Source organism: Tasmannia lanceolata, unplaced genomic scaffold (assembly GCF_043159265.1).
Source record: "Tasmannia lanceolata isolate RefF3 unplaced genomic scaffold, GAP_Taslan_0.1 ptg000013l, whole genome shotgun sequence".
NCBI lineage: Eukaryota > Viridiplantae > Streptophyta > Magnoliopsida > Canellales > Winteraceae > Tasmannia > Tasmannia lanceolata.
This window is the reverse complement of record NW_027518690.1, coordinates 27,018,531-27,090,619: the sequence shown is the minus strand read 5'-3', so window position 1 is coordinate 27,090,619 and position 72,089 is coordinate 27,018,531. Positions and strand designations below refer to the sequence as shown.

The 72,089-nt window shown below is 40.8% G+C and overlaps 1 protein-coding gene and 1 long non-coding RNA gene across 2 annotated transcripts; one reads left to right on the top strand and one right to left on the bottom strand.

Annotated features, from left to right (window-relative positions):
- Window positions 1-3,278: 3,278 nt before the first annotated feature.
- On the top strand, window positions 3,279-20,658 carry LOC143891108 (uncharacterized). Its single transcript, XM_077395752.1, has 8 exons — window positions 3,279-3,663; window positions 3,790-3,961; window positions 13,239-13,428; window positions 19,384-19,467; window positions 19,728-19,843; window positions 19,994-20,095; window positions 20,184-20,297; window positions 20,449-20,658. The coding sequence occupies exons 1-8, from the start codon at window positions 3,279-3,281 to the stop codon at window positions 20,543-20,545; spliced, it is 1,260 nt and encodes a 419-aa protein (XP_077251867.1). The 3' UTR covers window positions 20,546-20,658.
- An 8,852-nt stretch (window positions 20,659-29,510) lies between these two features.
- Window positions 29,511-65,519, bottom strand: LOC143891384 (uncharacterized). The gene is made up of 3 exons (XR_013255303.1): window positions 65,112-65,519; window positions 53,775-54,118; window positions 29,511-29,744 (listed from the first exon to the last, which is right to left on the bottom strand). It is a non-coding gene; the product is annotated as an uncharacterized LOC143891384 (long non-coding RNA).
- Window positions 65,520-72,089: the final 6,570 nt, after the last annotated feature.

The window sequence follows — 72,089 nt, the reverse complement described above, 5'->3', positions numbered from 1 at the left end:
CAAATTATTCATGCCACATAATAAATAAATAAAAATTGATTAAGGATTAAATGGTTGGCGAATTTCAAGGAAAAGATTTCGTGGATATGGATGATTGCAATCTTTGGAGAAAACGTTTTGGAGTCTTTATTTTTAGCCCAACGTGTTGTTTTCTAATATACAAGATGGAGGGTTAAGATTGTACAAGAAAAAAAGGGATCGAATGATTTTTTTTTTTTTTTTGGGGACACTCTTCTCTCTCGTTCACAACTTGCACTCTAAAAGATAAGAAAAAGTGACGTTTTTCTGGCTTGAAAGGGTGAACGATTTTTGCAGAAGAAAGGAGAAGAAGAATTCAGCATCATTAAAGACTAAGTTTCCTTACCTTTATTCTTTAGTTTTAGTTTTCAAATCAGTGTAATTAAGTTCCAAAATTCAATTAATAAAGTTCTTCTTATTTGTTTTACATATTCAAGTTCTTATGACATGTTATTTCTTTGATTTTATTTGTTTCGAATTAGCCATGAGTAGCTAAATCCTAATTATTTAGGGTTTAGATGAAGCCATAAAGAAGGATAAAAGTTGGTAGTTTGTAATCCAATGCTTTAGATTAAATCTCGAAAAGAAAAAAAAAATTATATACAAGGGTTATGAATTAGAATTTCAAATCATACATGCCATTGATATTCTTTTGTATGCATGATTTTCAATGATAATTTATAACGGCGGGTATAATCAATTAAATTGAAGGGTGTATTTGATGTATTACTCATGGTAAATAATATCCATTGATCTTATTTTCCATTAATCGAATTTATCAGATGCACAATTCACTTCAATTCAATTCAATAGTGTGATCGAATTACTAAATTTACAAACTATTGATTTGATTCAACTTTATGGTGGAATCTATCCCTAAGTAATTTTCCTAGGTATTTTATTAAATTGAATTCTAGTCGTTTTAGTCTTGCAATTAAATTAGTAGATCAATTTAGTAGTTTGCATTTGCTTTACTAAGTAGATTAATCTAAAAGTTTATTCTAGAATAGATAATTAGTGATCTCTCTTAAGTAGAATTTTGTGCACTCTACCTAAGTTAAGAAGGATAATTATTCTCTTCCCTATGATCGACCCGTAGCTACGATTGACCCGTGCGCTTGCGATATAATTTTGTGTAAACAAGTTTTTGGCACCGTAACCGGGGAGGAGTTTTTATTAAATTCTTAACTATTAGAAGTGTCTTAGTCTTAGTAATTTTTTTTTCTTTCCTAGTTCATATTAGATTTAATTATTGCATATTTTTGTTTGCTTGTTTGTTTGCCTTAGTGATTTTGATCTTTGCATGAGTACTGGTTGGGTACGAAACTCTGTGAACCGATTAGAAAGAGGAATTAGATCAGAATCGGACACAGGCACAGAAACAAAAGTAGATATTCAACCTTTACCTATAGACATGGCAGATGAGGAAGCACCCAAAGCCTTAGGGATAGATTTTACGCAGCCCGAACAGCACAACCTTCATGTATACGTTTGCCTGCGGTTCAGGGAAACAATTTCGAACTGAAATCTCAGTTCATCACTATGCTACCCCACTTTTATGGGCTACCTTCTGAGGATGCCTACCTTTTTCTTAGGGAGTTTGAGGAAGTGTATGTCCTAATTAAAATGCAGCAACTCTCAGATGATGCGGTAAAGCTTAGATTTATCACTTTTTCACTCAAGGAGGGAGCTAAGAAATGGCTCTATGGTCTCCCTACCAATTCCATCACCACATGGGTGCAATTTATTGTTGCCTTCCTTAAATGGTTCTTTCCTATGCATAAAACTAACAAACTGAGGAATGATATTCTTCAGCTTAAGCGAAAACCCAATGAGTCTTTTTTCAAGTTTATGGAGAGGTTTAAGAACCTCCTCCAAGAATGCCCTCATCACGGACTTGACACTTGGCATTTGTACCAAATTATTTATGTGGGTATTGATTATCAAACCAAGCAATTATTAGAGTCTATGTGCCCAACAGGATTTACATCATACACAGATGAAAATGGTGCTTAGAATTTTCTGCTTGATTTGGTTGAAAAGACTCGTGAGTGGGAATCAACTCAAGATAGTGAAAGAGTCACTGGTAAGGAATTTTTCATTGAGGGTAATGCAGCTAAAGAGGCTCACTCAGATAGTCTTTTCAAAAGACTAGAAGCCATAGTGGTCAAAGGACCTTCACACGTCAATCAGATAAATCACAATGTCCCTATGTGTAGTTGGTGTCAAGATCCCACCCATGTTGTTGAAGAGTGCCCCAACCTTTCTCAGCCCAGCAGTGGTACTGAGAATGTAAGTGCTATGTTTCAAAATAATCCATTTAGTAACACTTACAACCCGGGTTGGAGGAATCATCCAAATTTCTCATGGAGTCAACCCAATTACCAAGCTGCACAACCCAGGTTCCAAAATCAAGGCTACTTTGGCCCACCAAGACCAAATCTGTCACCAAATCTTACTAGGCCACCTACCAACCCCCTACCCAACCCAAATCAATTCCAAAATTTAAATTTAAATCAGTCCCAACCCCCCCCCCCCCCCCCCCCCCGCCATGTTTCCCAAAACAGGCTGACTCGGCTAGGATCAGTTCCTTAGAAAAGAGCGTAGAACTTCTCATGAGTACTTTTACGACTAGTCAGCACAACATGGAGAAGCAAATCTCCCAACTTGCTAATACCTTAGATGAGAGGGGGAGAGGAAAAATGCCTTCCCAACCCGTCCCAAATCCTAGGAATGTCAATTTTAATCAACGGGGTCAACCAAGTCAGTTGAATGCTATTCAACAAAATCCACAACAACAAGAGCCCTCCAACCAATGCAATGCAATTTATGCTTTGAGAAATGGACGTGAGTATCTAAAGAATGGTCTACCTTTGCCAAATTCAGAATCCCAAAAAGACCATCCCATTGAGGTAAGTGAGCCAACCCCTTCCCTTCAAGGTTCGTCTGAGGAACCTAGATTTTTTAGAGAAGAACCATCTAAAAACCCATGAGAAGGAATCTATTAAGCCATCTGAGAGAGACTTTGTACCTAAAGCTCCTTTTCCTAAGAGGCTTCAAAATAATAAAAAGGGTGCTGCCATGGACAAAATTTTAGATGTTTTTAAACAAGTGCAAGTGAATATCCCATTATTAGATGCTATTTCCCAAGTTCCTGCTTATGCCAAGATGCTCAAGGATTTGTGCACTCAAAAGTGCACAATGAACGTGCCTAAGAAGGCTTTTTTGGCCGCCAATGTTAGTTCCATCTTATCTCAGCGATGCTGGCTAAGTACAAGGACCCGGGATGTCCCACAATAGCTTGCAGCATTGGCAACATAAGAATTGACCATGCCCTTCTTGATTTGGGGGCAAGTGTCAATCTTTTGTCATACACTGTATACAAGCAGCTAGGACTAGGAGAGCTCAAACCAACCATTGTCACTCTTCAATTGGCTGATAGATCAGTCAAAACTCCTAAATGGATGGTTGAGGATGTCTTAGTTAAGGTGAGTGACTTTCTGTTTCCTGTGGACTTCATAGTGTTGGATACCCAACCTGTTGCGCATGTTAAAGATCAAATCCCAATTATCCTAGGTAGACCATTCCTAGCCACTAGCAATGCATTAATAAATTGTAGGAATGGTCTAATGAAGCTCTCTTCAGGTAATACCTCTGTGGATTTCAATGTCTTTAGGCTAGGAAAGCAACCAAACTTGCATGAAGAATTAAATATGTTGCATTCCTTTTCTGAAGATATTGAGACTGATTTTGATATTGATTTTTTTGTAGGTTTTGAGGAGTGCTTGGAGCAGTTGGGAGACACGGGAGGAGACTTCTTTGCTGAGGCTTTCAGCCTACAACACAAAATGGACCCAGTGGGACCCCTTTCTAAATCCCTTCCCAAGCCATCCATAGAGGAGCCCCCACAACTAGATTTGAAGCCTTTGCCTTCAAACCTCAGGTATGCTTTCTTAGGTAATAATGAAACTCTTCCGGTTATTGTTTCTTCTGATTTAACTTCTTGTCAAGAGGATGAGTTAGCTTGAACCATGGCTGACATCAAAGGAATTAGCTCTTCAATTTGCCAACATCATATAAATTTGATTGAGGGTTCCAAACCTTCAAGGGAACCCCAAAGAAGGGCTGATCCTGTGATGAAGGAAGCCATTCAAAAAGAAATTTTAAAGTGTCTTGATAATGGGATTATCTATCCCATCTCACATAGCCAGTGGGTCAGTCCAGTCCAAGTGGTGCCTAAGAAGTCGGGTGTCACTGTGATACAATCCGCATCGGAAAAGGTTTTACTAATGCTGTTTGTTTGTTGTTTCTGTTCCTCAACAGAAACCTGGTAAGACATATTATTCCGTAAATCAGCAACATCTATAACTAGTTGGATGACCCGTGCATTGCACGGGTTGAAATATATTTCATTAAATAATTTAAAAAGTCTAAGGCTAATTTCGATTAGGTCAAAATAATTTTAGGAAATTTAAAAAGTTAGAAATTTAAATTATTTCATTATATAATTTAAAAAGTCAGAATTTTAGGAGGTTTAAGGCCCTGTTAGTTTAAAAAGTCAGAATTATTGCAACTGATTTTGAGTCAAAAAACCAATTATTGGACTCAAATAGGATTTTACGTATTTTTTTAGGAAGTAGGAATTTTTTGGTGGGAGTTTTATATGCTGTAAGCCGGAATATCTCAAAATTTTCGGCGTCATGGATAGGTTGCAGTGCAATATAACCTTGGCTTTGTGTGCATGGGGAAATGATCACGCCCATTTATCAGGTAGACAAACACCCAATTCCATTCCCCACATTGATCACATGATTGTAGTACCTTGATCTATACTCCCAAGACTATTTGAAGCGTTGGTTTTTGTGGTCCTTAATCTAATGGCTGTGAAGTATTTTCATGATGGTCCAATGGATCAACGATCTTGATTATACGTATCCCATGTGGGACCCATGAAATGTCTGAATTCAATCCTGAGATTGATATTCGGATTAATGGTTGTGAAGTATTTTTATACGGTGTAAGCCCGTATTGTCAAGTATTTTTCAAAAATTATTGAACAGCGTACACCATAGGATGAGCCAAACTGTCCATTTGATGTGCCACAATGTAAATAGGGTGTGCCTGAAAAATCATTTCCATATTATGATCCCAGCCCTTCGATCTAGAGTGGTTTCCATAACATGTACTTCTTCTCTAGATCGTAGGGCTGGGATCATCCTATGGAAATGACTTTTTGGGCACAACCTATTTATGTTGTGTCCCGTCAAATGGACGGTTTGGATCAGCCTATAGCGTAATCCGTACAATACTATATGAAAAAGACTAAACTATAGGGGCTTACACCATATTAAATATCGTATAATCAAGATTGCTGATTTGTAGCAAGAATTTTTAGACATGCGTTGTACCCTAAAAACATCCAGGGGGGGGGGGCAGTTGGAGATTTTTTTTGGGTATGCTCTAAATCAGCCCTACAAAAAATCCGTGTAATATTTTGATTAGATTCGTATACATCCTAACAATTACAACTTCTCCTCAATGTATAATTACCAGTAAGCAATTTCATTTTATTTATACACGCAACGGCACACTTCTCTTCATCTGACACACACTTTATTAGAGACAGATAGAGTCACATAAGTACATGTATGTGTGCAATCAAGCTCGCTGATTTTTTGCCTATATAACATTGATTGATGATTTTAGCACAAATTTTCAACATGTGTTGTCCATCCTGCTATATTATAATAGATAGATGATATCCTTAAAATTTATTATTTCCCTCTAAATTGTCAAAAAAGACCTTTCCTCGGAAAAAAATTTACTAAAGAAATATATTCCTTGCATTACAAAGTTCAAACTGAGCCAAAAAGGAAAATTTATAGGACAAAGTTTTAAATAACCACGGCTGGCAAACAACTAGCTTTTCCCGTATAAGGGTATTTGGTTTCCCAATTTATGAGGAAACTTAACAGCTAAAGATAAGACCAAATTTATAAAATTTTAAATAAGCACGTGTGGCGACACAAGTTTACCGGAGGGAAATGACATATTCGACTCCCCGCTACTCTCCCCTGCACACATACGTTCCTTTACTTGGGAGTTGGGACAGCCCTCTCCAATGTAAAAGAGTAGTCATAAATACACTAGAGCGGGCTGTCCCTAGTAAAAAAGAGAGCGGTTATATATCACTTCCCTTTCCCGGCGATATATTGTTTCGATAGATATACTGGAGAGAGCCAACACGGCATAAGGCATGGCCCCTAAAATGGAAATGTTGGGGCGATGAATCTTATGTTAGGAAATAATCCTAACGGTGGATGTGGCTTTTGCAAGATCGACGGTCAAGATCATTTGGTTAGTTAATTACTTTTGTGAAAAGTCATTAATGAAAAGACTTTATGTGAAAAGGTATAAACGTAAAGAGACGTTTGGGGAGAGGGATCGGCGTGATGAGGAGTCGCATCTCTTCCCACAAACGCTTATAAAAAGTACTCTTGGGTCCTATTTGCACACAACGAATTTGTTTCCAAACTTTGAGAATCCACGCTTGAAGAGAAAGGAAACCGGTCCCCATCACCGACTATTGTGTAGCAAAGAGAAACCTTAAGAGAAAGAAAAAAATAAGATTCATGGCTTCCGGTATGTCTTTTTCTCATTTCAATTTATTCCATATTGTTACATGTGATTTTCTCAATGTTGAATCGCTAAGATCCGTTGCCGGTGTTCATATTGTATCGAACACTTACATGTGGTATCAGAGCCACGGTTCCGGCGAGAAAATGGCGAGAAAATCGCATTAAAAGTAATTGAAATAGGGTTTGTGAAAACTTGTATTTTGAGTGCCGCCATCAATTTTAGAGTCGGATCGATGATTAAATGGCTGTGAAACGTTGCTTGTGTTCCCATGAATCCAACGCAACAAACGGTTCGTTGATCCGATGTCTGGATTGCGTTTGGCGGCGATTTAAAGATGAAAATTTTAACTTTTGGGGAAGTTTTGGACCTTGCTGGAAAACAGTGTGCCGCCGGTGACCGGCTTGTCCGACCGGAGATTTTTCAGCGTGGTTACGAAGTTCGTCGAGAGACGAGTCCAACGGCGTATTGTGAGCCTCAATCGGACTTCAAACGAAGCCGCAATAATAAATCAAACTTTGAGTGTTTTTTCGGATTTTGCTGGAATTTTCACTATTTTAATGAAGAAGACGATGAATAGTGTTGGGCTTGGCGGGCCGAACCGGGCCGCGCGGGCCCATCAAGGATCCGCGACGGGCTTTTCAATTAAAAAGGGCCCAGTAGACCCTCTAAGCCCACTAGACCGCATGGCCCAACCTGACCTGAACCGGCCCATAGGCCTAAGCGGCCCAAATCTGTGTTTGACTCAGTTTGGCCCATTTTTGTGAGATTTTTGGCTAGATTATAGTGGTTCTCGAGGTTTTGCACCATTTTGAATCCATTTTTTGGGTCAGTTTTGGCATTTGGCATCTGTATCATATAGGTATAGTGTAAATTCAAAAACTTTTGATTTTTCAAGTTGGTTTTTGAGTCAAATATTTTAGGGTTTTAGCCCAAGTAAAACTGGTTCCGAACGTTTTGCAACCCTTTGAAACCATTTTTGCTATCCATTTTGTCATTTGAGCACTGTATAATACACTTATAGTGTATTTTTAACACTTTTGACTTTATAAATTTGGTTTTGAGTCAAAAGTTTTGGAGTTTTGGGCTCGGATTAGATTGGTTCCTAAGGTTACAGACCGTTCTGGACCTATTTTTGAGGTCATTTTTGGTATTTAAGCACTGTATGATATAGTTACAGTGTAAAATCAAGACTTTTGATTTTGTAAGTTTGATTTTAAGTCAAATATTTTGGGGTTTTGGACTTGGGTTAGACCATTCCTATGGTTTTAGACTATTATGAACCCGTTTCCAAGGTCTGTTTTGCTGTTCGGAGTCTGGATTTTAAAATTCCAGTGTAATTTTATAACTTTTGGGTTTTTTAAAGTGGGCCTTGAGTTTAATTTTGATTTCAAACTCTTGAAGAATTAACTAAATGCCATGGAGACCCAGTTATGTAAAGTTTTGATGTTGTTTAATGATTAAAACTCAGTCACTGAACACCTTTAGTTTCTAATTCTTAACTTAAGCACCCCTATATGTTGTTTATATGCTTTATGTTTTGCATATAACTTAAGGGTTAAAATGATTAGTTGAAATCATATATGGGACTAAACTTTTAACTTGAATGCACATTAGTTCATGCCAGATATGCTTAAAACCCAAGCTTATGGTTATAATAAACTGATAGTGTGTATTTTCAAATCCTAAAACATTGAACTATGTTTGATCATGGAACTTGAAAGTTGGTTTTGTATACACAAGTTTATTACGTTGTTCATTATTTTTTGTTGAAATTGAACTATATCTTGTTATGATTGGTCACTAAATGAATGAACAAAGAACTGCGATTCCAACTGGGAAACGAAATCGCTTAAGGTTACGTGGTTAATTTTGAGAACAGTGTCGCATACAATGACACATTTATGGACTATGAACCACTTTCAATTGCGACTATTTGTCCAAGAGCAACACTTAGCCCAACGGATGACTGTTGTTTTGCACAAATAGGCGGTGTGAGAGGGCTAGGCCTGGGTAACCTGGTTTGGGGTTATACTTCTGCCCAACGGTGATGTGCGCCTCAAGTATAGGGTTATCAGGCCCTAGTTGGTCTCATGGGAGAGCCAATTGTGTGCTGTGGCACGGCCAACGGACGGCCCACGGTGACACGCCTGGTGTCTCGCCAGAATCACAGTATTGTGATTTTCTGAATTGAAAATCGTTTGTGTGTTGTGGCACGGCCCAACAGACGACCCACAATGACACGTCTGATGTTTCGTCGGGGTCACATTTTTGTGTTTTTTTTGTGATTCTGGGCAATCTAACTAATTTTTCCTTAAGATAGATTGATTGAGTATTGTATGTGAGAACCAATTGTGTGCCGTGGCACGGCCCAACGGACGACCACGGTGATACACCGGTGTCTCTTCATAATCATGGTATTGTGTTTTCTAAACTAGAAACCAATTCTGCATCATGGCACGGTCCAATGGACGACCCATGATGGCACATGTGGTATCTAATTAGAAGCACACGATTTTATACATTTTAGTCATTCTTTTCAATTGGATTGATTAAAATCGTGGATTGAGTTAATTAAACTCCATTTCTGGACTGAATAGGTGTTATAAGAAGTGAGCATGTTTGGAACTGCAAGTCTGTGTCTGTGACATTGAAGTTGTTGGTATCTTAGTGTCTTTTCTAGATACCGATTATGTTGAGTACTTTAGTGGGTCAGAAACCTTAGCAAGTGATGGAATAGATCTGCATAATTCAATACTACAAAAGGCTAGACTATGTATCATTGAATGACAGGCTCACTAAACCCACATCTAAAAGATGCTTATGAATAGTGGGAGTTCAATGTTAGTATCACTCTAGTAGTAATGGTAGGCCTCCATTTTTTATGCAATTCGAGATTTTTTTAAGACTCGAAAATGCAAAGGAGTTCTTGAATGTAGTTAGTGAATATTTTAGAGGATCATTGGAAGCACTTGTAAATACCCTTATGATGTGTTTTGATAACCTTAAAGTATATTCACCAAAGTTGTAGTTTTGAGCACACTTTGAAAGGCTTTAGATTCAGAACCTTGGTTGTGCTCACTTTCGACACACCTCTTGGTTATTTTAAATGGCAGCATTAGAGTCGTGAAGATATAGACTAGTCTTAGCATTATCAATTAAAGAGAGTGAACTTTGTATCAAGTGTCATTATCTTGAATAATAAATGACACATACTTAAAGTATGGATCCCTTAAGTTCGATATGGCCTGGAATTAATACCATATCTTTGTATATTATGATTTCTATTTCGTAAGTACTCCGGAAAAAAAAATTATACATTTAGAATTCTATGTGAGGTCTTGGTGCGAGTTAGGTGCTTAGTAGAGGAGAGTATACCATTATATCGGGAAATAGAATAAAGGTGGCTGTTGAATCCATTATTACTCGCCACTCTTTTCTGAAATTTTGGTTTCATATGAACTAGAAATCTTATTCTAGAAAAACCTGATTCCTTTGGCTATGAATCAAGGTTTGGAAGTATAATGGATTCTCTCTAGTTTTTCATTTTTCATTTAGTGATTTTGGTTCTCTTCAGGGCAATCCTTATTGACTTGGATTGCACTTCTCTCAAGGTCAGACTTGGCCTACCTTGCATTAGAATAAGATAATCAGTATTGTTAGAAATAAATGAAATCGCGTGAACAAAAGAATTTATCCAATCAGTAGGTTAAGTTTTTTAACCACATATCTGAGGATAGTTGGGTAAAAGAAGAATTCTAGATTCACTTGATTTTACCGCTTTAAACAATGATACGGGGTACATTGAAGGAGAAATATACAAAGATTAATCGGTTTAGGGTGTTACCAAGAGTATTGATCTACTAAAGGTCATTCACAATGACATCTTGGATCTTTGGACTCTGACAGTTGGTGGCGGAAGGTGTTACCCTTTTGGTTAAATTTTCTAGCCATATTTAAATGTGTCTCTCTAATCAGAAGTAGAGGCCCTATCTTTGTTTGTGATCTATAAGGTAAGAGTCGAGAATTAACTTGACATAAACGATCAAAACAATAAGGGTCATTTATGCAACTCTCTGTTGCCTAAGATTGTGGGTTAAAACTCTTAAAATACCCATGTATTTTGTGATCCAAGTAAGGCTGTGCCTAAGACCCTTTAAGATTTATAGGTCATAAGAAAGCTGAAATTGGGAAACATGCAACTTTGGGTTGTTTACATGAGGCAAAAGTTTATAACCCACGAATATAGTGATTAAGCTCTATGACCATAAGTTGCAATTTCATAGATTATCTTAAAGTATTTAAGGGTTTTAGGTTCTGTTGATTGACCCATAGTACGTATATTGTCGGGATTAAATGTGCCAAGACTTCTAAAGGATGGTGACCTTAGTGGGAGTGTAGTGTATTTAGTAAAATCACCTTTAAGGAGAACCAGATTGTAGTACCGGTACTGGTGATCCAAGATAAGGTGGTACCAATGCTCATTGGAACATTAAAAGACACATATAAGTTAACAACCCACATTATAGATGTTTTGGTGGTGACAACTACCGAACAATTCTTGAGGCTAAGGAAAGAGGAACATAGTCTGTAGACTTAGAGATTCTGCTTAAGGTTTAGAGCAGACTTCTCGACAATTGTACATAAAGTTTCATCAAGTATTCTCTATGTTAAGTTTTAAGGAATTGTCACAGGATAATGGATATATCTTAAGGTCGGAGGAGTAATATTATTTTCCTCGTGTTATGTGTTGATGGTATACTACTTGCTAGTAGTACTTAGCCATGTTCAATGATATTCATAAAAAAAGAATTCAGGTGAAGCATCCTACATAATAGGAGTTTAGATTCACCTAGTTGGGACTCGAGGATTGCTGAGATTGCAGAAAGTCTATCTTGGTAAAGTCCTAAGTATTGAACATGGATAAATTACTCAATTTGTAGTGTTCCTATAGTTAAGGGTGATATATTCAGTCAGTTCCAAGGTCCCAGGATCGATTCATTATAGGAGTAGATAAAGAGGTTCCCTAATAGTTCCGCAATTGGGGTCTATTGAATATTTAAATCTGCACCTATCTGTGTATAACCTATATGGTGGGCAAATTTAGAAAGTACCAATGTTATTTATGTATGGATCATTGGAAATTTGCCAAAAGGTTATATATTGTCTGTAAGGGACTAAAGGTTTAATGCTCACATAAAGTAAATGAGATAACCCTAGTGTGATTGGTTAATCTAATTCCGACTGTTGTCGGAACACCTAGAGTTCTGCTCTAATATATTTTGTAGAAAGTCCTAAATCGTGGAAGAATGTCAAATTGACACTCAGTTGCTTCCACCTTGGGTACGGAGTTTATTGTGTACTTCAAGGCCTTGTACTATGCCTTAAAGTCGCGTAATTTTATCTCAGGGTTTTATCTTGTTGATAGTCGACAAGTTACTGGGAATGTATTGTGATAATTCCGTTGCGGTTTTACAATTCCAAGAACGACAAATCAAGTAATGTGGTCAATGTATTGACATATTGTCGTGAGGAAGTTCAGAATCAGTGTGTATCTGAAGATTACATAAGCACTGCACTTATGTTGGCAGATCCTTTGACTGAGGGCTTGTCACCAAAGCTCTTCAGAGAGCATGTAGCGCGCATAAGGTTGGTTGACATTTTTGATAGCCTATGACAGTGGGAGTCTGCATTAGGTATTGAGATACACTCTAGTGATCACATTTTATTTTATGATTCTGATATATATTATTTTCTACCGCTCCATTTTGTGCACATTACGTAAATGGATTGTGAGTAAGAGGTAGAATGTCTGTAGACTATTTTGGACCATGTTTACATCTTATGCATGTATGCTTTTACATTCATGTTAGTAAGAATTACTAATAATATAATCATGGGGTAGGCTATTGGGTAGAGTTGGTGACCCAATGGTTACATGGTTTATTGTTGGTAGTTTTTGCTAAACGGAATGTTGGGTTTATTATCTAACCAATTTAAAGTTATGATCCTTATGTTTGGCTCAAAGATCTTGCTAGCCAAGTGGGAGAATGTTAGGAAATAATCCTAACGGTGGATGTGGCTTTTGCAAGATCGACGGTCAAGATCATTTGGTTAGTTAATTACTTTTGTGAAAAGTCATTAATGAAAAGACTTTATGTGAAAAGGTATAAACGTAAAGAGACGTTTGGGGAGAGGGATCGGCGCGATGAGGAGTCGCATCTCTTCCCACAAACGCTTATAAAAAGTACTCTTGGGTCCTATTTGCACACAACGAATTTGTTTCCAAACTTTGAGAATCCACGCTTGAAGAGAAAGGAAACCGGTCCCCATCACCGACTATTGTGTAGCAAAGAGAAACCTTAAGAGAAAGAAAAAAATAAGATTCATGGCTTCCGGTATGTCTTTTTCTCATTTCAATTTATTCCATATTGTTACATGTGATTTTCTCAATGTTGAATCGCTAAGATCCGTTGCCGGTGTTCATATTGTATCGAACACTTACATCTTACCCTAATTACATCTTACCCTAAGCATACCCTGCGCATGTTAGTTAGGACTTAAATAAGAGTTTCCCCCCGTTAAATTGCGAAAGAGGGAGACGTGCACGACAGTAAAAGTCGATACGGAACTCATCCGAAAATCATTCCCCCTTTTCTCCCTGTAAAACAATATATACAGAGAAAACTTCGTAATAATTTTGAAGAAAGGGGGAAACAAAATACACCTCTATCGCTTTCACACCAGCCGTTTTTTACTTTCTTCAGATTCCAGGTGCTTCACTATTCTCTTCTCTCTCTCTCTCTCTCTCTCTCTCTCTCTCTCTCTCTTGTTTAAGTTATTTTTTTGATGCAATGATTCTGTTATTCTTACGCGACTTTTTTTTAATGTTTTTTTACTACTTCGGGAATAGATTCTCTGTTTTCCAAGATTATTCGTTTTTTCCGTATCAGTTATTTTTTTGTTGAAGTTGCAATTTACTTCTTTACTTATTATCACTGTTATATGTGATGCTCCGGAATTGTTTGAGGTTATTTTCTTTTTCTTCTTCTTTTTGGCTTTTTGAATTTTTCGAATATGATATGAGAACTAGATTTTAGTTCGTTTGAGAGTAAATTTTGTGGAGAAGTTCACTGCAGTGTGACAAAATGTATTTAGCTTTTCAAATTTAAAATCAAGGCCAGTTGGAACTAGAATATTTTTTTTTTGGGAATTGCTAGTGTCCATCGCAAAAGGCATTTCGCCGCTGGCCTGTCGCACGTCAGGCCAGCCATCTCTCGTGAATGGAGACTGTTAGGCTTAAAATCGGTAACAGATACGGCAGTGACGTAAGAGCTGAGCTGGAGGACCTGAGGAGCCGAAGTGAAGGAACTGAGTCCTGCACAAGAGCGCACGAGGTCAGAAGACCAACCTGGAGTCGTTGCTCCGTACGGGCCCTTCGACACTCAAGTCAGTATGAGCAGAAGTGCAGAGCCAAACTTTTAGAGTGGTAGCTTAGAAGTTTTACCCCTTTACCTTGAGCCTTGAGAGCCTTTTATAGAGGGAGGCCTGGGGTGGTTGGATTACCTACCCCAGGACAGGTGTCAGCCCTTCTGTGGGTTTAGGTTTACCTACTCTCAAGTAATTACCGGATTACCCCTGGACAGGTGTCGAATTCGTGGTGGGCCCTTCCGAGGCCACGTGTCGACAACTCATTAGTTGTTGTTTTTCATACCCCATCAATTGCCCCCAGTTCTCCAAGTCTTTGTGATGATTTGGGGAAGTGTGAGGCTGTACTCTGGGGCGGCTGGAAAAATGAAAGTTGGAGTGAAATCTGTCCGGTCGAGTTATCTAGGTGGCCTAGGATGGGCAGAAAGTTGGAGTGAAATCTGTCCAGCCAAGCTATCTGGGCGGCCTGGGACGGGCAGAAACTTGGCGTGAAATTTGCCTGGCCAAGCGATCTGGGCGGCCTGGACGGGCAGAAACTTGGCGTGAAATCTGTCCGGCCAAGCGATTTTGGGGGCCTGGACGGGCAGAAACTTGGCATGAAATCTGTCCGGCCAAGCTATCTGGGCGGCCTAGACCCCTAGGGACCACCATTGTTCCCCCCTCCCTTCTCCTTCTTCTTCCTCAATCCTCCACGTCTCCACTCCCCACAACTCCTCTTCTCCATGCAAAACCGTAACGGCAAAACCCTCCTTGCCACTAAGCCTCTAACCCCACCCACCATGACCCTCATCCCTAACCTCATCTCTAACCCTCATCTCTCGCACCAGATTCCTCTCTCGCCTCCTTCGCACACACCAATCCCCATCTTCCTCCCTCCACCCTTGTTGAAAACCCTACATTCTCTCTAGTACCTCTCTTATAATCCTCTTCACCAAATCATTGTGCCTTTAACCTATTATATCCCATCTTTAAAGGGTATTTTTTCTTCTTGTACCTTTTTTCACCTCTCCTTCATGGCCTAAATTCCAGTTGATGTTCTTCTCATTCATCTCCGTGGCTCCGATTTTGTCCCCTTGCCTTTCTTTCTCGTTTTCGTTGGCTAGTGCTTATATCTTCTTATCAATGTCTCTTCCCCGGAGCCGCGGTGCACGCCACGTGTTCGATGATATGTCCGAGTGAGGTGTTGTGCCTCCGATTTCATCTTTTAGCCTTTCTTCTCATCCTGGATAGTGCTCATATTTCTATTTCTGCTATGTCTTTCCATCAGAGGCGCAGTATCATGGCCGGGCCCGTTGTTTGATTCGTCCTCTATATTGTTTATCCTCTACCGTCATTGTGGTTGAGACTTGAGCATCTCTATATGTCCTCATGGATCCCCATGATAGTTCACCTCATACTCCCGGATCGACCTCTTCATCTTCGTCTACAATCTATAGTTCTTCCTCTTCTGTAGAGGTTACTTTCCCACAGATGACTTCCATCCCGCTTGACAGGTCCTGCCCTTGTGCGCCGCGCTTTATGTGGTTCATGGGTCTGTGCCCCTTCTATTGGCACTTCTATTCTTGACGCGTATTTTAGTGGTGATCATTATAGCTATGGCGGTGGTTGCTTTGCTAGAGGTCTGAGTCGTCGAGGCCGTGTTCGTCGTCGTGGTTCTATAGGTGGCCATGTCGTTGGTGGGCGTGGACGCCCTTACTTCCATCTCCCATGCTCTGCTCACATCACATCTGTCAGCCTCCATGGTGCCTCTACATTCTCCTCTGCTGGCCCAGTAGCACCTGATGATTGTGTTCTTGTCTGAGGGCTGACTATGATGAGTTTTTGCACCTACGTGCGCACTGCCGAGCCCCTACTGCACCGTTTACTCAGCACGGTAGGTTACCTACTTCTCTCCTCACTACCTCCAGCTATTGGATCATTGATTCAGGGGCCTCCAACCATATGATGAGTACCTCTTCCTCCATTCGTTGCTTTAAGCCTTTTCACTTAGCCTCTCATACAGTTACTTTGGCCGATGGGACCACTGCACCTATTTCTGGTATTGGTACTATTTCTCCTCACTCTAGTCTTCTCTTGTCCTTAGTACTTTGTGTTCCTCAGTCACCCTTTAATTTACTTTCTGTTAGCCAAATTAGAAAGGATTTTAACTATTCTGTCTGTTTCTTCCTCTCCTATTGTGTTTCTCAGGATCGGTGAGAAGACGATTGGTTCGGGGCGTGTGGTGGATGGTCTTTATCGTCTTAATTGCATCTCTCCTCCAGCTGCTTTGCATACATCAGTAGATCCTTATCAGTGGCACTGCCATCTCGGTCATCCCTCACTCCAAAAGCTTCAGCAGTTATCCTTTATTCCTAGTCCTGTTCCTTCTTTCCAGTGCTAGTCATTTGAGCTTGGGAAGCACAGTCGTGTGTCCTTTCCATCTCGAGTTCTTAGTCGAGCCTTCACTCCCTTTGAGTTAGTGCAATTTGATATATGGGGTCCCTCCAAGACCACATCCCTTTCTGGTTATCGATACTTTGTCATTTTTGTGGATGATTTCTCTCGTATGACTTGGTTATTCCTACTTAAAGACCGCTCTAAGGTCTTTCATGCTTTCTGCACATTCATGTGGAGATCACTACCCAATATACTTCTACTCTTAAATGTTTGCTCAATGATAATGCTAGGGAGTACTTCTCTGCTGCTTTTCGCGATTTCCTATCCACCCATGACATTGTTCATCAGTCCTCTTGCTGAGAGAAAATTACGATACCTACTTGATATAGCCCGCACCATTTTCTTTCAGATGTGGGTTCCTTAACTCTATTGGAGTGATGCCATCCTTACGTCCTGTTTCCTGGCCAATCAGCTTCCTTCTTCTGTTTTAGATGGTACTTCCCCTTTCTCGGTTCTACACCCTCAAGGTGATCCCTTTCACCTCACTCCACGTGTCGTTCGTTGTGTTTGTTTTGTTCACAACCTTTCACCAGGCCTGGATAAGTTGGCTCCTCGGGCGGAGCGGTGTGTCTTTCTCGGGTACTCTCGCACCCAGAAAGGTTATCGTTTTTATAGTCCTCGACTACAGCGCTTATTTGTTTCCGTCAATGTCACATTCTTTGAGTCAGTCTCCTACTTTACTGCTCGTGTTGAGAGTAGTCCCATTGTATCTGACCCTCAGGTTCCTCTTCCCCTTTCGGTCCTACTTGACCTGGTTGCATCGTCTTCTCCGCCGTTAGAGGTATTAGTGGCTTTTGTAATAATATCCATTGATCTTATTTTGTAATTAAGATAATTTTCAATTGGATGATGAGACAGAGGATGAGGGGATGGATGAGGAGATTGTCTTTGAAGACTGAGATGAAGATAGAGTTTTGGTCTTGGAGGAAGAGGACAATGATTGGTGAAGACTGAAGAAGTACTTGGATTTTAATCTTATTTTGGTCATTGATTTGAGTTGTATTGTTAAATACTTAAATTATTAAGTACTATATGCTTAATTTCTTATTATGTTTTTTGGCTTTTTATTATTATTTAATATTTAGTGCTTATGCATAAAATGGTTTGGATTGTTATGTATTCAAGTATTTATATTTTATATAAAAAAAATACAAGATATTATGAAAATATATTAATATCTAAAAATAAATAAAAAATGCCTGGGCGGCCTGGGCGCTGGGAGGTCAGTCAGCCGCCCAGCTCCGCCCAGCGCTTTTTAGAACACTGCTCTTTTCAAATATGGGAGGGAATTTCTCTTGTTCTGTGATATGGCTTGGTCTTCCAAAATTCCTCAAGGCAATCATTTTGGGATGGGTTAAGGGGCTATTTGGAGATAATGAAAAACAATTTTGGCAGCCTGTTCCATTCACAGTTTTGTGGCTCATTTGGGTGGAACAAAACAATCACATTTTCAATAATAAAAGTAAGTCTCTTGGAAAGATATAGGAAATCAAGCAGGACTCAGTTGTATGGACACATGAAAAGATGTCAATTGGTGATTTTCCTTCTAGCGTTGTCTTCGAGAATTGGAAAGTGATCATTTGGGAGAAAAATCAAAACTAAAATCAACTCTACGATGGTGTCCGCCCCCACATCAGATACTATGTCAACTTTGATGGCAGCTCTAAAGTAAATCCTGGCCCCACAGGCGGTGGGAGTATCTTTAGGGATTGGAAGGGTCATGTTCTCAAATGTTTTCCGGGCCCGTGTGGAATAGTGGACTCTAATGAGACAGAGGCTGGAGCATTACCCATCGGTCTTTTTGCTTTTTTAGAGACTGTTTTGATGGTCGATGCATTTTTTATGGACATTAAAAAGTAATCATTGCATGTGCCAAAGGGGTGGTGGTAGCTCTGTGGAAGTTAGCACATATGATTTTGGTGATTTTTGATCTATGTAAGAAACTCAGTTCACTTCTACATCATCATTGGAGGTCATCCAATTCGGAAGCAGGCAGTTTGGCTAAACAAGGAGTTGACAGGAGCGTGCTAAATCTCATCATCAGCAATTCCTTTCCTATTGTGTAGATGATTCTCTTTGTGTCCTTCGGTTTGTTCCTGTTTTTTCTTGTTTTCCGTTCCAACTCGTTCTCATGTACTTGGGCTTTATTTGCAATGTAGTTTCCTTATTCGAAAAAAAAATAGATAGTTTTTGGAATACCCAAATTCAAGCTTGCTAGGTGTAGACTGTTAGGAGCTCCTCCCAATCAGTACTAACCTGCCGAAAACTCTTGAGAATATAAAACTTCGTAAACTAGTAGCTCAATCATAAAATGGTAGGTTGTTTGGCTTTCCTTGAACATCAAGAAAGTCCTTCCCATACATGACGTACAAAATGATTATGTGCAGAGTTATGAGTAGTAACCAGTGAAAAAACCAAGCATCTTCAAGGAAATGAGTTCCATGGAGGTGAGGCGAGGCTTTTGATTTCCCACCAGAAAGCTTTAAATTTTTCGAAATATGCTTGTTTTAGGCTCCAGATTGGATGAACTCACCTTGTTTTACATGTTTTAACCAGCTGTCAAAGGCTATTACAAGTCCCAAAAAGCTCTCAGCAGCCAATCAGAGAACGTAAAACAAGTTTAGTTTGTCCCAATATTAAAACGTGGTCACGTGGATACCGAGAGCCTTATTTTAGTATTGGGCGATTTTTTAGTATTCTAACAGTTCCATTTATCCGGATTAATTGAAAATTACGAGTTTCCAAATTTTTCCTGTTTTTATACCATTGATGAAATACTTTTGGTCTTGACAATTCTTGACCTTAGGGTACGGTTTTTTTTTTTTCCCATTCATTTAAACGTGTGTGGTTGATTGAGACATGCAGGACCTAGCCATTCAGCAGAAGTATCTTATAACATTCACTGTTGGATATGATCAGAAAAATAATATTGACGCAGCTGTTAAAAAGGTTTGGAAGAAAAGCTATATCTGTTTGGAAGTGATATATCCGCCCCTTTTGATTACTTGGGACACCCAGCAGCAATGTATCGATGATTGCAGAGGGGCTGATGTACTTCACATCAGAAGGATTCAATGGGGCTGATTGCCACGTACACTGCTGCTGGGTGTCCCAACTAATTCAAAGGGGTGGATATATCACTTCCCTATCTATTTTATCACTGCCTTTTATTTTGCACTTGCATGACTATGGTGTGGCTGCTCTTACAGTTCTCAGAAAATTTCACTATCCTGCTATTTCATTATGATGGCCTGACTAGTGAATGGGATGATTTTGAGTGGTCAAAACGGGCTATTCATGTGAGCGCTATGAAACAAACCAAATGGTGAGGAAAACTGGTTTTTTTTTTTCTTTCCCCAGTTCAAAAAATAACAGTTTTCTGTTTTTTTTTTAATGGTAATCGTTTTCTCTTTCTACTGTTCTTAAACATGCTTGACGATGTTGACCTAAACACCTTACTCAATCTTGATGCAAGGTGGTATGCTAAAAGGTTTTTACACCCTGACATTGTGGCACAATACGAGTACATATTTATCTGGGATGAAGATCTAGGAGTTGAGCATTTTAATGCAGAAGAGTAAGTGTTGTCCTTATTAAACAATATCGAGTTTATTTAGAGAACATTTTTTTATTTAATTATAAACTAAAATTTTCTTTAAGTCTAGATACATTAAACTGGTGAAGAAGCATGGGTTGGAGATTTCACAGCCTGCTTTAGATCCAAACAGAGGTTTTACATGGCAGATGACAAAAAGGAGAGGTGACCATGAAGTCCACAAGTAAGTTTTGTGGAAGCGCTTCTATTTCACTTAAAATTTGTTTCCATGAATATTTTTTTTTCAGAGTATATTTCTGTTCATAGAAAAAACTTGTAATGGATGGAATTTTATTCTGCTTATTGGGAGATCTAATGATAGCTTGCTTTACCAGGGAAACAGAGGATAGACCTGGTTGGTGCAGCGACCCGCATTTGCCACCCTGTGCTGCATATGAGCTGAATTATTTATGTTTTGCATCCCCGTTTTGAACTGTTTTTTTTTCTCGAGGCAAAATTTCATCGTTCTTTTCCATGTACAGATTTGTCGAGATAATGGCGACTGTATTTTCTCGTGATGCGTGGCGATGCGTATGGCATATGATCCAGGCAATGAGATTATCTTGTTTTCAACCAAGGTCTTTCGGTCCTAATAATCTTTGAATGTTTGCTTAACACATCTTCTAAGAGCAAAATCAAGACCGAAGTGATGAATTGTTTTTGTTATGCTAGTAGCTTGAAAATCTGACTTGCATGCAGGATTTTCCAATTCTAAAGTTTGCATGTGTCTTATATTTGGTATTATAAAGACAATACATGCTTGAAAATGCCTTTGTAATTAAGCTAGTTATTCCAGAAAGTGATCTGCTACAGGGACTGATTCCACTCCAAATTGGCACTCTGCACTCATTGCACACATGGTTAGGGATAGGGATGGTTTGTCTGGTGGTCACCACCAGAACAGAGAGTGGACCCTGGTCCCTGAGTTGAGATCTCGCCCCCTCAATCAAGGCTTCAAACAATTAATTGTAAAATTTTCATGCGAAACCCCTTGGTCAAATCTCTCATTTAATCAAGGCCTAACCAGGGGTTTAGCTTCATTTGCTCATGAGGGAACTAACAGTGATGGACTGGACTGTTTAGGCTGACCAGATGAGCAGTCAAGCAAACACATGTACCATTTATTTATACATTTATTACCAAAATTACCTTCCAGCCATTTGGTTGCTAATTTAACCCAATCAATACCCTCTATCTCTTTCTTTTTTTATTACATAGGGTATCCACACCCCAATTTTTAGGGTGGGACTATTCCCTACGGATGTGCGCAATCAACTGTAAACTACATGATGGGTATGAAAAGTCACCCCCAATTAGCTGTCGACACGTGGCCCTCGGAGGCCCCTAAGAAGTTGGCACCAGCCCCAGGGGTAGCCAGGTAATCTACCAAGGGCAGGTAAAACTAGGCCCACACATGGGCTGACACCTGTCCTGGGGTAGGTAATTCAACTACCCCAGAGCTCTTGCTATAAATAGCCTTCACAAATGCCAAGGTAAGGGGCCGAATTCCTAAGAAAAAGACTATCTCTAGCTTTGGTTTTCCTAATTTTGTGCCCATTACTGAATTGACTGTCGAAGGGCCCGTCCGGAGCTACGACTCCGGGTTGGTCTTCTGACCTCGTGTTCTATGCAGGACATAATTCTTAATCAGTTCAGCAGTTCGGACCCGCCAGATCAGCTCCTTCGTCACTGCCTCATCTGTTACCAATTTTAGGCCTAACAGATTGGCACCATCCGTGGGACCATGAACTAAAAGCCGTTCTAAAATCCCATTATAAATGGCAGGACGGAGGAGTGCGCGAGTCCCTGCTGCGCGGGCGACCCGACCTGTCTCACATCGCACGGCGCGGAATGGGCGGATCGCTTCGGAGGTGGTTGTTCCCCCAATGACAGCAGAGCACGGCCCAACTCGCTCCAAACATCTGATCCCATCCCAACTCCTACGCCTGAGCAAATCCAATCCCTTTTCCAACAAATGACAACCCTTGTTGATCAGTACACGCACCTGATCCAAGGAAGGTTGAGCCCCCTAGAGAAGAGCCTGTACCTCTCTGTCGTGATCAGACCCGCCACTCCTTTTCGAGGCGGACCCATCACTCCAGAACAAGACATGCACAAACAGGGCCTCATCCCCGTCACCGATCCTGATCTCGCTCAGTGCATAGACACCAAGCTAGAGAGGATCGTGCAGAACAGGCGAGATCTCGACACCGTCGAAAGAGCTCAAAAAGTCATTCAGACTCAGCGACAAGTCCCACTGTGGAGAGAAGGAACAGACCAGCTAGCCGAGTATAGAAGAGAGCCGACCCAATGCTTCGAAGAATAGAAGAAATAGATCTTCTAATCGAAGAGCTGGCAAAGGATCATAATCGACCCATTTCAAGACCATTCTCAAGCAGACCTCCCTTTACAGAAAGTATTACGCGCGCCAACGCCCAAAGGGTTCAAGATGCTGTTAATCCCGCAATATGATGGAACAATTGATCCCGTGGATCATTTGGAGATGTTCTGAACCATGATGCTCCTGCATGGTGCCTCCGATGGATTCCTTTGCAGGGCCTTCCCAACCACACTAACAGGAGCTGCAAGAGATTGGTACTCACGCCTTAAACCAAACTCCATTTACAATTTTGAGGAGTTTGGGGATGATCTGGTCTGACACTCCATGAGTAGTCGAAGGCCACGAAAGACAGCGGCATCCTTAACGGCGTTAAGATAAGAGGACAGCGAGTCTCTGAAAGCGTTCGTGAGCCGATTCAACAGTGAGGCCCTCCAAGTCCCGAACCTAGAGCCCTCGGCCGTCACGAATGCGCTCCTTGCGGGAGCCAAATCCAATGAATTTCAGGGAACTGTAGATCTCATGACTCGAGCCGAGAGTATATATCCGTAGAAGAGACGCTAGCTGCACTGGATTCGAACTGGAGGAGAACTTCGAAAAAGAAACCCTACGAAGCAACATAGGGAGGATAAGCCTCCAAGAAGAGAAAGGAGCCATCAGAGAAGGGAAGAGAGCTACATGCCCCTCAACACATTCAGAACCGCATCTTGGCTGCGATCAGAGAAGAAGATTTCGTTAGGCGGTCAGTGAAAATGCTTTCCAAAGGAAACAAGAGGGATAAGTCCAAAAACCTGAGTCCTAGCTCGGGTTGGACATGCCTAAAGCCTGAGGTCCACCTTGGGTTGGGCCTAAGATCGATCTGCTCGATTAGAATAAACATAAGTCCAAAAACCTGAGTCCCAGCTCGGGTTGGACATGCCTAAAGCCTGAGGTCCACCTTGGGTTGGGCCTAAGACTGACCTGCTTGGTTAGAGTAAACATAAGTCCAAAAACTTGAGTCCCAGCTTGGGTTGGACATGCCTAAAGCCTGAGGTCCACATCGGGTTGGGCCTAAGACTGACTTGCTCGGTTAGAATAAACATAAGTCCAAAAACCTGAGTCGCAGCTCGGGTTGGACATGCCTAAAGCCTGAGGTCCACCTCGGGTTGGTCCTAAGACCGACCTACTCGGTTAGAATAAACATTAGTCCAAAAACCTGAGTTCCAGCTCGGGTTGGACATGTCTAAAGCCTCAAGTCCACCTCGGGTTGGGCCTAAGACTGACTTGCTCGCTTAAAATAAACATAAGTCCAAAAACCTGAGTCCTAGCTCGGGTTGGACATGCCTAAAGCCTGAGGTCCACCTCCGGTTGGGCCTAAGACCGACCTGCTCAGTTAGAATAAACATAAGTCCAAAAACCTGAGTCCTAGCTCGGGTTGGACATGCCTAAAGCCTGAGGTCCACCTCGGGTTGGGCCTAAGACTGACCTGCTCAGTTAGAATAAACATAAGTCCAAAAACCTGAGTCCCAGCTCGGGTTGGACATGCCTAAAGCCTGAGGTCCACCTCGGGTTGGGCCTAAGACCGACTTGCTCGGTTAGAATAAACATAAGTCCAAAAACCTGAGTCCCAGCTCGGGTTGGAGATGTCTAAAGCCTGAGTTCCACCTCGGGTTGGGCCTAAGACCGACCTGCTCGGTTAGAATAAACGTAAGTCTAAAAACCTGAGTCCCAGCTCGGGTTGGACATGCCTAAAGCCTGTGGTCCACCTTGGGTTGTGCCTGAAACTGATCCGTCCGGGTGAAACTGTAAAATGCTAATTTCTAACTCGATTTGAATGTGCTTGCTCCGGACCAAAAGCTTGCCTCGAGCTAGGTCGAAGATCGAGTCGTTACTAATGCAACGAATAAGCCTATCCAAAAAGGATTAGCTGAAGCTCGCCGTGATGACCAGTTCGTCCGGAATTTGGCTGACCGGGATACAACACAGCCTTTCAGACTTGCCCACAGAGAGCAGGTGACAGCTCATCTAAAATCCAGTTCGTCCAGCCGTTCAGAGCACTCATGGCCGGACGAGATATTTCACTTCAAAATCTTGGTCGTCCTAAGCCGTTCAGAGCATATACGGCTAAACAGAATATTTCACTTCAAAATCCTGGTTGTCCTAAGCCATTCAGAGCATATACGGCCGATCAAGATATTTCACTTCAAAATCCAGCTCGTCTAGCCGTTCAGAGCACACATGGCCCGACAGGATATTTCATTTCAAAATCCTGGTCGTCCTAAGTCGTTCAGAGCATACATTGCCGGACAGGATATTTCACTTCAAAATCCTGGTCGTCCTAAGTCGTTAAGAGCATATACGGCCGAACAAGATATTTCACTTCAAAATCCAGTTCTTCAAGCCGTTCAGAACATCTCCATCCGAACTGGATATAACGCGTGGGTAAAACTTAACCTGAAGAAGGCTAAGTTGTAGCTCATCTGTTTTTCGGTCGACCTGATATGGACGACCTGAACCGGCTGACCTAAATCAGTTTCCAGTTCATCCGTTCCTCAAGCCGACCAGGATATAGCGTCATCCGCTACAAGACAAAATTCTGGTCATCTTAATCCGACCAGGATATAGCGCGATTCACTACAAGACAAAATTCTGGTCATCTTAAGCCGACCAAGATATAGCATGATTTGCTAAAAGACAAAATTCTGGTCATCTCAAGCCGACCAAGACATAGCGTCATCCGCTACAAGACAAAATTCTGGTCATCTCAAGCCGACCAAGATATAGCGCGACAAAAATCTGGTAATCTCAAGCCAACCAGGATATTGCACGACAAAAATCTGGTCATCTCAAGCCGACCAGGATATTGCGCGACAAATTTCTGATCATCTCAAGCCGACCAGGATATAGTGCGACAAAAATCTGGTCATCTCAAGCCGACCAGGATATTGCGCGATAAATTTCTGGTCATCTCAGGCCGACCAGGATATTTGGCCTCAAAATTCAGTTCTTCAAGCCGTTCAGAACATCTCAGGCCGAACAGAATATTTGGCTTGCAAACCCAGTTCATCCGGCCGTCTAGAACAAGTATGGCCGAACAGGATATTTGGCTTCCAAATCTAGTTCATCAAGACGACCAGAACGTCTTAGGCCAAACATAATATTTGGCTTGCAAATCCAGTTCATCCGGCCGTGCAGAACAAGTATGGTCGAACAGGATATTTGGCCTCAAAATCCAGTTCTTCAAGCTGTTCAGAACATCTCCGGCCGACCAGGATATTAGGCCTCAAAATCTAGTTCTTCAAGCCATTCAGAACATCTCCGGCCGACCATGATATTTGGCCTCAAAATCTAGTTCTTCAAGCCATTCAGAACATCTCCGGCCGACCAGGATATTTGGCCTCAAAATCCAGTTCTTCAAGCCGTTCAGAACATCTCCGTCCGACCAGGATATTTGGCCTCAAAATCCAGTTCTTCAAGCCGTTCAGAACATCTCCGACCGACCAGGATATTTGGCCTCAAAATCCAGTTCTTCAAGACGTTCAGAACATCTCCAGCCGACCAGAATATTTCACTTCATGTGTCTGGTCGTCCCAGGCCGTGCAGAGGGTTTGGCCGACCAGAATGTATCACTTCATATCTCTCGTCGTTCCAGGCCATGCAGAATAATTCACTTCATGTTTCTGGTCGTCCCAGGCCGTGCAGAGGGCTTGGCCGGGCAGAATAATTCACTTCATGTTTCTGGTTGTCCCAGGCCGTGCAGAGGGCTTGGCCGGGCAGAATAATTCACTTCATGTTTCTGGTTGTCCCAGGCCGTGAAGAGGACTTGGCCGGGCAGAATAATTCACTTCATGTTTCTGGTTGTCCCAGGCCGTGCAGAGGGATTGGCTGGGCAAAATATTTTACTTCATGTTTGTGGTTGTCCGAGGCCATACAGAGAGCTTGGCCGACCAGAATATTTCACCTCTTATCTCTCGTCATCCCGAACCGGGCAGGGTACCAGAAACCGGCCTATGCACTTCATTCCGAGCCTCGACTTATTCAACCGCTCAGGAGCCCAGCCTCTCATGCTTCCCCAAGACATCAAAATGACCTGGAGAACCGGGGGAAAATGATGGGGTATGAAAAGTCACCCCCAATTAGTTGTCGACACGTGGCCCTCGGAGGGCCCACTAAGAAGTTGGCACCAGCCCCAAGGGTAGCCAGGTAATCTACCAAGGGCCGGTAAAACTAGGCCCACAAATGGGCTGACACCTGTCATGGGGTAGGTAATTCAACTACCCCCGGGCTCTTGCTATAAATAGCCTTCACAAATGCCAGCGTAAGGGACCGAATTCCTAAGAAAAAGACCATCTCTAGCTTTGGTTTTCCTAATTTTGTGCCCATTACTGATTTGACAGTCGAAGGGCCCGTCCGGAGCTACGACTCCGGGTTGGTCTTCTGATCCCGTGTTCTGTGCAGGACATAATTCTCAATCAGTTCAGCAGTTCATCTGTTACCAATTTTGGGCCTAACACTACACGCATTGTGTAAGCCTGATGGGATTCGAACTAGCACCAATGGGGACCATACGTATGATTTTAAGCCAAAGAGCCACACCCATATGGGTTTATACCATCATATTGAAGTGGTTACTGATGCATTTTTTTTGTTTTTTTAAAACCTAGAATTTATCTAGGAACCCGGGCCGGTACCTTAGTTAAATTTTATTGCTATGATAAAAGAGTACAAAGAGGGGGGCATACCACTTTACCTCCAGATCAGGCTACAGATGCCATTCTATATCTGTTTTTGTACAGTGTTCCTAAATGCATACCCACATTCCAAATTAGTTTAGTCTTTAACGTGTGGATGCATGTGCACCCATGCTTAATAATCAGCATGCATATACAGTCTTATTTGCACCAGTTAGTTTTTGTTTCTTCAATTTCAGATCTGCTATTTCTTGCAAGTAATTTGAGCTTTATTGTATCTTATGTTATAGCCCGCCCATGACAAAATAGGAGTCGTAGATGCTCAGTGGATTGTTCATCAAGGTGTTCCTTCACTCGGGAACCAGGCATGCTAAACCGTCCTTTATCTATCATCTATACCTGCATTGGATCAAGTTTAAATCCGCTAATTTCTTTGTTCTATTCCTTTACAGGGTCAGGCAGAAAATGGGAGAGCCCCATGGGAAGGGGTATGTAACTTCCACAAATTCAAGTAGTGAACTGATATCTACGCTCAAACTTGTTTTAATAATGACACCCTTCTCTTTATTTTACACTTCTAACTAGCTTTTAGGGCTGATTCAATTTCCAAAAAACTATCAGCAGCCAGTTAGAAGACTATTTAATGAATCCGTTCGAAAAAAACGAACTCTTTAATGAAGTGAGGAATATCATTATCAAAACAAGGGAGGGCAACTGTTACGCCATGTTTGACAACCATGTGCAATATTTGGGGGCCCAACTGTGTGAGTGGGGCTGAGGAGAAGACAGAGGGAGAGACTCCAATGGGCTGGAGTTGAAATATCATAAAAGAATCCCTAAAAACAAGTAAAAAGAAAATACCTATATAGAATTTGGTTTTTTGTTTTCTTGGTTTTTAGGAGCTTTTCATACTCACCCCCTATCCGTCTCTCACCGCCCATCTCTCACGACTAGCCCAACAAATATTCCATGGAATATTTTTTCATGATGGCCAAACATGGCCTTAATGTTGTTGTTATTGGCATTTACTGGGAAAGTAAGAGTAAGATGCATACATATGTGGGTATGCTTTGCTTCTGAGAGGTTTGTTTCTGCATGTATGAGATAATATTTGTATATACTGATGTAAATAACATCCTTCTGGTGTGAAATTTCATTTGCAGGTGAGGGAGAGATGTAAAAATGAGTGGGCAATGTTCCAAGGTCGAATGAAGGATGCAGAGAATGCTTATTTTGCAAAAATGAGAACCCTCCGACCCAATTCCAGTGCAGAGTGGACAATGTTACGCAAGATTGTCTAATACCATTTTTATTCATCCATCATGTAGGCCTCACCGTTGAGACTATAATATTTTTTTTTCGGCAATAATTAAAAGCAGTTAGTAATTGAAGTGGACTTTATTTAAAGGGGTGATACTAGGTGAAAAACAGATGATCATGAGATCTTCATGGATATGACCAGTAGCCAAGTGTACTATGATTTGGGTCTGGTGGATCTTGTTGGCCACCGCGGCTTCCACTCATCCTGTTGAGATTAGACAATCCTAGCTGTTTGTTCTATGGTGATAAAAGTATGTCCACACGGCAAATCGGGAGACCTGTCCGCTTCTCTAAGGTCCTTGCTTGGACCCTGATTCTCAGTACCAGGTCTCTAACAAAAGATTCTTCTACTCTCATCAACTAACTCCAAAATCCCCAGCAAAACCTTTCCCGGAATCGAATCCCGTCACTACGGATTCTTTTCCCTTTCAATCAATCAGATCCCGTCACCACAGGTCCCATTTAGAGGTGAGTTGGGTTAGTGTTGACCATCCTCAACCTGAGGCTCGGGATGGGTTGGGGTAGGGCTGAGGGAATGGTATCTCAAGTTGGGTTAGGGTTGGCCTCAACCATGGTTTTAAATTTCGACCGAAATCCGAAATTCAGTGGGGACTGAAACTGAAATTTGGTGAAATTTCGAATTTCGGCCTCTACCAAATTTCGGCCAAAAATTTGAAATTTCGGTCAGAAATTTTGGAATTTCGAGAATTTCGGTCCGAAATTTCGAGAAAATGATTTAAAAAAAAGAAAAAGAAAAGAAATGTTACGAAATTTCGGATTTCGGTCCAAAATTTTGAAATGAATTAAATAAGCTGTTTTAATTTTTACCAAATTTCGACCAAAATTTCGGAATTTCGGTAGGTCCAACCCAACTATTGAAGCATTAGTTGCTCTTCCGGTTCACCCTATCTCTCAAATGGATACTCTAAAATGCCTATTCGAGAAGTAGGCCCACGCCTTGACAGGGAGAACCCACCTAAGGTGAGGACCATCATTGGGCCCACCATTTTACACCCATGAGTGTGCCCACCAACTCCACCGAAATCCATGCATAGGGTTGGGCGGATCATTTTAAAACATGTTTTAATAGGGAGGGTCCCACCGGCCCTGCGTAGGGTGGGCCCACTATTTTACACCTATTTTCAAAAAGAGTACAACAAGATGTGCCCTGCAGGGACCAAACATGTATGTGTTAAGACTTAAGAGGGATTTGCTAGGGAACTTTGCGGAAAGACATTTTCGCAGCTAAATTTTGTTGGGGAAAACACAGATAAACCGCGGCGGATAAATTTCCCCCTTCTATCTGCGAATCAAGAAAATAGTCACAAACAAGAAAACTACAAAGCAAGAAAATAGCAATCCACCATACAAATTAAGAACACATGATTTTAACGTGGAAAACTCTCTGATGTGAAGGGAAAAATCACGGGACAAACTTCGAAAGAAATTCACTATGAAAAGAGAAATACAAAGTCTTTCTTCTCAAGTTTTCCCATAAACTTGAGGAATACACTAGAATAGAAGATTAACAATCAAATCTTGGAGGAAATACGGGTTACCTCTCAAAACCCTTGCAAGAGAACACTTTCTCACCTCAAAGAACCAAGCGTGGGATATCTTCTTCTTCTTCTCCAAGAACCACTCCAAAACCCTAGGTTTTGGCACCTTCTTCTTCCCTCTTCTTACCCCTTTGCAAAGACTTCCAGCTTTAATGGAGATTAGGATTTTCCAAAAAACCCCTTTAGGATTACACCAAAGCAAACCCTAGATGCACCACAAGAGAAACCCTTTTTTTCTCTTTCTATTCTCCCCTCTATTTTCACGTTTTTTTTTCACATAACAAAACCGTAACTCACGACTCTTTTTTTTTTGAGAGACTTGCGTGAGTGGGTTGGGGCCCACAACAAAATATGGGGATGGACCCCACAACAATCTCCCCCTCCAGCCCCTTGAAGGAGGATCTCTGAACTGGTTGCTCACGTGGCACCCATGCCTGCCAAAGCTCTACATAGCTCATGCTTCTCCTTTGGCACTGTCTTCGTCATCATGTCTGACGGATTTCGATCGGTGTGAATCTTGCTATTCCCCATCAACCCATTTTCCAAAACAACTCTAATCCAATGGTACCGCACATCAATGTGCTTCGTCTTGGAGTGGTAAGTGACATTATTGCTCAAATCAATGGCACTCTGACTGTCGCATCTGACTATGTATTCCTTCTGGTCCAAACCCAACTCTATAAGAAAATGCTTTAGCCAAAGCATCTCCTTACAAGCTTCTGTAGCAGCAATGTACTCTGCCTCTATAGTCGATAATGCAACACATTTTTGCAGCTTTTATTGCCATGAGATGGCTCCCGCTGCAAAAGTGAAAAGGTAGCCTGAAGTCGACTTCCTTCTGTCTATATCTCCTACCATGTCTGCATCTATATAGCTTTCCACCCTGGGTGATGTGTTTCCAAAACACAAGAACTATTTTGAAGTGCCTCTTAGATATCTCAAAATCCACTTTACAGCTTCCCAATGCTGCTTGCCTGGATTTGCCAAATATCTGCTAACAACACCAGTCGCATATGCTATGTCGGGCCTTGTACAAACCATAGCATACATTATGCTCCCTACAGCTGACGCATAGGAAATCTTCTCCATCTCTTTCTTCTCTTCACTACTTGTTGGAGACAACTTCTTACTCAGCTTGAAGTGACCAGCTAGTGGAGTATTGACGGGCTTGGCATTTTTCATGTTGAACCTTCCAAGTACTTTCTCAATGTACTTCTCCTGTGATAGTGTGGGACATGATCCCGCGAGAGGGGCGTGGGGCGCGAGCCGCCGCGCGCTCTCTCTTGGTCTCTCGTTCCCACGCGATTGGCGTGTGCATTTTAATTATTGATTTGAATTTGTCTTTCCTGTAAACTTGGGATCACTAAGGCAATCCGAATTCCACACGAAAGAGACTGACAGAGTCGCCACCTAGATGTGGGATCTAGGACCCGTAATTAACCAGAAATCTAGACTCGCTACCTGGTTACGAGAATGGAAGGTATGGGGAGTTATCCACCACATGCACCATTCCTGCCCGATAATCGGTCTTCGATTCCAAAAGCTAACTCTTTTAAATTTATTTTAAATGGCTCATTCAACTCTATGTTATTGTGCGAACTAAGTGACATGCATCCTAGAATCTAATTTCAATGTGAATCCTAGATGTGTATCTTGATTTATTAATTTGTCTGGATTCATTCTAAGTGAAAGTTCTCCTAGAATTCTAATATCATGGAAAACCCTAACTGATTTGATTAAGTATTTACAAGAAAATTAATATACAAAACACCACAATTTGTTGTGGTGCCGACTCGCGGGTGGTATGCCGTCAGACATCCAAGCTGCCTACGTACCCAAGCCTCACTGGGATCAGAGTCGACGTAGTTCGGTGCACCTAAGCTAAGCTACATATGCCTAACTCAACTAGGACACCGACTTAGACGGATTTGACTGTTTCAACAGTTTTAAGAGGAATTATTTAATTCAAGTTGAGGATTTTATTATCTTAGGATTTCATCTAAGATGCTATATGATTCTTGTCTGAATGCAAGTTGTCCCTTAGACTAATGCAGGTTTTGCCTACATCCTAGTTTACTAGGCTTGTCCTAGGAAAAGATCGGGTGACTAGTGTAACTAGACCTATGGTACGGTTGCTATTCATAGCAAGCGTCCGTGATGAGGCTGGACTCCTAACTCTAGGACTCCCTAAAACCTAGGACACGGCACGACACCAGTGTTCCTAAATTGGGCTCTAATGGTTCTTAGATTGGAAACCATAATCCAATGGTTCCGAAAGACACAAGATAAATCGATTTAAGTTCTCGAGGTTAATGAGTTTCAGATTTCGAAGATTTTCAGTTTCTAGACATTTAAGGATTACCAATGGTTCTAGGGTTCACCAATTTCGGCCTTGAATGGCATCCAAAGGAGGGAATCGTGCGCTCTTTCCTTGTGCAATTTAATACTTAGGTTATAGCATCTTATTGCCTGGCAGAATCTCAGGATTTCCGTGGACACTAACCTCGGAGCCAACAACATGCTATAACTTAAATATTCAAATTGTCAAAGATCAAGTTGCAATTGGGATACGATTATGGATGCACGGGCCATTTTTCCAGGAAAATCTAAAGATCCTAAAATTTCTGTTTCAATGGATTAAGGAGTGAACATGTGACAGAATTTTAAAGTTCTTTAGGAATTTTTATATGATTTTCAATTAATTTCGAATTTTCCATGGATTTTATCAATTTTAAGCATATGAGCGGTTTTACAAGTGAAATTGTTGCAAATAAATTCGAAATGATTTGAAATTTCTACAGCAGCAAGATGAAAATGTATGTAGCTTACAGGATGAGTTTTGCATATTTTTACATTAAATTCACATTTAATCTTGATTAAACCATTAAATGTCCAGATTGCACAATTAACACATAAACTAGTAGAAATATAACTCTAAATTCTATGAAATTTCTACAGAAATACTATATGAATCAAAATAGCATGCAGTGAGATTTTCATGAATTTTAGAAATTATTTACTACCAATTTCGGATTTTACAATTTCCAGACCAGATTATAAATTAACACTACATCCCATATTAAAACAGATCCAAATCACACGAAAAGTTTACAGTAACAAGTAATATGGAAGATAAGACTACTGTAAAAATTTTATGAATTTTAATGATGATCTGATGTTAGTACAAATTCTCCTAAAATCTGATAAGTTTCAAAGAAAATATTAAATAATATACCAAATAAACTCCAAAAATCTTTAAAAATTCATGGTAAAATGAATCAGTAACATATTATTTTCCCACGAAATTTCATTAATTTTAGAATCTGTTTGGTATATAATTTAATTTTTCTTCATCAAAAGATGTTTTTTGAAGAGTTTTCCATTTTTAAAACACAATTTGCGGAAAAAATCAGAATAATTCGGAAAAATACGGAAATATTTCGAGAACAATGCACCTACCTGTAGTGAAGATCTTGCCGCCGCCGATCCGATCCGCCGTCTTTCGCTTTCTCTTAGAGGGAGGGATTGGGGAGTGATTTGAAAAGATTAATGGAAGAAGAATATCTTAGAGAAAATGATGGAGGGAGTGGTTAGAAGAGATAATGGAAGAGAAAGAGATAATGGAAGATAAATTTCTTTTTTTTTTCTCCTCCCTCTTATGGATGGGAAGGGAGATATATATAGGGAGAGAAAGAGAGAGAGAGAGATATGTTGGTGGAGAGCTCATCATGTTGTCCCTCTTAGTGGAGAATCCATCATTATTGTTCTTAGTGGAGGGCCCATCATGTTTCTTAGTGGAGAGTCCATCATTATTGCTCTTAGTGGAGGGCCCATCATGTTTCTTAGTGGAGAGTCCATCATTATTGCTCTTAGTGGAGGGCCCATCATGTTTCTTAGTGGAGAGTCCATCATTATTGCTCTTAGTGGAGGGCCCATCATGTTGCTTAGTGGAGAGTCCATCATTATTGCTCTTAGTGGAGGGCCCATCATGTTTCTTAGTGGAGAGTCCATCATTATTGCTCTTAGTGGAGGGCCCATCATGTTGTCTTAGTGGAGAGCTACCATCATTGCTCTTCATAAGAGGCCTCACAAGAGGCCCCACTGAGGCCCCACAACGCGGGCCCCACAATGTGGGCCCTCGGTTGATTCGATTTTAAACAAATGTTCAATGCGGGCCCACCAAACGAGTCCGAATTTAATCAAAATGCATCATGCGGCCCCACCAAATGGGTCCAACTTTCTCGATCCAAATTTAATCGAAGCACCCAATGCGGGCCCACCAAACGGGTCCCAATTCTCTCTGGTTTAGATTTTTCTGAATAATCCTTCTCAACATTTAGCGGGAAAATACGAAACACGACGGAAACGACCAAAAATATTTAGAAATGTAACAAACGGATGCGGGAAAGAAAGACATTGGAAAACCGACGGAAAACAAACCCTAATTTCTTTATCGATTAAGGTAGAGCAAAATGGGGTGTCTACAGATGCCCCTCTTTGGTAGAGATGACGTAGTCATCGAATACCAAAGTCAAAATGACAGAGCCATTTTGCGTAGCTTTAATCGACAAAAGACTCTACACAAACGGAACTTAGACGCAAACATTTACTACCTAATGCAAGGCCCTAAATGAAATCCTAGAATTAGAACATAATAAGAAATCCTGATGCGGTGCCGTTCACAAACGGGCAACGAGAGAATGAGATACCACTTTCGAATGGATTCCGAACAGAAAGAACAAAGATCGTTCTCAAGCGGTTTTTTTTTTTTTTTTTTTTTTTTTTTTTTTTTTTAAAAAGAAAATGAGACATCTTTCACAAGCGGGCTCAAGGAGGATAAGAGACCATTCACAAATGGATTCAGAAAATGAGGTACCGTTCACAAACGAGCTCAAGGAGAAGACGAGACCATTCACAAATGGACTCGAAAATGAGGTACCGTTTACAAACGGGCTTAAAGAGAACACATGACCATTCACAAATGGACTCGAGAAACGAGGCACCGTTCACAAACGGGCTCAAGGAGAACATGAGACCATTCACAAATGGACTCAGAAAATGAGGTACCATTCACAAACGGGCTCAAGGAGAATAAAAGACCATTCACAAATGGGCTCAGAAAATGAGGTACCGTTCACCAACGGGCTCAAGGAGAAGACGAGACCATTCACAAATGGATTCGAGAAACGAGGCACCGTTCACAAACGGGCTCAAGGAAAACATGAGACCATTCACAAATAGACTCAGAAAATGAGGTACCGTTCACAAACGGGCTCAAGGAGAATAAAAAGACCATTCACAAATGGGCTCAGAAAATGAGGTACCGTTCACCAACGGGCTCAAGGAGAAGACGAGACCATTCACAAATGGATTCGAGAAACGAGGCACCGTTCACAAACGGGCTCAAGGAAAACATGAGACCATTCACAAATAGACTCAGAAAATGAGGTACCGTTCACAAACGGGCTTAAGGAGAAGACGAGACCATTCACAAATGGACTCGAGAAACGAGGCACCGTTCACAAACGGGCTCTAGGAGAACATGAGACCATTCATAAATGGACTCGAGAAATGAGGCACCGTTCACAAATGGGCTCAAAGAAACAAGATAGCTTCAACCACGAAGAATTTAGAGATTTTTCATAAACTTGAATTTGACGTAGGATTGGATTTGATGAATTTTTGATTTTTCAGAAATAAGGCAGCGTCCACAAACGGGCTCAAGGAGGACATGAGACCATTCACAAATAGACTCAGAAAATGAAGTACCGTTCACAAACGGGCTTAAGGAGAAGACGGGACCATTTACAAATGGACTCGAGAAATGAGGCACCGTTCACAAACGGGCTCAAAGAAACAAGATAGCTTTGATTGATGAACTCAACAACGAAGAATTTAGAGTTTTTTCATGAACTTGAATTTGACATAGGATTGGATTTGATGAATTTTTTTATTTTTCAGAAATAAGGCACCGTCCACAAACGGGCTCAAGGAGGACATGAGACCGTAAATGGACTCAGAAAAATGAGACACCGTTCACAAACGGGTTCAAGGAGAAGACGAGACCATTTACAAATGGACTCGAGAAAAGAGGCACCGTTCACAAACAGGCTCAAAGAAACAAGATAGCTTTGATTGATGAATTCAACAACGAAGAATTTAGAGTTTTTTCATGAACTTGAATTTGACATAGGATTGGATTTGATGAATTTTTGATTTTTCAGAAATAAGGCACCGTCCACAAACGGGCTCAAGGAGGACATGAGACCGTAAATGGACTCAGAAAAATGAGACACCGTTCACAAACGGGTTCAAGGAGAAGACGAGACCATTTACAAATGGACTCGAGAAAAGAGGCACCGTTCACAAACAGGCTCAAAGAAACAAGATAGCTTTGATTGATGAATTCAATAACGAAGAATTTAGAGATTTTTCATGAACTTGAATTTGACATAGGATTGGATTTGATGAATTTTTGATTTTTTTGAACTTAATGAAATCGAGGATGTTATAGATCGTGCCTGACAAAGATATCGGAAACTAGGACTTTGACGAATGATGAAACGGCAAACCGAAGAACCATTACTAACAAGAATGGATTAGAAACACTTTTATGAAACTTCAACAAGATTTTTCTCAAAGAGACTGCTGGTCTTGTCTTTGGGGATTTGGATGACTGAAACCTTGAACAAGACACTTGAAATTGGTAATCTAGAACAACGGCTCTCTTGGATATAATCATGGAAAGGTGGGACTTGCCTCTTGATAGGTGTTTAGATAAACATTTCTTGACCAGGAAAGTATTTAACTAACTGGAAGGAAATTCTGAATTTTAACGGTTCATCTTTCTGAGAAATTGGCTCGACCATCATTGCATCTGAGGCTCTTCCAAGCTTAAGATGCCTTCCTGGGGTATGATCTTTTTACGGAAGCTGGGCTTTCTGATGTTTCTACTTCTGAACTCTTCTGAGTTGATCATCTTTGAAATGAAGCTGTTTGACTGGATTCTCAAGCTCTTTCAGGTACAATCGCAGGGAGCTGACGAAGCCGGGCCTCCTTCACCGAGACAGTTGCATCATTTGGACATATGGATGACGATTGACTCTTTTTAAATAGAAAACTTAGATAAAAGGCACTACTCAAAGGATTGAGGAGCTCTAAAGGAGTGAACATAGAATAACAACGATTGATTAACTACACTGACAGACACAGTAATGCTTCTGACTTAGTTAACGTTTTATTTGGTAAGTCTATCCTTTCAAGGAATATTTTTTTCAATTGGTAAACACTGGACTTTTTCCTTAAAACAGTAATGCCTCAATGATTTAATTACAACTCCTAGGATTGCTTAGCTCCAATGCCCCCAGTTTTGAGGATGTCACTTGAATTTATTTGAACTTCAATTGATCTTCAGTCCTGATACCGGCTGTAACCTTCTTATAAATTTGCTTGAACTTCAGTTGATCTTCAGTCTTGATACTGGCTGTAGCCTTCTTACAATGATTCTCTTACCATGACCAAGTCACCTCTTCAGGGTTTTTAACTTGGCGGACCGTGGTAGCCTTAACTTTTGCCTGAACCGTCTTTCTAGGTTTTCGATTCAGCAGGCTATCCCCTTAGCTTTTGCCTAAGCCGCCCTTTCGGGTTTTCAACTTAACAGGGGAATGATCTTAAATTTTGCCTAAACCGCCCTTTCAGGTTTTCAGTCTAGCAGATCTTCAAACTCCATTTTTTTTATTCATCATCATTTTTTTTTGTTTCGGGACCTAGATCATTAGTTCTGAACACCGGAAGGACTTTATAGGTAGGATAGGGCTTTTCAAAGAATGGCTTAAGGTTCAACAAAGATTTCGACCGAACCTGTGAATAGGTTGCCTACATATCCCAAGGTAGGAATCAGGTCGTGTATAGTTCAGGGCGAATGCCCCTAGTTTGAAGATAAATTGTTTGAAGGTTAATTGATTTTTTCCTTTTTTTCTTTCTTTCTGGAATGATTGACCTCTCTTCTTTTGGAACTGGTCCCTCTTTTTTTTTGGAACGATTAAATTTCTTTTCCTTTTTTCTTTTTTTTGAATCGACCGAACTCGGTTTAACCGAGCTGCCTACGTACCCCAGTGTAGGGATCAGGTCTCGCGTAGTTCGGGGCGAATGCCCCTAGTTTGATGGGTTTTCAAGAAAATTTCATTTAGGCTCGAAGGGTTTGCAAACCAGTATTCTTTTGACGTTGGGTTCTGATTTTGGGATTTATTCGGCCAAAGGAGGCCTTCCGATGTTCAGATTGGGAGTCGATCTAGTTTACTAGAGTCCCTCTGGTACTGATTATTTATTTTTTTATTTTCTTTTTCTTTTTTTTACGGAGTTTGACGGCATTTCCAGGTAAGAGATAATAAATCTTCTTCTTTCAAGATTCTAATACGTGCCTTCGACTTTCATAGAGCGAAACTTGTTCTTCGACATCCTCCATCTATGGATTTGTAACTCTTGATATCTGATGATCACTTTTCAATGCTTGCTCTTGAACTTCTTATCTCGAATTTGATGGCTTCATGTTATGAATTTGAGAACCAAGGTCATTGATTGGTAATATGAAAGTTGTTTCCACTCCATGCCCCTTGCATAGCATATGATATTCACTTCATTCTTTCTTGAACCTTCTATCTGGGTCTTTCTCTTGGCATTAATGGTAACACTTACCGGACCATCTTTTTATCCTCAAAATGGGTTTACCAATTCTTCACACTCTTCAGAGGGTAATGTATTTTCAATCGGCATTTACTGGATCAAGGTTTCAGTGCCAGTGTTTACCACTTTAATTTCATCTTTGAAAGGCTGAGATTGGCGCTCCTCCTCTTGTTCAAGTAATCGTTGTGACTCAAGTGGAGTTTCGTCAATTTTGTCCTCATTTGATGAGGGAGTCTTATTTTAAGATCAGAAGCACACTTAAGAAACAGACACCAATGAACTTTTGGAACTGAAATTTTTATTTAAAGAAATGGCTATTACATCTGATGACCTATCCTGAACATTCTTAGGATTCACAACTCTAAATAAAAAAGAGAAGCAGAAGATATCTTGCCTGGACTAGGCATTGACCTTGAAATGTAAGACCGGACTCAACAATTGTACTGACCATGATTACTGATTCGCATAGGGGAACGCCCCTAGTTCAAGGATTATGATAGTGAACTCTGAAGGACTCAGCAAAATATTCTTGAAAAAGGTTGCCCTTAGAGTAAGAAAAGACCAAGGGTACAAGCAAGATTGGATCATCTGGACCAGGCATGATCAGATCATGAGATTGCATAATCGAAAGATTGTGAGATTCTGCTCCTGCCAGTTAGGGGATGGCATGAAGATACGATCGAATCGTATGACAGAAGAATGAAAGACGCACGATCAAGAGATTAGATGAGATAGTATAAGATTGCTTTCAACGGATAGATCATGAATGACTAATCCTATGAGATCTTTGGAAATGATGGGATTTATATCCTAACCCCAAAGGAAAAGTTTTTAGTCTTCGCACATTTTAACAGTGTTACCTGAAGGCATCAACCCTAATCCTAATCTAGCGGAGTGGAGAGAGGATCTCGACTCATGACTTTGTTTGTGTACCTAGGACCGATCGTAGCCATTGGAAGATGGACTACGGCCTAATCTAGACACAAATGGGTAAGATATCCTAAACTAGGCTCACACATGTGGTGCACATGTGTTCGTATACTGCATGCATGTGTGGGTTAATCTAGGGGTAAGGCCAAGAGTCCCCTTAGCGCGAATCCATGTTCGATATACTGTACCAGTGTCCGGCGTATCAGTACGTGAACAAGAGATCCGTTTACGCACCATAAAGGTACTAGGCTAAGGGTGGAATGCTTCTCTATCACAGAGGCACCAGGTGATGAAATCCCAGTCAACCATGCTAGATAACACTCCGGGTTCCTAAAATAGGACGTGTGTGCATGTGAAATGCAAGGGTTTAGATGCAAGTGATGTAAGTGTGTGCAATAAGTTCGCGCAATCTATGATGCCTTCAGGTTTTGTTAAATTAAGTTCGAGTAAAATGTGATGAGAAAATAAAACGAGACAAACTAATCTAACAAGTATAGAGTTTTTATGAGCCAGTTAAATTAAATTCAAATGAATTATCTTTTGAAATTTTAATGAAGTTAGGTGGTCCCCAGCAGAGTCGCCAGACTGTGGGACATGATCCCGCGAGAGGGGCGTGGGGCGCGAGCCGCCGCGCGCTCTCTCTTGGTCTCTCGTTCCCACGCGATTGGCGTGTGCATTTTAATTATTGATTTGAATTTGTCTTTCCTGTAAACTTGGGATCACTAAGGCAATCCGAATTCCACACGAAAGAGACTGACAGAGTCGCCACCTAGATGTGGGATCTAGGACCCGTAATTAACCAGAAATCTAGACTCGCTACCTGGTTACGAGAATGGAAGGTATGGGGAGTTATCCACCACATGCACCATTCCTGCCCGATAATCGGTCTTCGATTCCAAAAGCTAACTCTTTTAAATTTATTTTAAATGGCTCATTCAACTCTATGTTATTGTGCGAACTAAGTGACATGCATCCTAGAATCTAATTTCAATGTGAATCCTAGATGTGTATCTTGATTTATTAATTTGTCTGGATTCATTCTAAGTGAAAGTTCTCCTAGAATTCTAATATCATGGAAAACCCTAACTGATTTGATTAAGTATTTACAAGAAAATTAATATACAAAACACCACAATTTGTTGTGGTGCCGACTCGCGGGTGGTATGCCGTCAGACATCCAAGCTGCCTACGTACCCAAGCCTCACTGGGATCAGAGTCGACGTAGTTCGGTGCACCTAAGCTAAGCTACATATGCCTAACTCAACTAGGACACCGACTTAGACGGATTTGACTGTTTCAACAGTTTTAAGAGGAATTATTTAATTCAAGTTGAGGATTTTATTATCTTAGGATTTCATCTAAGATGCTATATGATTCTTGTCTGAATGCAAGTTGTCCCTTAGACTAATGCAGGTTTTGCCTACATCCTAGTTTACTAGGCTTGTCCTAGGAAAAGATCGGGTGACTAGTGTAACTAGACCTATGGTACGGTTGCTATTCATAGCAAGCGTCCGTGATGAGGCTGGACTCCTAACTCTAGGACTCCCTAAAACCTAGGACACGGCACGACACCAGTGTTCCTAAATTGGGCTCTAATGGTTCTTAGATTGGAAACCATAATCCAATGGTTCCGAAAGACACAAGATAAATCGATTTAAGTTCTCGAGGTTAATGAGTTTCAGATTTCGAAGATTTTCAGTTTCTAGACATTTAAGGATTACCAATGGTTCTAGGGTTCACCAATTTCGGCCTTGAATGGCATCCAAAGGAGGGAATCGTGCGCTCTTTCCTTGTGCAATTTAATACTTAGGTTATAGCATCTTATTGCCTGGCAGAATCTCAGGATTTCCGTGGACACTAACCTCGGAGCCAACAACATGCTATAACTTAAATATTCAAATTGTCAAAGATCAAGTTGCAATTGGGATACGATTATGGATGCACGGGCCATTTTTCCAGGAAAATCTAAAGATCCTAAAATTTCTGTTTCAATGGATTAAGGAGTGAACATGTGACAGAATTTTAAAGTTCTTTAGGAATTTTTATATGATTTTCAATTAATTTCGAATTTTCCATGGATTTTATCAATTTTAAGCATATGAGCGGTTTTACAAGTGAAATTGTTGCAAATAAATTCGAAATGATTTGAAATTTCTACAGCAGCAAGATGAAAATGTATGTAGCTTACAGGATGAGTTTTGCATATTTTTACATTAAATTCACATTTAATCTTGATTAAACCATTAAATGTCCAGATTGCACAATTAACACATAAACTAGTAGAAATATAACTCTAAATTCTATGAAATTTCTACAGAAATACTATATGAATCAAAATAGCATGCAGTGAGATTTTCATGAATTTTAGAAATTATTTACTACCAATTTCGGATTTTACAATTTCCAGACCAGATTATAAATTAACACTACATCCCATATTAAAACAGATCCAAATCACACGAAAAGTTTACAGTAACAAGTAATATGGAAGATAAGACTACTGTAAAAATTTTATGAATTTTAATGATGATCTGATGTTAGTACAAATTCTCCTAAAATCTGATAAGTTTCAAAGAAAATATTAAATAATATACCAAATAAACTCCAAAAATCTTTAAAAATTCATGGTAAAATGAATCAGTAACATATTATTTTCCCACGAAATTTCATTAATTTTAGAATCTGTTTGGTATATAATTTAATTTTTCTTCATCAAAAGATGTTTTTTGAAGAGTTTTCCATTTTTAAAACACAATTTGCGGAAAAAATCAGAATAATTCGGAAAAATACGGAAATATTTCGAGAACAATGCACCTACCTGTAGTGAAGATCTTGCCGCCGCCGATCCGATCCGCCGTCTTTCGCTTTCTCTTAGAGGGAGGGATTGGGGAGTGATTTGAAAAGATTAATGGAAGAAGAATATCTTAGAGAAAATGATGGAGGGAGTGGTTAGAAGAGATAATGGAAGAGAAAGAGATAATGGAAGATAAATTTCTTTTTTTTTTCTCCTCCCTCTTATGGATGGGAAGGGAGATATATATAGGGAGAGAAAGAGAGAGAGAGAGATATGTTGGTGGAGAGCTCATCATGTTGTCCCTCTTAGTGGAGAATCCATCATTATTGTTCTTAGTGGAGGGCCCATCATGTTTCTTAGTGGAGAGTCCATCATTATTGCTCTTAGTGGAGGGCCCATCATGTTTCTTAGTGGAGAGTCCATCATTATTGCTCTTAGTGGAGGGCCCATCATGTTTCTTAGTGGAGAGTCCATCATTATTGCTCTTAGTGGAGGGCCCATCATGTTGCTTAGTGGAGAGTCCATCATTATTGCTCTTAGTGGAGGGCCCATCATGTTTCTTAGTGGAGAGTCCATCATTATTGCTCTTAGTGGAGGGCCCATCATGTTGTCTTAGTGGAGAGCTACCATCATTGCTCTTCATAAGAGGCCTCACAAGAGGCCCCACTGAGGCCCCACAACGCGGGCCCCACAATGTGGGCCCTCGGTTGATTCGATTTTAAACAAATGTTCAATGCGGGCCCACCAAACGAGTCCGAATTTAATCAAAATGCATCATGCGGCCCCACCAAATGGGTCCAACTTTCTCGATCCAAATTTAATCGAAGCACCCAATGCGGGCCCACCAAACGGGTCCCAATTCTCTCTGGTTTAGATTTTTCTGAATAATCCTTCTCAACATTTAGCGGGAAAATACGAAACACGACGGAAACGACCAAAAATATTTAGAAATGTAACAAACGGATGCGGGAAAGAAAGACATTGGAAAACCGACGGAAAACAAACCCTAATTTCTTTATCGATTAAGGTAGAGCAAAATGGGGTGTCTACAGATAGCCATAGCTTCTTGTTTCTTCTATCACGCTTCACTGCCACACCTAAAATCTGCTTTACAGGCCCTAAGTCTTTCATGTCAAAGACTTGGTTCAACTCTTTCTTTAACCTGCCAATCAGGTTAGCATCTTGACCAACAATAAGCGTATCATCAACATATAACAAGAGAATAAAAAATTTACCATCAGGAAAATTTATGACATATACACAGTGATCTGCAGCTGTTCTTTTGTACCCTTGATCCAGCATAAATGAATCGAACTTCTTGTACCACTATCTTGAAGCTTGGTTCAAACCATACAAACTCTTCTTCAACCTGCAAACCGTCTGCTCTTTGCCCTTTACATGAAACCCTTCTGGCTGTTCTATGTAGATTTCTTCATTCAAGTCTCCATGCAAGAAAGCTGTCTTGACATTTAGTTGTTCAACCTCTAAGTCTAGGCTAGCAGATAGACCTAGGATAATGCGAATAGAGGACATCTTCACCACGGGAGAAAAAATTTCATCAAAGTCAATACCCTTTTTCTGCCCAAATCCTTTCACAACTAGCCTTGCTTTGTACTTCATATTCTTCTTGTCATCTTCATTCTTCACTTTGAATACTCACTTGTTCTTCAAAGCTTTTCGACCCTTTGGCAATTCAACCAACTCATAGGTTTTGTTCTTATGCAAGGAATTGAGCTCTTCTTGCATAGCCTTCTGCCATTGCTCCTTATGCTCATGTGTCATAGTTTCTTTGAAGCTTTTTGGTTCACCTTCTGTGAGAGTCACATACTTTGATGATGGATATCTCGTTGAGGCCTTTCTTTCCCGTTCAGATCTTCTCAACATAGATGGTTCTTCATGAGAGGGCGGCTCCCCCTGCTTAGTATCACCGTGTACATCCTCATGCACATCTTCATCTATTTGAGGGGCCTCACTACGCCAAGCCTGATCTTCATCATTTTCCGCTTGTTGCTCATCATCATCAAATGTGGGTAAGGGGACTTGAGCTTCTGGTAGCTCAAATATGCTTCTTTTGGTGTTTCTTCCTTACCAAAATCAGAAATCGTCTGATCTTCGAGAAAAATCACATCGCAGCTTCTATGCAACTTCTTGGCCATGGGATCCCATAACATGTACCCAAATTCACCATCACCAAAACCCAAAAATACACATTGGGTTGCCTTCTCATCGAGTTTGCTTCGATTCTCCTTGGGTACATGCATAAAGGCCTTGCATCCAAACACTCGTAAGTGTGAGTAGGACACATCTTTGCCTGTCTATACTCTTTCTGGCACATCTCTTTCTAATGGCGATGAAGGAGATCGATTTATCAAGTAACACGTTGTACACATAGCTTCACCCCAAAATTCTTTAGGTAACTTTGCCAATGAAAGCATGCTTCAAATTCTTTCAACTATTGTGCGGTTCATTCTTTCTGCAACGCCGTTGTGCTGTGGCGTGTAGGGACGGTCTTCTCATGTCTAATGCCATGCTTCGTACAATAATCCTTGAACTTCCTTGAGGTGTAATCTCCGCCATTATTTGAGCGGAGGCATTTCAATGCCTTAGACGTTTGCCTCTCAACCATAACATGAAACTTCTGAAAGATTTCAAACACTTCATCTTTGCTCTTCATAGCATAGCACCAAACTTTCCTAGATGTATCATCAATAAAAGAAACAAAATACAATGCACCACAAAGAGTTTTCACAGTCATAGAACCATACATCTGAACAAACTAAATCAAGGATGTTAGTATTCCGGTTAGCTTTAGAATGTGAGAAAGAAACCCTGCGTTGTTTTCTAACTACACAATGATCACAAGGGGTTAAGGACGTATCTTTGAGTTTTGGAAGCGAATTGTTCTTCACCAAAATCTCCAAACCCTTCTCACTCAAGTGCCAAAGTCGCCGATGCCATAAATCTGGTTGAGATTCTTCAAGGGCATTTATCTCACCCTTAGATAGCAGACCTTCTGTCTTATAGAGGGAGCAACACTTCTTGCCTCTTGCCACAACAAGAGAGCCTTTTCTCAACTTCCACAGTCTATTGCCAAACTGTGACACAGACCTTTCATCATCAAGCTTTCCTGTTGAGATGAGATTCAATATGAGGTCAGAAACATGCCTCACATCTTTGAGTATTAACTTGCAACCAACATTGGTGGTAATGCCAACATCACCAATGCCAACAATTTTTAACACGCCATCATTTCCCATCTTTACCGAACCAAAGTCGCCCAACTTGTATGTGGTAAAGATATCTCTGTGTGAGGTGGCATGGAAGGAGGCTCCTAAGTCAACTACCCAATTCGACCCATCAAACGCTGTGCTAATACAACATTCACCACATATCGAGAAGATCACAACTTTACTCGATGCCATTGCGGTGGTGTCTTGAGTTTCTCTACTTCCTTGGCCATTTTTTTCTTCTTTTGCTCACTTTTGTATATTCTGCAATCCTTCTATATATGTCTAGGCTTCCTGCAATGAAAACAAACTATTCCACTTCTTGACTTGGATCTTCCTCTTGATTTGCTTCGGCTGTAATTTTTTCTGTCCTTTGATCTCCCCTGTTCTTTAGTGACTAATGCCTGAGAGTGGGAGGAATCTGAAGATTTTCTTCTCACTTCTTCATTCAACAAATTGCTTGTAACTTGGCTCATGGTGACATTACCATTCGGCGCTGAGTTGCTAAGGGATACGACAAGAGTCTCCCAACTATCAGGCAATGAGCTTAGAGATAACAGTGCCTGGAGCTCACCATCTAGCACCATCTTCATAGCCGCAAGCTGATTCATGATGCTTTGATCTCATTCAGGTGCTCTGCAACTGACCCATTTTCTCTAAACTTCAAGTTCACAAGCTTTCTAATCAAGAACGCCTTATTACCAACCGTCTTTCTCTCATACAAATCATGCAACTTTTTCCACAAGGAACTTGCACTGGTTTCCGTTGCCACATAGTGGAACACAACATCATCTAGCCATTGTCGGAAACAAGCAACAACTTTCCTATCCAAGTTCTTCCAATCATCAGGTTTTACGGATTCTGGCTTCTTCTCTGTACCCTCAATCGGCAAATAGCGGTCTCTTGAATATAAGAGGTCTTCCATCTTGGCTTTCCAGATTAACCAATTTCCTCCATTTAGACTAATCATCCTTGATGAGGTACTTGCCTCCATCTTTGATTCACAGATAAATAATAACCACCAACCAATCGCTCTGATACCACTCTTTGGGACCCGGGTAGAACTCGCCCTCAAAAGCTAGCTGTTAATGGGAGGCCCCACCCATTCCCTTATAGGCCCATCCCTGTGGACCCCAATCCGAGAGAGGCGGGGGGACGAGCCCCCCAGAAAGTCTCTAGATCATCCACGTGAAGGAGAGCTCCACCAAGGAACTCTCGAAAGTGTACCCCTCACAGCATGAGTGGTGATGTAAAGTGAGATACCTCTCGATTCGGGGACTAGTCCGGATTCGAGGCGTACCTTAAACAAAGAAAGAGTCGCCATCCAAGGAGTAGGCCCTGGATCCCATGCTGTGCTTTGTCGTAACAGATAACCAGAGAGACAAAAGGTCCGTGCCTAATGACGAATGGGGAAGGGGTTAGGCGCCCCCAATTCGCCCAAGTGCAAGCACCTGGTCTCTTATGCCATTTATTATTAATTTTGAAGAGTTTTGGGCAAAAATCATGCAAAATGGGAACGAATATCCCCGAGATAATGTCTAGCTAATCATGCATGTCTCGGAGATGAATAAGAAGCACACACAAAAGAAAATGAAAGATATGCCACCTAAGAATAGCTAGGTTATGAGTGTCATGCCTAATTGGTGTCTAAGTTCTGGTGGACAAACACATGCATGCTACAGCTAAAGGTATAGGATCTGTACATGAAAGTAAGAAAACACAGCAAAACATACAGCACAACCCATGACTCGACACGACAAATCCTAAACTCTAAGGTGATACTTGACTCGGACCAAGATGGCCATCCATCCTGGCTGCACTACGTATCCCAGCCTTGGGAAGAATCAGAGTCAACGTAGTTCGGCGACCTATGCTAAACTACAATGCTTAACCCTCTAGGACCGCTATCCTAGACTCGATCAACTAGACCTGACTAGTTTTTAAAGCTTCTTGCGCCATTACTTTAGTTCAAGTGAATGGTATTTTTTAGGACTCCCTATATGCCCTAACTAATGCAAGTGGGCCCTACACCCTATGTGTGACTAGGCTGTGCGTCCTAAGGAAAACCATGGGCTATCTAAGCGGGTTCTAGTCTAGTCATCGGACCGACTAAGTGTCTAGCCGATCACGACTCGAGGCCTCCTAACTCTAGGGACACTCATACGACCAGATACAGTATATCAACACAATCAGGACAGACTTCTAATTCTAAGACACCCCAAACGCCTAGGATAGACTCCTAACTCTATGAGAAGATCTTTTGAAAAAAAGAATTGCAAGGTTATTTTGAAGAATTTTTGTAGTTTTGGAAGGTTTGAAAGGTTTTGAAGCTTATAGAAGTTTTTGAAGTTGTGACTGAACTCGGGATGCCAGCTGCAAGCCCGAGCTGCCTACGTACCCCTCAGCTAGGGATCAAGCCATCCGTAGTTCGGACTGGATTTTCCTAACTACATTCTTAATGACTCAAGATTTTTGATGTTTTGAAGCATTTTTGTTATTTTTGACACAAGAGGACAGAATCTTATCATCATAAGGGTAGGACAGACTCCTGATATCCCGCAAAGATTGGACAACATCCTATGCTTTGCGGGAGAATTGGACAGAATCACGACTCTGCAAGGGTTGGACATCATCCTATACCTTGCAAGAGCGGATAAAAATCACATGACTTGATGAGAGGATGGACAGAGTCCTAACCCCTATGATTATAGGACAGACTCCTGAAATATTGACTCTCAAAGATGGAAGGACAGAATCCTAAACTCTATGAAGGTTGGACAGAATCCTATATTCTATAGAGGTAGGACAGACTGATGAATTTTAAAAGGGTAGGACAGACTCCTAAACTCTAGGGTGGCAGGACAGACTCCTAAACTCTCTATGACAGACTCTAAAGAGGAAGAAATCCCTTAACCTGCGAAAACTCTAAGGCAGGAAGGGAAGGGGTTGGCTCAAGAAGCATTCCGTCATAGCCTAAACCCAACAGGAAATGCTTTCGAAAATCAATAAGTAATTCAACCCGAACACCAATGAAAGATATCAAAGAATCGAGGAAAATCCCTAAGTCAGGTAGAAATACCAAACATCGAACATCTCGGAAAATTAAATACTCGAATGTTGAAGAGACTCCTAAGAAAGGAGAAGAAGAGGACAAGAAGAATGTGAGCTCCGAGTAGCCTCAGTCAAAATATATGGAGTTTACATTCTCCCTGGATCAGAACATGACAGACTCACATTAATTAACAACCCTGTAGAAAGGCTCGCATCATGTCATGACCAAACCAATGAACTCACCTTATTTGATGATCCAACACAACAAGCCTGCATCATTTAGTGGCCTCAACAGATGGGTCGGCAATATAAAATAACCAAACCATCTCAACCATACCATAGGTAATCTAAATCATCATTATCATCGAAGAATTAACACAAAGAAACCAAACTCCAGGAATTAGCATATTACCCGCAAGCGTGAAATCATCAGGGGTTGATGACAGGTGATGGGGATGCTTCTTGGCTCCATCTTCTTCTCCTCTTTGATTTCCTTCAGTAGACCCTAGCAAGAAATTCTCAAACTCTCTTTGCAGCTCTTACCCCCCCCCCCTTTTTTAGGAATCAAAGCACTCTATCCCTTACTCTCTGCTCACAAAAAGATGGGGATGATGGCTGACCGGAACGGGCTCGGAGGGGATCGGATTCAAAGGTATATATATATATATAGAGAGAGAGAGAGAGCTGCAGAAATATAAATGGATTTTGAGATGGGTTTTGAAGGCAGCAGAAGTTGATAGAGGCAATGGTGGAAGAAGTGAAGGGGAAGAAGAAGGTGGGGTAGGATCTTATGGGGGCGGTCGGAGACGCTTGCCGGCGAGAAGGGATTTGGTGGTCGGAGCTCCAAAACCTTCTCCCCTTTCTCTCTCCCTGATTTCCAGACCTCTCTCTGCGATTTTCCTACACAAAATGGAAGAGGGCTTGGGTGACCGGATTCCAGCGGGGTTTGCCGGGGAAGAAGATTGCAGAGGTGGTGGTTGGGGTGAAAAATGAAAGAGGGTTTGGTGGTAGAAAATGAGGAAAATCAAAATGAAAATGGGTTTTAGATCTAGGAATCAAGGAGATGGGTTTAATGGAGGTTGGGGTTGGAGAAGAAGAAGGTGGTGTGTATGTAGGTGATCGGATTGAGGTGGGGTTTGATCGGATGGGTAAAGGGAATAAAGAGGGGAAGACGATGGTGGTGGTGGCTGAAGTAGTTACAGAGGTGGTGGTGGCTTAGGGAAGAGAGTGGGCGGCTATGGAGGAGGCTTAGCCAGAGGTGGAAAAAGGGGTTTAATGGAGATGGATTTAGGGTAGGAAGGGAATATTGGGTGTGGTGGCTGAGATGGGTTTTAAAATGGGTTTTGAAATGAAAATCGAAATGGGTTTTGAGAGGTGATGGCTGAGATGGTCGGATTTAATGGGGGTTAATGGTAGTGAAGGTGGTGAAGATGGGTGCCTGCCGGTGGCAAGGGAGATGGCCGGAGAAGATGGAGAGGCGGCCGTGAGTGGAGAAATGGCAGCTGAGTGGAGGAAGAAGATGGAGAGGTTGTGGAGATGGAGGCGGTTGGTGATGGTGGCTTGCCGGAGATGAGGCCGGAGGAGGAGATGGGTTTGGTAGATGGTGGCTGCTCTTTCCCTTCTCTCCCCTCTGTAAAAAAAATGAAGAGCTTTTTTCTTCCTTGAGAGCCCTAATTGGTGGGTTTTAAAATAAAAAAATGATATTTTCGACCCCCCCTTAGCTTATTGGACAGCCCTCCTTAGTGTTATTCACTCCCCCTTTTACATTGGCCAAATTACAATAATAGCACAAACTTGGCTCGCCCTATTCGCCATTTCTTATCTGATTCCTGCGAGATTTTGCAGGGGCACTCTTAGGAATATTAACAACTTCTCAGGGAATTTGTACCTATAAATGTACACAATAAGCTGGTAAAATTCGAGTTCTCTCCTCGCTTGGGGTTCACTTCCTCGGGAATTTATTTAACTTCAAAGCTTCGACTCAACTTTGGGACCTTTGGGGCCTGTCAAAATGGGGTGTCTACAATCCCCATCGTTACACTTTTCCGATGTGGGTCTATTTTGCTTTCACATGGAACCCCCAACAATCTCCCCCTCCACGCGGCAGGAACGTGAGAACTACGAGATCTTCCCCGAGGGATTTTTCCGTCCTTGGAGGCATACCGGGGTTACCGAGATCTTCCCCGAGGGATATTCCATCCTCGAAGGCTAAACTGGGGTTACCACGTGCCCGGCTTTGATGCAACTCTTTGGGACCTGGGTAGAACTCGCCCTCAAAAGCTAGCTGTTAAAGGGAGGGAACCCATTCCTTATAAGCCCATCCACATTGTTACACTTTTCCGTTGTGGGACTATTTTGCTTTCACGTTGAACCCCCCAACAAATTTTTCATGAGAGAACAGCCACCTGAGATAATTAAATGAATAAGACAAAACCTGCTGATGTGACTATTCTCTAATGCAAAAGTCGGCCGCGAAATGCCTTTCCCCGAAATTCCCTAGCAAATCTCGTGTTTAAGATGGGGTCTTCAATCTTCATATGTTTTTGTTTTATGCATTTTTTTCCTTCCCCGCTTCCTTCCCTGGGCCACCCCATTCTTGCGTAGTAAAAATGTTGTCATAGGCTCATAGCATAGATACACCAAATTGGGGTGGCACGGGGTGGAAAAGGGAGCGAATATATCACTTCCCACGGCAGCAAGTCTTTGTATCTTCTTTCTAAAATTGAAATATAGACCGTTGGTTTCTAAAATTGAAATATAGACCATTGGAGGTTAAGGAGCAACAGAAAAGGAAACAAGAGAAGCTAAGTTCAATAAATAGAGAAGAAGAAGAAAGTAATCATAACGAAAAATAGAAGAAAAATAAGAGAAATTCAACAGTGAAGGGAAGAAATAAACTGAGAAGAGAAAAAAAGGTCAATACTTTTGGTAAATCTCTCTCCCTTTCCCTTTGTTTTTTTTTCTTGTTATACTTATCTAATTCTAGGTGTTTTGGGGCTTTCTTCAACTTCTATACGTTTTGGAGTCCTATCTAAGGCCAACTTTTACCCTAATCCCTAATCTTCTCTTCGATGTTCCACATCTTCCGCTTTTCGCCTATCTCGGATGCTAGGCATTTCTAATTACAGTTATTGGTCAGTGAAGAAGCTCTAATTGTAGTCCCTACTCGTTTTAGATTATGGAAACCGATTGTCAGTCCAAAACCTATTATTGGATTAAAAATTAAACATAAATTTGGGTCCAATAATAGGTTTTGACCTTAATGTTTTAATTATTGGGTATTCTTGTTAATCTTAAATATTTGATACCAAAACCACCACCTATGCTTATCTCCCTCCCCAAATTAATTTAGTTTTTTCTCGCTGGATTTCATTCGCCTATTTTCGTGTTCTTGTATTTTATATTTCAAGGGAGATTTTTCTTAAATTATTTTACGGCTAGCTGTCAACAAGGAAATAGACTTCTAAACAAAAGATAGGCTAGGTTGGTCTGTCCACAAATCAATGTCGGTAGCTACTGCGCACAGCGACAAAGTTAAGTCTCCCCCTTAACTAAAGTCATATTCTTGCTTCTTGCTTCCGCTCATAAATTCGCTCCTTTCACTAGCCTGGTTCAGGGATTGATTCCAATCTTTCATATCCACCCACAGCCTTATTTTTCATTTCTCTTCAGATTGCAATGGCTGAACAAGTACTCCCAGTGCTCTTACAAAAGGTTGCAGAACTCCATACTAGTGAGACTCGTTTCATGTTTGAATTTCAAGAAGAGCTAGACAGAGTATATATAAAGCTTCAGTTCATACGTTGGTTTTTATTAGCTGTGGAAGAATCAAAGGTAGAGAGCCATATACTGAATCTTTTCATGGGGAGACTTCAATATCTCGTTCACGTTGCCGAAGAAATCATAAACACTTGTGCAATTTTGAGGAGGAGGAACAGCGGTAGACAATTTATTATTGGGTTTTGGTCTCTACCATCTGAACTTGCATTCAAGTATAGGATGAGAAGAAGGCTAGATGAGGTCTATAAGAGACTTGATGAGGATCAGGATGACATGATGACTTTCCTCCTGCAAATGATCATGTTGAGAAAGTTGCATGAGGTTTGCAGTGAGCATGATGACATTCAAGATGACATGACCAAGTTCCTTCTACAAATGATCATGTTAAGAAGCTATAAGTAAAGTGTTCTGTAGAGGTGTTCTGGATACTAAAAGTGCTTCTTTCCTTTGCCATAAGTTTTCTTTACATGGTAAATTTTTATTGTAAAACTTTTTTTATGGGACATTTTTGTTGGAAACTTTTTCTATATACTAAAAGTGTTCTGTATACCACTACAAGTGTTCTGTATACCACTACAAGTGTTCTGTATACTAAAAGAGTTCATTAGGTGAAGTGTTCTATTAAGAAAGTGTTCTATATACTAATAGTGTTTATTGGCATTGTCATTGGTTTTCTTTACATTGGAAGTTTATATTGTAAAACTTTTTCTATGAGCATTTTTCTTGGAAACTTTTTCTTAATACTGTATACCAAGTTCCTCCTACCACCACCATGTTTTGATGATTGCACTAATTCACCTAGTTTTTCTTTTCAAATTGAGTTCTGAAAGCTTTTTTGGAATTTAAAAAACCTTTGATAGTTGGGTAAATAATGAAAGACAAGGTGAGTTAGTGAAATTACCAAAAAAGGGTAGTTCCAATATCAGAAGCCTATATTTATAGTCACAGAAAAATCAACATTTAACAGGTTTTTTTTTTAAGCTAATGATTTCATTCCATGATCCAAAACGTGTACAAAACCTTATGGGCCACCTAAGTTTTAAAGGTATTTAATAGTTAAAGGAAACTTTACATTATAATGTATTAAATAACTTTACGGGCCACCTTTGTTTTCCTAGACTGATATGATCATTTATGACATAAAATGATCAAGACCATTTATCTAGTGGATCATTTAGATGATTAACACCAACAAAAATCAGAAACTGATTATGCCAATGACCAATTATTAAATAATGAATTATAGCAAAATTATGTTCTCGCATCATTTCAAAAGCGATTATTGGTAAAACACTAAATGACCAAAATACCTCTTGATGCAAGTCCTCTTTACTTCCCCACTGCGTTGCTGCTTGCAACAGAGACATGCTTTCATTCTCTATTCCAAAGTTCAAACTTCAAATAAAAACAGTTCAACTTTGCATTTTTCCAACTGGAACAATGGTCCACCCCACATTATTCCCTAGGCAAAATTTCTCATAGATGCAATGCGAGCTCAATGCGTTTACCCATACTAACCAACAACTTTCTACTTGTAGGCGATACAAGGGCCCAAGGTTGATTTACCATAGCTCAATTCTGACGTGTTGAAATCGTGCCTCTTTTCCTTCACCAATACGGGAATTTGTAAAACCCTTTGACAGCTTGATAGATACTAAAAGACAAGGTGAGTTAGAGCAATCATCAAAACATGGTAGTGCCAATATCAATAACCTATATTATAGCCACAGAAAAATTAACATTATAAGGTATTTAATAATTAAAAAAAACTCCACAATTATAATGTTTTAAATAGCCTCACAGGCCACCTTAACGTAAAATTAGAAAGCTTAAAGTTTTTTACTAGCCAAACTATCATTGTTAAGATATGATCAGATAATATCTTTCCCGTGTAGCCTATGCTTTTTTAGCCTATGATCAACATTACAGAAGATGCAATGCCACTGACATTAGATATGTTCGTGAAACACAAATGATGATTGGAAAGTAATATCTGCTTTGCCATGATTAGATAATGTAAGCCCAAGGGTGCACATGGGTTCAATCATTCACCTTACCTTCTTGTTTTGATGCTAGCAAACACAAATTGATTAGCATTGTCAGACTAATGTGTTGCTTTGAGATGTTGTGTTGTATACAAAAATTTCATGTCATAATCGCCATCACACACTCTTCACAATACATGACTTGTGGATCAAGAATCAAAGGAACCAAGAGCTTGCACCTACATTGGAGTCATCCTCATTTGAAGATGCTAAAGAAAAGAAGCTCATCATGAAGATCCCACAAGTTCCTAAGTAAGTGTCAAGAAGAAGCTTGGAGTTGAACAAGTCATTGGTAACACCTCATGCACCTCACAACATGCAGTGAAGATTGGAGGATGTCACAAAAACCAAGACAAGGTCAAGATGTTCACTCAAGCCGAAGAAGTCCAACAAAGTGCAAAGGAGCCTAGACATTCCAAGAAGACTCAAGGTTCTTATTTTTAGAATGTATTTGGAGTCCTCTTGATTTTATAGTCCTCTTGATTTTATTTAAAATGCACTTTCAAAAGGTTTTCAAAATGGTTTTTATACTTAACATTTTACATCTTTGAAAACCATCAACATCCCCAAAAATGTGTTTGAAAACCTTGGACTAAAGCCCAAAGACCATAGCCCAAAAGCCCCTTGATTTTAAAGTTAAAATGGAATTTCACTCAGGGCCGGTCGACCTGGCTAGGCCGGGCGACAGCGGGATGGAACCTGAAAATCCAAGCTATCTCGAATTCTATCGGGAGGGTCGACAAGGGTAAGCCGGGTGATCGCAGATGCGTTTCTATTTTAAGACAAAAACAATCCAGTATGGTGTGGGCGGTCGACCTCCATGGGTCCAGTCGACCGCGATAGTGTTTTGAGCGAAAATTTAATTCAAACAGTAAGCCCTCGCAAGACGACCGCCATTTGGCCGGTTGACCGTGCCAGTATGAATTTTGAATTTCAAAAGAAGGGCCCGATAAGGGCGAGCGACCGCCGTGCCGCGACTGAAAAGTAGACTCGTTGGGACTTTCGCATGTTGACTTTTTCAACCCTGTAAATTATAGTTTTACCCCCAAACGGTCATATTTCCTTGTGGGCTATATATACACTATCTAAACCTTTCTATATAACCTTTTCCAAGATCAAATCTCATCTTCTTAAACCTAAACTTTCATATGAAAGGTTAAACCTCTTTGAACTTGTATTTTTACATTCTATCAAGAGGATCTCCATAGGCTTTACATTTGTATATATTTCTTGGAGAGTTTGTGAGCTTTGAAAGTTGTAATAAGCGTATCAAGAGGTATTAAGAGTTCTTTTTTTATTTCTTCATTCTATAGTTGAGGGTCTCCGATTTGGCCCGGAAAGAAAGGTAAATCAATTGTACGAGGAAGGTGTCCTCGAAAAGGCTTCGTGCAGAAAAGGGTGTGATCCCTTTGAAGAAGGAGTAGGTGTAAGGCTTTGAGATTCGCCCTTTGAAGAATCTTATTGGTTAGTGAAGAATCCCAATGAGGAAAACTTGGAAGAGTGGAGTAGGTCAAGTTGTGACCGAACCGCTATAAAACTTGTGCCTTGTGGATGCTTTCTTCTTCTCCTTCTCATTTGCACATTGTGGTGATTGGTAATCTCTAACCCAACTTGTGTCTATGTTTTAATCGAACAAGGGTTAGTGAATGCATGCTTAAAGTAACATTCAAACCCTAGCTCTTAATATCTTTATTGATTAATCAAGGGTTAAGCTTGTTAAGGCTTACTTTGTAAATTGATTTTAGTAATCCAATTGATTAAGCCCCAAATTTTTAAGTAGCCAATTCACCCCCCTCTTGGGTTGTCACCTTGTATTTCACTTGGTATCAGAGGTAAGGGTTTTAAAGAGATTTTTCTTTAATTCAAAATCTACAAGAGATAAAGATCTGTTACAATTCAATGGATTTTGAGCTAGGCTAATCCGCTATAATTCTCCCATTTTTTTATGGAACAAATTTTGGAGGTTGGAGAATAAGAATGCTTGCTATCTCAAATCCATAGACTTTGACATCTTAGATGTCATTGAAAGGAAATTTTCTATTCCAAGGAAATGCACTAAAAATGATGCAAAATTATTTTCATTAAATTCAAAAGCTATTATTATAATATGTTGTGGACTATGTCCCAATGTTTTTGAGAAAATTTCATCATGTTCCAATGCAAAAGATATTTGGATTAATCTGAAAATTTTTATGAGAAAAATGATAGTCTCTTTTTAAATGATAAAAGTACGATTTTTAAACAAAAAGAGAATCAACGAAAATCCTTTGCAAAGGAGAATTCTTTCAAACATTCAATTTTTGATTTAGAAAAATAAATTGAAAATTTGAAATCGGAAGTTAATGATTGTTTGAAAATAAATGAAAATTAAGTCATTTGAGCAAAATTTTGATAAACAAAAATGATGACTTAATTAATAATGCAATATCCTTGGAAAAGAAAAAGAAAACCTTGATAACACAAACAAAGATTTAAATGAAAAATATAAACTTGTTTGTGAGAATGAAGAAAAACTAAAAGCTAATTTATCTCAACAAACAAATTGCTTTGAAAGTCAATTGAATGAGATAAAATTAGTTAATAAAGAACTTTCTATGAAGAACCAAAGAATACAAGAAGAAAAGGATAAACATGTTTGTCATTATATGTATTCTTGTGGTTCTAGTAGCTCTTCATCTACCCACACTTATTCATGTTCATATTGTGGTAGATTAGGGCATCACAAATCTAGGTGTAGGCTTAGATTTGTGAAATCAAGCAAGTTTGTGTGGATAAGAAAAGATACACTCACACACACAAACTTGATTGGAACCAAATGGATTTGGGTTCCAAAATCCCCCACTCAACTCATTATTTAAAATTATTAATATATGGGGTTGTGCTTCAATTGCTATATCATATGAATTCTATTTAGATACTATTTCAATAGTGCATTCAATGTATCTAGATCACTTGTGCTTTAATGATATATCATTTCATAATTAAGCATAGACACATATCATCAGTCATGTTGTTAATAGAATGTATCATTGCTTATTGAGCTTCATGATCACATCATATATCTTATAGTCTATAAAGAAAATAAGAAATTACCTCTGTAGACTATATATTGTGCTTTATTGAAAATCGTTTAGTGAAATCCATCTAAGTGTAAAAACACACACATATGCACTTAGCATCCACATCTAGATGAACTAACATGTCAAATATTGCTAGACATTGATCAAACATAATATTCTGATATCTAGCAAAATTCACCTAGATCATCCACAAAGAACTTCATTAAAAACATATGTCCATTCATCCATTCGAGCTTAAATGATAGGAAATTAGAAATGAATTTTTAGGATTCCTCGCATTGTCTTGGGATAGAGTTTGCATATTCATTAGAATCCCATAAAGGTGAGAAAAATAGTAGAAAATCGATTTGTCCACAAAATCCCTTGAAAAATATCAAAAAATTGAAAACAGGGGTGTGTCTGTCGACCGAGCCTAGGAGGGCGACCACAAAAGGCAATCTGGACAAAAATAAAAAGGAAAATAGATTTGTCGCGGCGGACAACCGCGGTAACCCGGTTGACCGTGGATGGTCGCGAGTGAAAAATAAAAATGGACAGTAGCGTCACGGCGGGCGACCTCGATATCCCGGTCGACCGCGACGATCAAAAACTGCTTTTAAAGGGCTTTCGCCGTTTCATTTTTCACTTCCGCCTTTGGTTTTTTTCTTAGATTTTTTTGCTCCTCTTCATCTCTAAATCAATTTTCAGTGCCAAAGCTTCAAGATTAAAGGGTTCTAGTGAGGTTTGATCCATTTCCCTTCTTCCATTTCTCATTCTCTTTCCTTATTCTTCGTTTCTCTCCATTAAATCTCTCCATTGTTCTTGTTCGTTATTTTCCTTACCATATCTCCTTTAATCTCTTATCTTCTTTGTATTTTCATCTCTTCATTTCATTTTTCGTCACTCATCACTATTTTTCACAAAATTTGAATCCTAGAATGGAATCCTTAAGAAGAAAAATGCTTGCGCATAAAGATAAGAGACCAAGATTCAAATCAAAAGAAGAGGAATTTCCTAATGAACATTTCTTCAACCAACAAGCACAAGAAAAATACGACCTTCTCAAGGATAGACAGATCATCTCGGGAAGGACAGTCGAGATTACTGACTTTATAGAGTTTGATCTCTTCAATCTCTTTGTAGCACAAGGATGGGTAACATTTCTAGAATCTAACTCCTTAATCTTCCCCGAGCTTGTAAAGTTCTTTTATGCAAATCTCTCAATATCACATAGAGGTGCAGTAATGAATAGCTACTGCAAATCACATCTTGTGTTGAATGTTGTAGAAATTTGTAATATTCTGGATGTCCCTAATAGTGGGAAGAGAATCTTCTTTTGGGGAAAAGATGACATTGAGAATCATCACTTCCCATGGAAGGATGTTTACAAAACTCTAGGAACCTTCCCCCTACAGGTGAAAAATTGAATGTCATGTCTAATCAAATGGATCATCTGGCCAGATTAATCCATAAAGTTGTGGTTCACAATCTTACTCCAAAAGTTGAAAATCTTGATACAGTCAAGCCATATGAAGCCTTCTTAACTTACTGTATTATTAAGAAGATTCGACTGAATATCGATACCATTATCTTAGGATTCATGGATAAGGCAGTCAAGAAGTGAAAATGAGGGTTACTCTATGGAATGCCCATCACTAAACTACTAAAGTATAATGGAGTAGATTTGATGAAGGCCTACTTCACACTTTCGGATCCTGTAATCGAGTCCTCTACCCTAATTCAAATGAGAATAAGAAATATCACAGGGGGAGATTGTAGTAGAGGTGGTTCTAGTTAAGTACCAAGGAGTCTGGCTGAAGATGAGCAAGTACAGGCTACTCAGCCTCAGAGATCATATGAGCATCTTGTCAAATGAATTGACCAGATGAGCACATAGATAGGACCACTTACTAGGGCTGAGACTCAGAGGGCTACTGATTATTCGCTACTGATGGATATCGTAGCAACAGACAGGAGAGAGAGAGAGAGAGAGAGAGAGAGAGAGAGAGAGAGAGCCCGAGAGCATGACGAGCTATTACAGGCGATATCAGGATCTCGTCCGTTTCGATATTACTCCTCGACTCCTCCTCGTGATCAGCCTCCCTTAAAGATGTGATGGACTCTCCATTGCATTTTGTTTTAGCAGATGAACTGTAGTTGGTACACCAGAAATGATATACTATAGTGCTGCTAGGATATCCTTCTCCAGTTCTTTCTTCCTGCCCAGTTTGGACTTTTGGACATTGTATCTTCATTTTCTTCTTGGACAATGGTTATGCCCAATGTGGGCTTTTATTTTGGTCTGTACATGCCCCGTATGGGCTTTATGATATGTGGATGAATATGCCTTGTGTGGCATGCTTATGGATGTATAGGATATCTGCCTTGTATGACCGTATCTATTGTTGTGGTGATGAGTTCTTGTTCCTCACACCCATCATTTGTGTATCTCTGTCATGTAGTCTTGATGTGAAAATAGTGTGTCTCTTACATCATTTATTCATGTATATGGGATCCCTTCTTGTCTCAAAAGGCATTAAGAGTTCTTTTTTTATTTCTTCATTCTATAGTTGAGGGTCTCTGATTTAGCCCGAAAAGAAAGGTAAATCAATTGTACGAGGAAGGTGTCCTCGAAAAGGCTTCGTGCAGAAAAGGGTGTGATCCCTTTGAAGGAGGAGTAGGTGTAAGGCTTTGAGATTCACCCTTTGAAGAATCTTATTGGTTAGTGAAGAATCCCAATGAGGAAAACTTGGAAGAGTGGAGTAGGTCAAGTTGTGACCGAACCACTATAAAACTTGTGCCTTGTGGATGCTTTCTTCTTCTCCTTCTCATTTCCACATTGTGGTGATTGGTAATCTCTAACCCAACTTGTGTCTATGTTTTAATCGAACAAGGGTTAGTGAATGCATGCTTAAAGTAACATCCAAACCCTAGCTCTTAATATCTTTATTGATTAATCAAGGGTTAAACTTGTTAAGGCTTAATTTGTAAATTGATTTTAGTAATCCAATTAATTAAGCCCCAAATTTTTAAGTAGCCAATTCACCCCCCTCTTGGGTTGTCACTTTGTATTTAAGATAATATCACTCCTGTTTACTCTTTTAATTAGATGTCTTAGACTCCTATAGAAGATAAGAAGAAAATAGAAAAGAGGGTCTCATTCTCAATATAAGGTAGTGCTGAATTCATTTATCTCCCAATGAAATGCTAGTCATTCATCATTCATCCATCATTTTACAAAATATGACAACAAGGGCTTGATTTTAATACACAAGCAGCTCTCAAAAGGGTACAGAACAAGTAAAAAGAATATCCAGACTCTTGATTTAAGAAACCAAAATAGGGTCATGCGACAAACTGCGGCAAGTCTCTTTTCAATCCAACACCACAAATTGAAGCAACAAAGATCGCCTTCAACATATAATTGAAACAAGACAGTAACAAGGACATAAGAAAACAAAGCAATAGTCTTAAAATAGTTTCAAGAGCAACTACTCTTACAGTCTTCTAATTTCTTCTTCTACCAACCATACTCAAAGCCTACAAAGCAAACCACATTATGTGGATCCTGTCCCGGGGGGTGGTCTCACGAGGGTGTGTGTCTTGTGGTGATGATAGCGCCTTTGTCCATTGGATTTGAATATGGTTGCTTTTTCCATAAATTTAGGATAAAAATCCAAACTTCACGAAAGAAGCAACTGACCAGAGTCGCCACTTAGATTAGGGATCTAGGACCCATGATTAACTCTGTTAATTTGGTCTACGTTTTGAGCTATGGATATTTACCTAGTTATGAGGTCGGAAGGTGTACCGCACGAAGTGTACAGCACCGACCTTGCCTAACTTTTAAAAGCTTTAATTATTTAGTTTTAACTAAGGGGGGAATGTGAATTTTATTAACCTAAGTGCATTCTAATTGTTTAGCCGTTCACAGTTTAGACTCATGCGAGCCAGGAGTGCATCCTACATGCAACTACATGCCTACGTGCCTATGTGATTGTTTTGAGATTGGTGAGATTTTACTTGAGTTGAATTTGATTAATTGATTTGAGGTGAAGTGACCTACGCTATATGAACCTATATCTAATGCAATGGACCTAAGTTGCATCTTAGTATTTCTGTGAGAATTTGGATTCAAAAGTTCTATTGGGGAACCTAGAGTGCCACTTCTAAGTTTTTCAATCCTAGAACCTAAAACTTAAGAATTTGGAGGTTTAGATTTTGAATTGAAGTTTTCCAATTTGACGTAAGTTCTTAGATTCTTTAAGGTTTTTTTATTTTATTCCAAAGAGTTCCGAATTCAACAAAGTAACTAAGCATACAAAAAACCAAAGCAACACAACTAGCAAGATGGCTAAACATGTGATTTCTAAGCATATGATGAAGACAAATAATAACTAAAGAAATCTAAACATGCAATTAATCATGCGACTAAACAAAAGGAAACATCCATGCAAAACGGTTTAAGGAAAAGGAAAGGGTGAAAAGGGAATGGAAGAGATAAAGAAGGGTGTCGAAAATGAAAGAGGCAGAAGAAAGGAGCGACTGAACTTGGGGGTACCAAGTTGCCTACGTACCCCATGGTGGGGATCAAGCCACACGTAGTTCCATTGAAGGGGGGGATCTTGAAGATGGAATTGGGGTTGGGATCGGTACTTGAACTGGTACTTTGGATCAGAAGCTTGGATTTAGGATTGGAATTTGGAATTAGGCTCCAAAGAATTGGACAAGGAATCTCCTATATTCGAGGAATTGGATTTGAGGGTTCAAGAGGCGAATCTATGAGATTACACCAAGTGAGATTGGTTTCGAAACTATTGGGTATTCGGCCAGTAGATTTTTGAAGGTTGTCCTGACTTGGTTTGAACTGGGTTGACTTGGGTTGGCTTGAGTTGACTCGGATTGGGTCGAGTTGGGTTCAGGTTGGGTCAAGTTGGATTGGGTACAGGTTGTGGAGTCAGGTTGTGGGGTCGACGCGGGATTGGGGTCGGGTTGTGGGTCCGAATTGGGTTGGGGTTGAACAGGGTTGGGGCTGAATCAGATTGGGTTGGGCTGGGTCCGGGTTGGACCGGGCTCACTCGGATTGGGGTCGGGTTACGGGTCCGAGTTGGGACTGAATCGGATTAGGGCTAAACCGAGTTAGATTGTGGTTGGAACTGGGCTGACTCGGGATGGACATGGGCTAACTCGGGTTGACTCGGGGTGGACCGGGGCTCACTCTGCCCGACTTGGGTCGGCTTGGGCTGATCTTCTTGGATCGGGTTCGATTGAGTGAAATTGGTTTGGATTCAGATTTGACTTGAGTCTGAATTGGACGCGGGTTACGGTTTGGGTCCGAGTTGGATGCAGTTGGGCTCGGGTTATGGTTCGGGTTAGAGTTTAAGGTCATAATTTGGGCTCACAATTCGTGGTCGGGATTGAGGTCGGGTCAGGGTTAGGATTGGTGGTCGGGTCAGGGTTAGGATTGGTGGTCGGGGTTTGAGATTTGGGTTAAAAAATGGGTGTGACCGGTTGGTGCAAATGGTGGGGTCTAATAGCTATGGGGTATTGAAAAGTGGAGCTGTTGTTTATTGGACAAATGGGTGGGGTCTGACGGTGTAAGTTGGATGGGGCTTACTATGGTCGGTTGAACATGAGGATGGGATGCATGGGCCATGTCATATGGTGATATGGTGTAGTGGTTGAAGGCCATGGGTTGATATAGTAGATTTAAATGGAAGGGTTCTGTTGGTTACGGGAGTTATGATGGCTATGGGGTAATGGGATTGCTATGGGTGTAATGCTATGGGCATTACTTCGGCATGGGGAAAAGGGGTTCGGCTAAGTTATAGGGGTGGAGGAAAAATATGGCTGGATGGGATAGTCAAGGATGGATATGGATAGCATGGATGGAGGTATAAGGTCTTGATGGAAATGGGTGTGGTAATTGATGTATGGAGATGGGATGACCTCATGGCTATTGAGGGGTGACCGAATGACCATAAGGGTGGGAGGTTGGGTTCGAGTTGGGTTGGGTGGGGTTGGGGTGCAGATCAGGTGGGTTAGGTTTGGGGTTGGGTTGGGCATGGGTGTATCTAGGGTGGGGGTGAGTCGGGTTGGGCGTGGGCCAGGTTAGGTCGGGTGGGGTTTGTGATTGGATAGGGCGTGGGGCCAGGTTAGACTGGGGGTGAGGGTAGGTTCGGGTTAGGCTGGTTTTGGTTTGGGGTTGGGTTAAGTTTGGTTGGGTCAGGTTAGATTCAGGTTGGACTCGGGTTGCGGTTGGGATTCGACTCAAGTTGGGCGTGGGTGAGTTGGGTTTAGGTCGAGTTTACCTGAGTTAGGCTCGGGCTTGGGGGTTGTTTTGGGTTTGGCCGAGTCGGCTTCGGTTGGATCCTGGCTGACTTGGGTTAGGTCCAGGTTGGTGTCGGTTTGGATATGGGTTGGGTCCATGTTGAACCGGTTCGTTGGGTTACGTTCAGGTGGGGTTCAAGCTTAAGATTCGGGTTCCGGTTTGGGGTGCGGGTTTGGGTTGGACTCAATGGTAGGGGTTTGGCTATGATTGGCCGAATGGCCATGATTTGGGTGAGGGTTAGGTTAGGCCGACTAGGCCATGGGCGGTGGGTTCGGACCAAGCGCTAGGGGGGTTTGGGCTAGGGCCGAATGCTAGGGTTTGGGCTTAGGTGATATGGCTTGCCTAGGATGAAACTAATGGATGTGCATGTATGGGCCCGATGGTTATGTAATAGTGGGGATGATTGTAGATGAGATAGGATATGGGTATGTGGGTTACAGGATTATGGAGGGGTATTGTTTAGATCTTTGGGATGGGATGCATGGAATGATCATTGGTTGATGTTACTACGGTTGGGCAAGTTGGGCTGGATTTTATATTCTAGTAGTTGTTTGGGGATGGATTCTAAAATCCAGTGGGCAGTTTGGGGGATGGATTCTAAAATCCAGTGGGCTGTTTGGGGATGGATTCCAGTTAGGGTGGACTCGGGTTGAGATGCGACTCTAGGTTGGGGCACGGCTTGGGTCGAGGCCGAATGAGCCTAGGGTTCGGGTCAAGGTCGAGTAGGCCGCGTGTTTTGGGTTGGTGCGGTTTCGGGAATCGGATTGAGTTGATTTGGGTCCGGGTTGGACCGAGTGAAGTTGAGTCTAGGTTGCCTTCGGGTCTAACGGGGTTGGCTTCGTTTGGGCCGAGTCAAGCCGTGTTGGATCCAGATTTGCTCGGTTATGTTGGAACGACTTGAGCCCGGGCTGGACCAAGTTGGCCCGGATTGAACAGGGGTGCGGCCGGGGTTGGGTCAGGCTAGCGCGAGTCGGGTTGAGACCGGTTAAGGTGAGGTTTGGGTTGAGTTCGGGATCCGGTTGGTTGGATGAACCTACATGGGATGGATGAGGTCTGTTTTGGTGGGTTGGGATTGCAGGTTGCGTGGGATATCCGAATGCAGGTTTAGAGTAGAGAGGGATCGGGAACAACAAGAGAAAAGAAAAGATATGCAAAGAAAAAAAATGTAAATTTCAACATGATAAATTGAAAAATACATGGAAATTGGCCTACCTCTTTCCGAAGCTTGATGTCGAACCTTTGTTGCTTTGGATCCCTTTAATGATGTCCCACCAATAATGAGTAGATTCATTCGTTGATATTGATTTCCAATTTGAGACAATAAGCGAAATGGCCAAAACGAAGTATCGCAATTGAAGAAAGGAGAAGGCTGATGGGTTTCGGCAAATTAAAGGAGAAGGCCGATGGGTCTGACCACTTGGGGCTAATGGTCATGGGATAAGATACATGGTGATGTTGGCTGATGGAGTGTAGTGATTGGCCATAGGATTAATTCAGGGATGTGATGATAGCTCTGGGATGGTGGAGAATATGATGGATATATTAGATGGGTGTGGATGTAGTCATGAAGAGGGAGAGGCTAGGAGTGGTCGGCCATGGAGAGGGTGAACGAATTCCTTTTTTGGTAGATGGGGAGAGAGATTATCTTGCTTAGGTTGGGGGAATGAGGGTGGCATTTATAGAGTGAGAATGGGTGGGCTGCTAAAAATGGAGTGAAGGAAGCAAGGGTGGAGATCAAGGCATTGAAGATTGGAAACAAATGTAATGGTCGGGATGAGAAAGAATAGAATATTCTTTTGTGTAAGTTGGGAAACTCCTTGGACAGCAAGCTATCCACGTGAGAATGAGGTTAGAAAGTTACTTTGTTAAACATTGGAAATAATCTCACATTAGCAATATTCTAGCTAATTTTGGGTCAATTCCACTTTAGATAGATGAAAAAGACTAGAACATTCTTTTCCAAATCTTTAGAAACGTTTGGAGTAGATGGAAAATGCCCAAAATATAGCCTATTTTAAATATTAGAAAGATCTTGTGTGGTGGAGATCTCATGCTAAAGTTTTAGAAACAAAGGGAATGTAGGAGATAATGCCAAGTGTCCCTATAAAATCTTACAATTTGGGCATCTTTGGAGGACATAAAGAAACGTTCAATGCCTTATTGGATGGAATTTTAGCAATATTACTCCCCAATTGTATGAAGACAAGTGTCATTTTCAACCTCAAGCAAATCTTTTAACCAATAAGCTTGCTATACATGTCTCTTTTCCAAAGTTGTAAAATTAGCCCAAAATTATTTCAAATCTCTAAACAATAGGGGAGGAGGAAGCAAGCCACGTTTTCCCAAGCTTGGGAAAACCTGTGGTGAGAGGAGAGAGGGTGAGAAGGGAGAACTCTCTTGAAAACGGAAAAATGTCATTTCCCGGAGATGTTGGCATCCGATTCCGATAATTCTTTCGCCTTTGGAATCCCTGATTTTTCTCGTTCATTTAAACCCAATATTGCCATAGAAATACTGTTTTCAGAATTTTCGACCAATGCGAGCCTTCGATCTCCGTCGGTAGATCCTTTTTCCAAAGATCGAGCAAATTGGTGGTCCGAACGAACCAACTGATTCGATCAACTTTGGGCCAACGGTTAAAACTATTAAACCATGATATTGACAATAGTTGAGACATTAGAAAGTTTTGATATTAATGATTTAATAGGATGATTTCGACGGATCTCGCTTATCCCGCCTTGATTCGTAACTTTTCACTGGATTTTTGCTTAATTAAAGTGGCCCAATGTTTAATCCAAATTTGAGATCGACCTTGATTGATATTATTTTGAATAAATGATCACAAATTCTTAGTAAAGAAAGATACCCAGGTAAAAAATCAGCCCTTGATCTATTGATTTACTAAAATCGGGTCTCATAATGGAATCAGGGTCCGAGTTGTGAAGTGACCCTAGCTTATTTTGTCCCGATTGATGATCCGTAAAGTTAATGCCTTAAAACATATAAATCCATGATAGAGGGACTCTTACATGGATTTAACACTCTAAGTCACCAATCTGGGCATTTTTCTAATTTTTCGGATCTAATCGTCTTACCAGGTACATCTCTTTATCATTTTGGTTTTTAGGGAATGTGAGGATGCATATTCTCCGAGTGAAATTCGATGGATCAATATATTAGGTTATTGTTTGTTAAAGTGTAGCAAAATGAGGGTGTTTACAGATGCCCCTCTTTGGCAACAGTTCCTTAGTAACCGCATGCCGAAGCTAAAGAGACATTCTCATTTTGTGGAACTTTAACCGACAATAGCCCAGTTCAGATGGAGGATGTCTTGTATCAATTTGTTTTTCTATGGCAATTTTAATGAAATATTCCAAACAAAACAACCCGCTACCCCCCAATGCAATGCAATCCTAAATGCAGACTAATGCAGAATTTTTGTGATTTTTTTTATGCGACATGCTTTTCTATCCTAATGATGCAAGATGGGATGACAGAAGTGTGGCTGAAGATTACGGATGATTGAAAAGATGAAGAGTTTTGGTCCAAATGAATAGGGAGTTCGTCCAAATGAATAGGGAATTCACCCGGAGGCCAAAATATGGTTCTTGTGGACGATTGTCCTGCCTGCGGAAGCGACTGTCTCCGGAAGTAGCCTGTCTGTTGATAGATGAGGCCGTTAAGACTCGGGTCAGTGAGACAAAAGGGTCAGGATTTGGATTGGTGATTGGGTGCAACTCAGGTCAGACTTTGAGGTGCAAATGAGTGATGGGTGTAACTCAGGTCAGATTTTGAGGTGTAGCTGGGTAAGGGTGCAACTCAGGTCAGATTTTGAGGTGCAAATGGGTGATGGGTGCAACTCAGGTTAGATTTTGAGGTGCAGGTGGATGCAAGTGCAACTCAGGTCAGATTTTGAGGTACAGCTGGGTGCGGGTGCAACTCAGGTCAGATTTTGAGGTGCAAATGGGTACAGGTGCAACTTAGGTCAGATTTTGAGGTGCAGCTGGGTGCGGGTGCAACTCAGGTCAGATTTTGAGGTGCAGGTGGATGCAGGTGCAACTCAGGTCAGATTTTGAGGCGCAGCTGGGTAAGGGTGCAACTCAGGTCATATTTTGAGTTGCAAATGGGTGATGGGTGCAACTCAGGTTAGATTTTGAGGTGCAGGTGGATGCAAGTGCTACTTAGGTCAGATTTTGAGGTGCAGCTGGGTGCGGGTGCAACTCAGGTCAGATTTTGAGGTGCAGGTGGATGCGGGTGCAACTCAGGTCAGATTTTGAGGTGTAGCTGAGTGTGGGTGAAACCTAGATGGCCAGATGAAAATAGCTTGGATGTACTTATTTCTGAAAGATCTTGCAATGACTTAACTTGACTGATTGTTTCTCACTGCTGAGGAAAAATGCACAAATTGATTTTGCAAAAATTTTCGAAACAAACTTGAATTTTATTGAATTTTTTGTTGATGCAAGGGTACATTATTTCCAAGGAAACCATAGTTGAAGTTCATTAAGTGAATCGGTATTATTTTTGGTTCTGCTGAATTGCTTGACTGTGAACTGCCCTGTCTGGATCGGGCTTTGATGGTTCTGCTGGTTCTGCTTTCATGTATCTACCCTGTCTGGATTGCGATTTACTTGATCGACTACTTTCATTGTTTCTGAGACTCCTTCTCTTGGGTTTTAATGACTTATTGCATCAATTGGAGAAGATCGGTTCTTTCCTTCTTTTGTCGCAGCTTTGGGGGAAGAAGAATAAGGAAATACATGTGCAAGTGCACTGAAGATGATTTTTAGAAATTTTTCACTGGAGTGCAACAAAAATAGGGAGATGATCCGTGCTTCTGAGAATGATTTATATCTTTTTATTTGGTAGGTCAGGCTTTTCAAAGAAGAATTCATCCATAGATAATTTGTACTTATTTTGCTAGTTCAGTAATACCCCTCAGATTATTACGAACTCCTTTTGGATTGTTTGGTTTCGATTCCCCTAGTTACAAGAATGCAGAGTTGGCTTGCTTGACCTATTTGGATTGGAGAGCTGCTTTGAGGTTTTGTCTTCTTTGATCTTATCTTACCATGACCAAATTGCCCTTATGGGTTTTCGATTCGGCGGACCGCATGCCCTAGCTTTTGCTTGAACCGCCCTTTCGGGTTTTCGATTCAGCGGGCTTGCACCTTAATTTTTGCCTAAGCTGCCCTTTCGAGTTTTCAACTTAGCAGGTGAATGACCTTAATTTTGCCTAGACCGCCCTTGCGGGTTTTCAATCTAGCAGGTCTGCAGACTCCCCTCTTTTTTTTTTTTTTTTTTTAGAACCTTAACACTGTTCACCGGAAGGACTTTATGAGTTGGATGATGTTTAACAAAGAAATGGCTTGAGTTTTGCAAATTTCGACCGAACCCGAACGAGCAGGTTGCCTACGTATCCTAGTGTAGGAATCAGGTCGCACGTAGTTCAGGGTAGATGCCCCTAGTTTCAAGTATAGTAACCTTTTCTTTTTTCTTTTAAGCGACTGAACCTGGGTTGACCAGGCTGCCTACGTACCCCAGTGTAGGGATCAGGTCTTGCGTAGTTCAGGGCAGATGCCCCTAGTTTCAGGGTGTGAAAGGAATTTTTAGGCTCAAATGGTTTGCAAATGGGGTTTTTTTTTTTTTTTTTTGGGGTCATAATTTCTGGGATTTTGTTTGGCCAAAGGAGGCCTTTCGGTGTTCAAACGTAAAACCTTTTTAATTGATCAAGGTTCGTTGGTTCTATCATTATTTCACCATTCTCATCTCGGAGTCTGACGGCTTTTCCAAGTAAAATTTGATCCACAATGTATGGTCCTGACCAATTCGGTTTAAACTTGCCCCTAGGGTCAGAGGTAGGTGCCCGGTTTGCTTTTAACACCAAATCTCCTTCCTCTAATTCTCTTATTTTAACTTTCTTGTTAAAGGCTCTTGCTATTCTGCGCTGGTAACCTTGGGTGTGGTATGAGGCTTTGAGTCGCTTTTCATCCAACATGTTTAGCTCTTGATATCTGGCATTCGTCCATTCTGTCTCGGGTAATTGACTTTCCATTAGTACTCGCAACGATGGTATGTGGATTTCAACCGGCAACACAGCTTCCATCCCATAGACCAGGGAATAAGGAGTAGCTCCAGTAGAGGTTCGAATTGATGTTCTATAGGCCCACAGAGCGTATGGAAGCTTGATAGACCAATCTTTGTAAGTTTCTGACATTTTGCTGATGATGGCCTTAATATTTTTATTTGCAGCTTAGACAGCTCCATTGGTTTGTGGCCTATAGGGTGAGGATTTGTGGTGCTTAATTTTGAACTCCTGGCAGAGAGTAATCACTTCTTTCTTAAAATGGGAGCCGTTATCTGAGATCAGTTCATGTGGAACCCCATATCTGCAAATAATGTTGGTTCTGATGAACTTGGCAACCGATGCTGATGACAGTGAAGCATATGAGGCTGCCTCGAACCATTTGGTAAAGTAATCGATGGCTACAAGAATGTACTCGTGTCCATTTGAGGATTTCGGTGAAACTTTTCCAATAATATCAATGCCCCACATCGAGAATGGCCAAGGTGATGTGAGAGAATGCAACTCTGAAGGTGGTACATGGATAAGATTGGCATGTACTTGACATTTATAACATTTCTTAACAAATGCAAAACAATCTGATTCCATTGTGGGCCAATAGTATCCAAGGCGCAAGATTTCCCTAGCAGGCATCTTTCTATTCATGTGTGGGCCACAAACACCTTCATGGGTTTCTTCAAGGATCTTCACAGCCTGAACTTCTGTGATACACAAGAGTTGAATGCCATCAAAAGACCGACAATACAATTCATTTCCGCATATGACAAAATTAGAGGCTAATTTCTGTAGGGTTCTTCGTTCTTTGCTGGAGGCTTCGGCGGGATGCCCTGGCCTGAGATAAAGTTTTTGATATCTGTAAACCAGGGTTGGCCATCTGGACATCTGGCCACTATTTCTATAACATCACAATGAGTAGGAACCCACTGTTCTTGGATTGTTATTGGCCTCATCTTCATTCCAACGGGTATGTCTATCATGGAGGCTAATGTGGCCAAAGCATCTGCAAATCAATTCTTTACTCTTGGTAAGAAAGTAAATGTGATGTTTTTGAATTGATCCACAAGAACATCTAGGTATTCATGGTATGGGATGAGCCTATCCTCTCTGGTTTTCCACCTCCCTTTGGTTTGACAAATGATCAGCATCGAATCACCATATGCATCAAGCTCATCAATGCCAAGGGCTAACGCTGCTTCCAATCCCACGATACATGCCTCATATTCTGCCATATTGTTGGTGTACTCGAATTGCAGCTTGACAGCGAGAGGGATATGTTCATTCCGGGGTGAAATGAGCAATGCCCCTACTCCTTGTCCCTTTTGGTTGGAAGCACCGTCAAAGTATAAGGTCCACCTAGATTCGTAGCTCCCCTCCTCCATTGTCATAATTTGCTCATCTGGAAAGTCTGTTCTCAAGATACCAGTTTCCTTTATTGGGATCTCTGCTAATTGTTCAGCCACAGCCCTGCCTTTAATAGATTTCTGAGTGACATAGGTAATATCGAATTCTGAGAGCAACAATAGCCATCTAGCGGTTCTCCCTGTTAGAGCAGGCTTTTCAAAAAGGTACTTCAAAGGATCCATTTGAGACAAAAGTATCACTCTATGAGAGAGCAGGTAATGCCTAAACCTTTGGGTGGCCCAGACAAGTGCTAGACATGTTTTTTCTAAAGAAGTGTACTTTTGCTCGTACTCCAACATTTTCTTGCTCAAATAATAGACAACTCTTTCATGTTTGGTTTCAGGATCTTGTTGAGCAAGCATACAACCCATAGCTGTATCAGTGATTGACAGATATAATAGCAAAGGTTGCCCTGAAATTATTGGTGCAAGCACAGGTGGTTCAGATAGGCACTGTTTAGTTTTGTCAAAGGCCTCTTGGCATTCTTCTGTCCATTCCTTAGATGCATTCTTCTTCAACAACTTGAACATGGGTTCACAGGTGGAGGTTAGGTGAGCTACAAATCGGCTCAGAAATTGGATCCTTCCCAGAAAACCTCTAATTTCCTTTTCTGTCCTTGGAGGAGCCATTTCTTGGATTGCCTTAATCTTTTGAGGATCAACTTCTACCCCCCTTTGGTTGACTAGGAACCCCAACAATTTGCC

Excerpts from the sequence above, each read along its gene's own strand:
- LOC143891108 (XM_077395752.1), top strand. The coding sequence starts at position 3,279 with ATGCTGGCTAAGTACAAGGACCCGGGATGTCCCACAATAGCTTGCAGC. Across the intron at positions 3,664-3,789 it reads TCTAATGAAGCTCTCTTCAG|GTTTTGAGGAGTGCTTGGAG; the intron begins GTAATACCTCTG and ends ATTTTTTTGTAG. Across the intron at positions 3,962-13,238 it reads CCTTTGCCTTCAAACCTCAG|AATTGCGAAAGAGGGAGACG; the intron begins GTATGCTTTCTT and ends TTCCCCCCGTTA.